At 37.5% G+C, this 54,420-nt stretch overlaps 1 protein-coding gene and 1 non-coding gene across 4 annotated transcripts; one reads left to right on the forward strand and one right to left on the reverse strand.

Moving 5' to 3' along the window:
- Positions 1-1,194: 1,194 nt before the first annotated feature.
- Positions 1,195-45,488, reverse strand: LOC128245488 (neprilysin-4-like). 3 transcript variants are annotated; one of them, XM_052963673.1, is made up of 23 exons: positions 45,380-45,488; positions 31,386-31,436; positions 25,100-25,236; positions 23,952-23,984; positions 23,347-23,508; positions 19,131-19,214; positions 18,395-18,609; positions 16,313-16,492; positions 15,379-15,489; positions 14,476-14,615; positions 12,945-13,038; positions 11,451-11,579; positions 10,278-10,376; positions 9,820-9,897; positions 9,485-9,588; positions 8,342-8,400; positions 7,558-7,609; positions 6,589-6,656; positions 5,629-5,759; positions 4,660-4,725; positions 3,707-3,805; positions 2,743-2,819; positions 1,195-1,587 (listed from the first exon to the last, which is right to left on the reverse strand). In XM_052963673.1, exons 1-23 carry the CDS (start codon positions 45,406-45,408, stop codon positions 1,488-1,490), a joined length of 2,298 nt encoding a protein of 765 aa, XP_052819633.1. In that variant the 5' UTR covers positions 45,409-45,488; the 3' UTR covers positions 1,195-1,487. The 3 variants fall into 3 exon arrangements, with proteins under 3 accessions (XP_052819633.1, XP_052819631.1, XP_052819632.1); XM_052963671.1 differs by lacking the exon at positions 45,380-45,488 and adding an exon at positions 32,692-32,887; XM_052963672.1 differs by lacking the exons at positions 31,386-31,436; positions 45,380-45,488 and adding an exon at positions 26,167-26,828.
- Positions 45,489-51,207: 5,719 nt separating this feature from the next.
- On the forward strand, positions 51,208-51,279 carry Trnav-uac (transfer RNA valine (anticodon UAC)). The gene has a single exon. It is a non-coding gene; the product is annotated as a tRNA-Val (tRNA).
- Positions 51,280-54,420: the final 3,141 nt, after the last annotated feature.

Consider the following 54,420-nt stretch of genomic DNA (forward strand, 5'->3'; position numbering starts at 1 on the left):
AGTAGCTAATCTTGGCTGTTCCAGTAGCTAATGTGCGTTATACCGGAGGTGGTCTATTTAAGCACATGTGCATCTCATAGTGCCGTGAAAAGTATTCGTTGCTATTTAGGTGAAATAATAACTTTGGCATAACTTTTTTTAGTCCTTGGTCATCATGATTATTTCAAGTACTGGCTATCATGTCCATTTGTTTGTAATGTCAACAAGTCAGCCTTAAAGTATGCTGATTTGCCAATAAACTTTGAATCGATACATGTTATTTGTGTTTTGTTATTGTAACGTTTTGTGTATTGAGTTGAATGTTTATAAACTATAAACCTACTGCCTTCGTTCATAGGTTTGCTAGTGGGCGTGTCCCTGTTTTTCCCATTGTATTATCAAAACGTTCGTACGTATAACAGAATTTTGGCTATGAATGTTCTCCGACCGAGAATAATGTGAAAAACAATACCAGAGGGAGTGTCCAAAACCACGATGTTTAACAAAAAAAACAAAACAGTTTTAATATTACAATTAACAGTTATACACACGTTAAAGTATCAAAATACATTAAAGAGGTTGCGAAACACTACTTGTTCTGGTACGTGTACGTGTGGACATCTTTTTTGTGCACTACGTCATCCAGCTATGTGTACATTGTACGGGTTAACGTGGGACTTCTTATTGTGCACTACGTCATCCAGTCATGTGTTAATTGTACACGTTTAGAATGAGATGTACAAAAACACGAAAAAAGGGCTTAAGTGAGTACCAGCGAGTTTACAAATCCATATTTAAAAAGAAATTCAAACTCAATTGTTATATACGCAGTGCGTGTAGCTGTCTTGTTTTGCAACCTCTATATTACTACGGAGGTAATAGTTCCTGAAATCACAGTCACGTTATAAGTGCCTTCCAATGCGAAAACCTCTACGAATTCATTGCATCTATATATAATTATGTTAAGAGTTTTCATTGCCTAAACGTAGCAAAGCGCATTCAGTAACACATTATACGTTCCACATTCTTAAACCAAAGTTTCTTATATATGTGTTTAACTACTACATCACCATTTATAGGGCTTTCGTCAGGCTGCATTTATGAGATTATCCATTGGCAAATGTAAAAGAAAATATCTTAATAATTGAATAAATAATAATTATAAGTGTAGATTTCGAGTTTTGATAAAAAAAAGGGTAAAAATACAATCTAAAATCTAATTAGAGGTTTTATTTCCATATCGTTTGAGTATGTTGTTTAAAAAACACAGATATTAATAAAAAAAGTTGCACTTTAACATTTTCTATAAAAACACACTATAAAAGTATATATTCAAACATGTAATGAGAATCCGCATGAAGTACAAGTCAAACGAACACAAAAATACACACCTCAATAGAATCAACAATTCAAAAACACACATTATATTATCATCACAATGAATACAGTGCTATACAAAACAATTTTAACACTTTTGCAAACATGACTTGGATATCTTCTTAGATGATTTACCAAACATAGCATTTCTTTTCTGGGTTCATAACGTTACTTTTCTTACACCCAAACGCGGTAGCGAAGTCTGGGGAATTCTGCAGCGTTCCAATTACTCTGCAATAGAAACAAAACTTTCACAAGGTATGGCATAACGTTATGTTTAACCATTTATTTCTTCGGAAAGCACTTTCTAAAATGACCATTAAGTGTCCGACGTTTGCCCTTGGTGTTGTTTGTTTCATGTATGCGGTATGGTGTTATTAGATTATATCTCAATGCTTATCAATCAAACAATAAACAGACCAGTATTTAACATTTTGAGTGTCTTATAAGAACTCTAAGGACTTAGAACTTTAAAACATTTCAGGCTCTTTAAAAGGGACTGTACACTAGATTGGCACCAAAAAAGGTTTTTTTCTGTAACGAATCTCAGGACAATTATTTAATAAAATGTTTTACTCTTTGATATCATAATTAAAAAAAAAACCAAAATGTAAAAAAATGAATCGGAAAACGGGTTTGAACCGGTGTCGCCGAAAATGGGGTCCAGTGTTGTATCCACTGTGCTACGAAGGCTTACCCTAAAATACTGGAATATTTAAGCTATATACCTAACTTGGTCATATCACGTGATAACATCGACTAGAAATCACGCATAAGGAATGAATTCTACTAGGTAGACAAATCTAGTAATCTTTTTAATGGAAAAATACGAAAAAACTGCGAAAACTAAATTAATTGTAAACTATGTGGTACTTCAGTTAGTAAGTTTCTATGCCTTGTACACATCGATAACAAGTTAATGTCAGCTTTGGACAATTTTCCTTTTTTTCGCTATTATTTTCATCATACGGAGTACAGCCCCTTTAATGCCACAATTGCCACTATTTTCCTACTACCGTGCACAAATATCAAGATGAAAACAATACAATTTTGTTAAATACAGTTACTTTGATTATTTGCCTAGCAATAATTAAGTCGATACGAAAAATGTTCAAACACTTTATGGAAACAAAAAACCACGTGTTATACTTGGTACTCAATAAGCTAAGTAGATCATTTATCTTAAAAGAAAGTAGATCAACGTAATTCAACAAAATATAATAATTTAAATAGAGATAGGCACAAACTTTCACTTATTTTCACATAGAAAGTTGTCAAACAAACATGAATACAGATTGAGCAAGTTTGTACTTAATGTCCAACTTGCTAACACATTTAGCATAACGGAAATAAAATGTTTATGTCAAACATTATTGATAGTCTAACCTGAATTCTCCCGGACTGTGAACTCCAGTATTAATGGCGTTGATGACGGATTCTCGGCGCATGTTATTACACCAGATCTAGAAAAAAGGCAAAAAGTATGAAAAATAGCATGATCTACTCTAAACAGCCTTTTCTAATTTGACCCTTATACGTTTTCTAAAAACGCAAATGCCAACACCATTACTATAAGCACAGTCGAAGTGTTCATAAAACGAAAGTCCAAATCGGTACAGTTGAGTAATAACTCATTATATATGGTGAAGATCCGCAAATCTACCATTAAGTGTGTTGAAGAATATGCATTCCAAATACGTTAATTAATTTAAGACAGCATTTCCTTTATATTATAAATTTCAATATTGAGGGTAAGGAGCTGGTTGTGCGTTTACAGAGTAATGTTAAGGGTAAAGAGCTGGCTGTGCATTTACAGAGCAATGTTGAGAGTAAAGAGCTGGTTGTCCGTTAACAGAGCAATGTTGAGGGTAAGGAGCTGGTTGTGCATTTACAGAGCAATGTTGAGGGTAAGGAGCTGGTTGTGCGTTTACAGAGCAGTGTTGAGGGTAAGGAGCTGGTTGTGTATTTACAGAGCAATGTTGATGGTAAAGAGCTGGTTGTACATAACCTTACCAAATTTGATGAGGAAGAGCTAACTGTGCAGTACCTTAACAAAGTTGAGAACGAAGATCAGGTTGTGCAGTACCTGAGCAAAGTTGAGGATAAAGATCTGGTTGTGTATTACCGAAGTTGATGGAGGAGAGCCATTTCGGCATTATTGTAGAAACATTAAGGAAGAAGAGCTGATGGTGCATTACAAGGGCAAAGCAAAGTGGGTGGTTGTTCAGCACAAGGGCAAACTGTTTATGTAAAAAAGTTTGTTGTTTATTTCCTAATGCAAAGTTTATCCAGAATAGCTGGTTTTCATTACTTGAGCAAATTTGAGGACAGAGAGCAGGCTGTGTATTACCTGAGCAAAGTTGATGAAGAAAAGCTGGTTGTGCGTGTAGTTGAGACCAGGCAACATTGGTTCCTCCTTTCCCATAGACTCCACCCACCGACGGTACGCCTGGAACAGTATTTAGTACTCATAATTAGTTTAAACTCCAAGGAACCCATTTTCTGCTGACCTTCTAAAGGCAGCAACCCAACATGTATGAATAATGATACTTTGATGTATGTGCTGTCTCTCTTTGTTGTCATTGGCATTGTGCATCTCTCGTTTAATGTCTGCTAGTCCTAAACTCTGCGCATTTAAATAAAACTTTTGGCAACAAAGCATGTCACTGTCATTTTCATTGTTTTTTTAAAGCATTCCTTAATGTAATTTGTGGTATTTAGTTATAACATGCGTTTAATTGTAAACCTTCTGAATATTTATTATGAAGTGCGACTGTATCCAATTTTTCGATCATATACTTAGCTGTTGTTGTGAAATGCAAAAATATAATCTTTACACTTCATAGTACTTGTAGTATTGTCACTGTTTTTTAGTGGCAATGGGCAAACGCCAAAGACATAGAACACAAAATCACAAACAACAAACATAGAACAGCATAAAACTCTACAAACAGCACAGTGCATAAATAGTATATATATTTATATAAACAATTAGTATGTTTATCAAGAATTGTTAGGTACCGCCTTGAAACGGTCAGTAAAATGTAAATTTACTGGGGGTTTAAACCAAACCAATTTGAGGTATAATACTTACTTGTTCAATAAATCAATTAGTATCTTTTGTTTTGTGTGAAAACTGCTCTCATTTTTTCGATTCTGGTCAAATCGAGGGTTTTATTTCATTCTTAACAAACGTTTTGATATTTGAAATATAGCCGAACAAAGGCAATAAAACGGCACAAAAAGCCAGGCACTGACAACACTTCAGGCATTGCGAAATTTCCACGTTAGTTTTTCCCTTACCCTAAAGCTCTGTTTAAGACCACCATTGTCCGCGATGTTTTCGCCTTGTGTGTTTATACCGTTGATCTGAAAACAAATATTGGATTTTTTTAAATATTTACATTGCATATTAAATTTATTTGTAGATAAAAACCTGATGTGCATTTTAACATAAATGCAAACCATTATCTCTGGTTTACTTTAATTTACCATTTGTTCCGACCAAATTGCCAGCTGTTTAATTTCTTTCAATACTTCATTACTTTAAAGTGACACTCTTATTCAAAATCAATACAAACACATGTATAACAAACATAATTTTGAGTGATAAACCTTTAACTACTTACTTAATAATGCATTTATGGAAATTATTAATCACTTATAACAAGATTGTAACCATGTATTAAATAGCTGAAAACACAAAAAATATTAAATGATGGTCCTTTGTTTTTGCTGAAGGGACAGCACGCTGAAGAGACAGTGGTGGGATACAAAGAAGTCCTGGTTCAAGCGAGCTACTTGTACCAATTTTTAACGTCTTTAACGTATGACGCGGCCAGGGATCGAACCCACGATCTCCCGCTCCGTAGGCGGACGCTTATCCACAAAGCCACGGAGGCGGTTTTCGTTCGACTAACAACCGGGCTAGTCACTCTGACAAGGAAATTATCATACTGATATCGACAATACATTTTTTGTCTTGCGGCAACAAAAGGTAAAACAAATATGACTTCAAATATATTAGCAAGCAAATAAGACTTCCAGTAAGCTCTCACTTAGTTTTCTCTGATCGTGCCAATGTAAATTGTTGTGTCTTATGGTTCTATGTTTGTTTGTGATCTCTGTGTCCTTAAACTTGGTTAAGTTTGAGACTAGTGTTTATCCCTGTAGTTTTCATTATTTATTTACATGTAGGAGTCCCAAAACAACAACCCATTCATGAGTATCTATAGATGTCTGTGAACCGAACATATATATTTTTGAACTTACAGTAAGGTTAGCTTCTCTGACCAGAAAATCCCCATACTGGTCCACAATACATTTAGCCTTCTCTTTGAAGTTGTTGATGATGGTGTCGGACCACCATTGCACAAGGTTTCCATCCTTGTCGTATTGGCGACCTGGAAAATGTTCAACAAATATCTCCATTTGAAAGATATATCATACATTAATCGACGTTGGTGATTTTTTTTAGTGAATATAATAAATTGTATTCTTCTATTGAGCGTTCATATTAAAAATACAATTTATATCATATTAAATGGGTCATATTTTGAAAATATATTAAAATAACTCACCGAAAACAAGTGCATGTTTATCAAATAAGTTTATTTCTCAATTTTACTCTTTTTAACAACGTTCATATTAAAGCTGCACTCTCACAGATATACCATTTTTACAACTTTTTTTAATTTTTGTCTTGGAAAGAGCAAATTGTTGCATAAAAATCTGCAAACCAATGATAAAATGTTGCTGACAAAAAATCAGATCGTAGATTTTCAAATTTCCGTCCCAAATTAATGTTTTATGGCTGAAACCGTTACTAACGGTTAAAGAAAAATGCATAAAACATCATTTTTTGAACTTAAAAATAAATATCTGCGATCTATTTTTGTCAGCAGTCTTGTATAACTGGTTTCCATGGATTTTCGCAAATATTGGCTCGCTCAAAGACAAAAAATAAAAAAAAAGTTGTCAAAACGTTCAATCTGTGAGAGTGCAGCTTTAAAGGCATAGGCAGATCTCATGTTTATGATGACGTTACATCCAAATGACGGACTGTATTTGAAAAAAAATAATTTGCAAACCGTCAAGTAGCCGAGCTTCAAACATTTACCGGAACACTTTAACATTTTTCAGCATGCGTCTGTTCGAATAACTGTTTATCTTTTCATATCATAACTATTTTCATTGTTTTCGTGCCTTAAAAAGAAACTTATATACGGTTACCTCTGTCATCGAATCCGTGTGATATTTCATGTCCAATGACAACACCAATACCACCGTAGTTCATAGATCTGTGACAAACATCAACAACAAATCAGTATCATAGTGCCATATGGTGTGTTCGAAGACAACTAAATCAATCATAGCCCAAGTACCATGCTGCATGTTCACATTTCACTTCATCTACTCAAAGAGGACAGAACAGAACAGAACAGAACACAGTTTATTCGACTTAAACAAGTGTATACTTGTCATATGCCGATATATTAACAACATATGAATAAATACTGTTTAAACCAAATACTACATATCTTAACAAAAAAAAAGATTCATGTAATACACGATAACTGTTATCTTAACATTGGCAGGGGAGAATATAAGTATCTTCCATAGCCCGAGAGTGTAAGATAGGTTCATTCCGATACCTCAGTTAAACAAAATTAAGTAAACATGGATTGTTTGCTGGAACTTTTTGTGCGTAGTGAAAATCAATGCGTATGGATATGCGACGATTCGTGGTTGTCATGGATGGGCGCGCAGTGATTCAAATTTAAATAGTCAAATCGGTAGTTAAATAGTTCAGAGGAGAGGGAAGCATCATTTCTTGAAAGGTGCATTAAAACTGTTTATGGTGACATTTGAAGCGAGAAATAATTATTTAGCATTCTAAATATTGCCAAAAGACAAGGTTTCCATGATGCTACAGGCGAAAGTCTTCAGCAAGGGAGGTAATTATAATGTGATGACCATTAAAAACGAGTTCCATACGGGTACTTGTTTTATCTTCGCCCGTGGGCAAGATAAGAATTTCTAGCATGGTGAAATTATTGGATCTACTTATCAGAGGTGGGAGAAATTATCATGATTTTTGTAATAAGTTGTATTATTAATAAGTGAGTTGCAAATGCCCCTTTAATATACTTTACAAACATTCACGACGACAACGTACTGAATGCTTTAGCTATTGCTTACTTTGGCTGTGTTTTGCTGTAGAAGGGAGGCTGCAGTATTCCAGCCGGAAACACTGAAAGGAACATGTTTATGCATAAACACATGTCATATCCACCACTTAATCCTAAGTAACCCTCGCGCCAGCCCTAACTCGAATAACGTACGATTACATAATTAGTCCCACCGACGTCCGCTACTGGATGTTATTCAGACTTTACATCCATAAGAATACCAAACCGTGTATATATCTCGTGGTAAAACGTCATATGTGAACAGAATATTGTTGCGTTATTCGGACATTTTACATTCGGACAACATCTCTTTGCACTGATTATTTTCCCCAAAAGATGCACAATGCGACAAGCTCAGAATAACTGGATAGAAAATAGATGTCCATAGGCACTTTCTTATTATCAAGTATTTTAAAGCGTGAGTGTGTGGCAAATATGCCACTGAGTGGGGCTAATACTGATCCCAGGAACATGCTTTGAAAAAATAAAAAATAAGTTTTGAATTATTACATTAACTAGTCATACATCTGAAATAAGGCAAGCTACTTTAAATTTGAAAATATAGATATAAGTGTGACGTCGTCAGCGAAATTGAGGCATGATGGGGGAAAACTGACAATATGCTATAGCCCATATGAAGACCCTCATAGTTTCTGAAAATTATTTCCAATTCAATTCAAAACATTGTTATGAATCTCGTTTTTTTTCTTCGAAAACATGACTATTTACACATGCCTCTTTTCTTTAACTAAGCATGGAATATAAAAAAAAACTTAGGAAAAAGACAATCTTACTTATGGCATTGAGGATGGAGTTATAGTAGGCGTTCACAGTAGAAGGCGGAGTCGTCCATCTGTTCAAAAGAGTGCACGTATGTATTAAATAGTTAGCTTTTATGAATTCAGCAATTATGTTCAGGCAAAATAAGACTGGTTAATTCTTCAAATAATTACAGGAGGGACTTAAAGTCAAACTACAAAGTTCTTTGTTTTAGATAGTCGGTTTTTCTAGATTTTAAGTATCTTATTTATTAATACCGATTTTTTTCCTTTAATCAGGGTTGATCTTTAAATAGGCATCATAACTTACATAAGCCAATATTAGTGTAATAAATCATTAACTTCATTCTTTGGATTGGTCCATTATTTTATACCGCGCAACAGGATTGGTTGCATTGGAAGATTTTTATGGGTTATTGAACACAGATCAATCTGGACATTTACGAAAACTACTAGCTTAATATGTATACCATCTACTTTTGAACATCAATAGTTAAGATTAAGGGGAAGTAATCATGGTTTGTTATAAACCCTTTGCTTGTATCGATTAATTACCCTGACACAACTCGGGCCTTTCTTGTATGTTATGTGTTTTGAGCCGGCGGCCTTTAATTTCTCCATAAAATTGTTGACTTGACTTGACTTGTTCTAAATATTAGTTTAGTTTAAATATATTTATTTAACAACGATTGTGAAACAAGTCATTACACCATTATATTAATCACTCTCGTTGGCACGATTTTGCGCGAGAGTGTGGTCTTCTGTTGTGGGGGAAACCGGAGAACCCGGAGAAAACCCACATGTCCGGCTTGGTGACCACAAACAAAATATTAAATAGCAGCCTTACACTGACATTTAAATCATTATCATTTTCTCACAAATTTTTACAATAAAAGTGTTAATGAATAGTGTATTTTGTAATGAGTGTACATGCTTCTTGCCAAAGGCGCCCATGGTTCGATTATTCGCCTGATACACATATGAGTTTGGTAAGTTGTCTCAAAGCTAGACCTCACATCTCCGGATGGCCCGACAACACAAGACCATTATGTCTTGACAACGGCAGGGAGAAAAATAAAAGATTGGATTGAAACAACTTGTTAAAATTAGAAAATCTTTGTAAAATAGGTTTGTTTAACAAATTACACGTCTACGCACACATTTTTGTTGTATTTCTCTCTCAGGCGCTTTAGACCACCAGTGGATGCCCGGTTGAGACCGCCGAGCACATTCTGAAAATGTTCTGTTCGGCTGACTGTCACCTGTTAAATGAGAAAACACTTCGTCTGGATATACTATGGAGGATCTATGGGCCAGTTCTAAGCTATTACATATTTCCTTTCACCCATACCAATTCCAAAGAGCCACTAAATAGTTATTATTTTAATTAACTAAAACATTTACATAGCAGACGATAACTTATAAGTAATGGAGTAAATACTGTTTCAAAACAATAAAAGTTTAATACAAATTTAGGAGAGAGTGCTACTCACATTTTCATATAATTCCGTGATTTTCTCCGGATCTGCCACGTCAGCAGGGTAGCCGATCCATTCACGTACCGCCTTGGCCTAAATAAACGTATGTCAAAATAATGATAAGGTAACTCACTAGAATCGAACCCCGTTGGCTCGAACTCGCTTGGTTCGAATTCATTGTTTATTTGAACTAGATGTAAAGGACTGATTTCTTAATACTGAAAGTCGCTTGGCTTGATTTTCCGAGGCTCGATGTATTTTCTCCGGTCCCTGTGAGTTCGAGCTAACGGGGTTCGACTGTATTTGTATTTGATATTCATTGAAAGAAAAATATCTCTTTCTCGAAAAAGAAATATTCCCGTTATTGATTACAAAACAAAAGACATATTTTTTTAGTACATATCATCATAAAATAAAATTAAATACCATCAATTTTATCTTGCTATGTAACTATGCAATGCATTTAGGAGTACCTTCTCTCTAGCTAACTCTTTTGTCGATGGATCCATCCAGTCTAGTTCATCCAGAAGTTCATTGAAAGCGTTCCGAATGTTTCCAATCATGTCAAGCGCCTGCAAGAATTATGCTATTTCACGCCAGCTGTTTTCAGTATACTTTTTAACAAAATTGAAACCAATACAAACATCGCGATTAAACAAATGGCCTTCGTTTGTGTCACCAAGCTGGAAAAGTTGGTTTCCATCGGGTGCATTGGTGTTTACCGAGAGTCAATGAGAGTGTTTTATATAATGTTTCACTAACCTATTTCACAATCGCGTAAAATAAATATGCTTGGTCCAGATTGGAAGACACATTAGCCAACTTTTTATGCAATTCCACCAAACGGAAATCCCGCGCTTTTGCTGTGCCTTCGGTGCTTTGATTTTCACCCATAAGGTAGTGTGATGTATCTATTATGATTAAGGAGGTTGCAGGTTTCGAGTGTTTAGATAGGCTTCATTATGACCTGCCCAAACCATATCCCCCATGCAGAGTTAAAGAAATATTTGAAAGCTTTGGGCTCACTAATGGGTAAAGTATGGAGACAGAGATGACAATTTGAAACATATATAAATGCTGTGTCACAAACTAGTTGTGAGGTCCTTATAGCTGTTTCACAAACGAGGAAAGATAATAAAGAAAGAAGGCGGAGGCCGGACAGGCTCTGTGTACGTATCTTTACACTTTCACAAACGAGAAGAGAGAAGAAAGAAGGCGGAGGCCGGACAGGCTCTGTGTACGTATCTTTACACTTTCACAAACGAGAAGAGAGAAGAAAGAAAGGCGTAAGCTGGACAAACTATGTGAACGTATCTTTACACTTTCACAAACGAGAAGAGAGAAGAAAGAAAGGCGTAAGCTGGACAAACTATGTGAACGTATCTTTACACTTTCACAAACGAGAAGAGAGAAGAAAGAAAGGCGTAAGCTGGACAAACTATGTGAACGTATCTTTACACTTTCACAAACGAGAAGAGAGAAGAAAGAAAGGCGTAAGCTGGACAAACTATGTGAACGAATCCTATCGCTAACGAGAAAAGAGAAGAAATGTGTTCGTTTCTTCAAACAAACACAAACGAGAAGAGCTTGCATATTGCAATATTCATCTAGCGTGTAATACTCTCGAACAAACGTATTATACTTACAATCGATTTAGCTGACTCATCAAATGTTTCGCGGACAAACATGTGACCAATCGCCATGCCCATCTGACCTGTGACGTAATCTTCACAAGTACGCCAACGTGCGCGTTTGGTTGCTTGGCCATAAACTACCTATAGAGTATATAGAAACAATGTAAGCCAAAGTATAACTTTTAAGTACCAAATCTTTTTAAACATACTTGCTGTGTTCAGTTAAGTATATAAAGTGTTAGAGTTTTATAGTATGCCGCGTAGTTTTTAATAAAATAAACTCTATTTACATTTGACGTAAAAAGGCAAATCGAAGGTTAAGGGTAAGATAGTCTTCGCTCCGTATTAAACAGACGGAGTAACGTTCATCTAAGCCCTCGGATTGTGTGGTCCCAATATGTATTAAAGAAGGACAATATACAGTGTGTGTATACCACGTGATAAAATGCGTCATACATGCTACGTCGGAAGGCAACATTTTGCTTCGAATACAGGCTTTAAACAAAGATAACTTCACTATTTCTTCACTAGTTAAAAATAAACATAGCGCAGTCTACGCCGCTTATGGAGCCCCGCCTTCGGTCTTTTACTAGAGTTTGATTGAGAGTTTAGTTTCTCAAAACACTTCGACAAACCTTTTCACAATACGGCCGTCTGACGGAGCACTGTCAAAATATTATTTTGGAGGCAGGTTTGTTGAAGTGTTTGTGGAAACTAATCACCTAATCAAACTCCGGTATTGAAACGAAGGCGGTGCTCTGCAAGCGGCATAGACTGCCCTTTGTTTCATTTAAAATGGTGTAGTAAAAGAAAAGTTATCTTTGATTTAAGTATTCATTTTAAGCAAAATATTGCCTTCGACGTAGCATATATGACGTAATTTATCACGTGGTATACACACACTGATGACGTAATTTATCACGTGGTATACACACACTGATGACGTAATTTATCACGTGGTATACACACAGTGAATATAGGTTGATGCAAATATATCTTCTTGTCTGTTTATAATTGTAATGCATTATTAAGTTTAACTCATTTGACTTTAATGATAAAAAACAACAACAAAAAGCATATGAATTGTGTAAGGATAAACATAATTAGCCTTTAACGAAAGTGAAACGCCGCCGATCGAACACCGGCGATCGTCTATTTGTGTTTCTGGCAGTCGAACAAGGGGAATAACTGGACATTTATTATACCCATAATTATAAGCCTTTAGTGCTATACAGCGTTTTGTCTCCGTCATTTAAATTTAGCAGTTAAACTTAATGACTTAACTCTTCAGAATCTTAATCATGTTTGCAATAATACCATTCACTGGCAATCAATTTAAACTTAGATCAACAAATACAAGCTAAAACACAACATTTAATCAATAATGTAATTCAATATTTTACGAACTTCTTCTACTTATATATCGGCATACATCTGAGGTTGTGTTCGAAAAAATAAATGGCCGAGGAGTTCCGAATGATATAATCTAATGAAACATATCCTTACCGCATTGTACTCCGCAACAAGATCTGTGAAACTTTCTGGAAGATTGCTGGCCCGATTTTTCATTATCGACCATACAAGGTAGTTGGCTATTTCGCTGAAGAATGTACCAAAACAATAATTAATGGAAAGACAAAAGCTTTTTATGTCTTATATAAAAAGTATACCATCGACCACATAAGGTAGTTGCTCTGTCTCTGAAAGTGTTCCGTCCCAATTAGTAAGGGTACGACAAATGTTTTATGTATCTGATATGTATGTATACCACCGACCACACCAGGTAGTTGCCTATTTCTCTGAAAGTGTTTCAACCTAATTAGAAATGGCATGCTAATGTTTTATATATCTGATATGTATGTATCCCACCGACTACACCAGGTAGTTGCCTATTTCTCTGAAAGTGTTTCAACCTAATTAAAAATGGCATGCTAATGTTTTATATATCTGATATGTATGTATCCCACCGACCACACCAGGTAGTTGCCTATTTCTCTGAAAGTGTTTCAACCTAATTAGAAATGGCATGCTAATGTTTTATATATCTGATATGTATGTATCCCACCGACTACACCAGGTAGTTGCCTATTTCTCTGAAAGTGTTCCAACCCAATTAGAAATGGCACGACAACATGATCAACCACACCTTGTAGCTGGCAATGTCTCTGAAAAATGAACTAAACCAATTAGTAATGGAACAACTAATGCTTTATATATCTAATATGTATGTATACCATCGACCACACCAGGTAGCTGGCTATGACTCTGACATTGTACACAACCAATTAGAAATGGAACAACAAATGTTTTGTTTTAGATTTAATGTGTATGTTTACTATTATCAGTGTAAATAGTCAGATCCAGGGTCAGGCTTAGGCATAGAATAAAGGTTTAGGGTTTAGTGGTTAGGGTTTACCCAAAAGACCTAAAAGTGATTTTGGAGAACCCCTTGGGAAAGCAGAGCAACTTTACTGTTAGAACTGTTTTCGGACTATTTTGAATATTCAGATAGTGCCAAAAAATAATCAGGTTCCTTGAAAAACATGAAATTTGCTGAAATAAAGGTTTATCATTTTCAGAGAGCATTCATACAGAAACTCGCTATGTCGAACTCTTTTATCTCGAACATCTGGTTATGCCGAACTTTTTTTCGAATGTATTGGACATGTTTTGTTTTTCGGTTATACCGCGGTCCCAAAAACTTCGACATATCGAATTAGGACTGTATTTCAAATAACGAGTTATGCCTTGATGTCCGGCCCCAATTTCTCGAAACATCTTAAGCTTAACAGGCTTAAGTCGCTTATTCCAATTAGCCAAAATACATACTGAAAATGGATTTTGATAAATAAAAAATGGTTTATTCTGATAATCATACAAATTATTCCTACATAATTTCAAAAATTTCTTGAAGAAGTTAATAAAACACATTTTATAGAACAACAAAAATAGTGAGATTAGCTTAATCCTGTTATAAGGGACTTAAGAAGTTTCGAGAAATTGGGGCCAGATGAGCATTAAATAAACATGGACTCACTTTTTCGTGTAGTTCTGGAGAACATGGAACAGTTTCTGGAAATAAGGCACGGCTCTGACCACCACGGGTTCGCTGGAATTCAGTTCGATATCGACCCCTTCCAAGCTCATGATCCCTTGCATGTATTCCAGCCAGCCAAACTGTTGGAACCCAAAATAGTTTGTTTTCAAATTGAATAAAATTGTCTTCCAAATCTGCTGAAATGTGAGGTCAGGTTATACCGGTGTGCCATGAGCCTTAGTATCGAAGTAATCAAATATATTGTACAGGTAAACCCCGTTAACTCGAAGTCCTATTGACCGGCGAAATAACCTCGAGCCTCGAAAAAATTCGGGCGGGAATGTTTACATTTAGTATATTGAAATCGGTCCGTTAAATCCAGTTCGAGCAAACGGGGAATTCGAGCTAAGCGAGTTCGAGCCAACGGTGCTCGACTGAATAATTAATATATAACTGTTAAAATGTGTACTAATATAACTTGATATTTAAATGACCGTTGACTATAGAGTATACCCTATATGTTTCACTGACTGTATAAGTATGGGATATTGCCTAATGTATTTGAAATAAAATCTAAAAAACATATTTTTAAAAAAAAAACTACGATGTTTATGAGTGTTTTCTTTGTTTTGGGTTACACAGTTTTCTCCTATATCCGAGCAGTATCGGGTAGGCGGAACTTAAGCGTTCAATAACTAGAGTGCGGAAAAATTAAAACGAGTTTCCCTTATACCGCCAGCAAGTTATTGTACGTTGAACTGAAAGACGGTACAAATCAGTTTCTTCGCTCACTGCCATCATGGTTGGATGTAGACACCTGAGTTTAAAAGCATGTGTACAATTTCAATTACTTGGGTTCTGGTACAGTAACTAACTATTACTTTTGAGAGTGTGTACATGTACCTGTATGTTATCTTTGGGACTGGGTTCTGTGAAATTCTGGGTCAGCTGTTGTATGGTCATCTTGTTATAGAGAGCCTCGTTGTCACGCCGATCTTCAGAGGGCATCGTGATCTGAAACAGTCATGTCGGAGGCTAGTTAGAGTACCTTTGTGTATATTTTTGGCTCGGGTTCTGAAAAGCCATTTGGTCTTCAGAGAGTACCGATATCTAAAACAGTCATGCCGGAACGAATAAGTGTGCCAGCAGAAAAATAAAAAAAATAAACGAGTTGCATTATTTGGGGTTTTTCAAAGCCCTAAATATGTAAGATTTCGTTAGTTAAGACTACTTCCCTAAACATTGTGTTTGTGTCATAAAATTAATATGAGTTGGCATCTATGTATACAGTAGTTTCGGTTAAAATAGTATGATATTTAAATGCATATATACTAATTCTTTAATGCAATATCACAAAGAAAACTATGGGGACAAGCCCAGTTTTAAAATAAAACCATTAATCAATAATGTTAAAGCTGCACTCTCACAGATTGAACGTTTTGACAACTTTTTTTATTTATTTTTTTGTCATGGAACGAGCCACTTTTTTTTTGCAAAAATGCATAAAAACCAGATAATAGTATATAAGACTGGTAACAAAAAATTAGATCGCAGATTTTTTAATTTAAGTTCAAAAATTGATATTTTATGGATTTTTCTTAAACCGTTAGTAACGGTTTAAGCCATTAAACAATGATTTTCGAACTGAAATATTAAAATCTACAATCTGATTTTTCGTCTACAATCTTATATCATTGGTTTGCAGATATTTACGCAAAATTTTTTTGCTCTTTCCAAGACAAAAAAATAAAAAAAAATGTAAAAATGGTAAATTTGTGAGAGTGCAGCTTTAAAAAGATAATCCCGTAGTCCTTGGAAATTTAAAAAAAGTACAAACGTTTGCAATATCTGTTTCCAGCTTTAGCATTGTGTCCATATATGTTTGTGCGGTTGACGAGTCCGCCCCAAACAACTCGGCCACGCCCCGTGCCAGTTTGATATAAGCGTCCCGCATGTGCGCCAGGTTGGAATCTAAATAGTACAATCGCCCGGGCAAGCCGAATGACGGCTGGTCCAGCTGGAAAGAAAAAAACGAAGAAAATGAAAATAATTACATATGCCCATTGAAATAATATGCTGCGCTCAAATTCAGTTTAAATTTTAAACGATATTTTAAAAACGACTACGGAGGAAGTTATATTTCCGAAGTCACTCTCGTTGGCACGATTTTGCGCGAAGGTGAGATCTTGTGTGTTTGGGTAAACGGAGAACCCATCACCAACAAAACTCACAGAAAATCGAACCCGTGTATTCTTGATAAGAAGGAGTACGGTATATAATTTATAACCGCACAAACTTGTACATGTATATCCCATACAATCTATTGTGTATTTCATGTCGATAAAAGCGTACCATACTTGAGAGGTTGCGAAAATCGACGTGAACGTATAACTGTAGGTGTAGCAACATATATACTGGGTATTTTTGTAGTTGAGTTTAAAAGTCGTTTGCGTGTTTTCCCTAAGTTGTACTAAGACTGAATGTTTTCGCATATATCACAATCCTTTGACCATGTTATTATAAACTTGTATGATGCACATATATCTGGATGACGAAGTGCACAAAAAGAAGTATGTACACACGTACACATACCTGGATGACGTAGTGCACAAAAAGAAGTACACACGTACGCGTACCTGGATGACGTAGTACACAAAAAGAAGTATAAATACGCCTACCTGGATGACGTCGTACACAAAAAGAAGTACCCACGAAAACGAACCTGGATGACGTAGTGCACAAAAAGAAGTACACAAGTACACGTACCTGGGTGACATAGTACACAAAAAGAAGTTCACACGTACACGTACCTGGTTGACGTAGTGCAAAAAAAGAAGTTCACACGTACACGTACCTGGATGACGTAGTGCACAAAACGAAGTTCACACGTTTACGTACCTGGATGACGTAGTACACAAAAAGAAGTTCACACGTACACGTAACTGTTCAAGTAGTGTGTCGACAATTCTCTATAAGCTTGAAACAAAGCGAAGTAACAACGACTGTGCATTCATTCCTTTGGGTTTATTAAACAAACAAATTAAAAAGATGTATATCTGTGTATTAAACAGCTGTATACCACTGGGAGTATATAGGTGATTTAAATGTGTGTTTCTTCTAGTTTAATACGTGGATAAGTTGTCCACAGGTTTGGACCTGTTTACACATATAAAGGATTTGATTGGATAATAATTCATTTGCACACATATTTTCCAATAAATTGCCATTTTGCTAATTTATTAAACCCAAAAGATTAACCATCTGTGTTTAATTGACTGCAGATTGCCAAGCGAGATAAACGGCAAATTTTAAATCCAGTTTCATCATTCTTTCCCTCATTAAGTAGTTTTCATGTATTCTGTCTCTGTATAAGACCTTCCAAATCTTACCTAGCGGAACGGAATACATATATTCTATGTTTCATAATGTTTCTATGTTTTCGTCTATACATTCGTCTACACATCAAATCAAATATCAGAATGATAACAAGTAGGCGGGACTTAACCGTTCAATAACTGGCACAGGGATTTACAACGTTATTCACTTATACCACACGTTAGTTAGCGAACGCTGCCTTTGATAACATGGTACAAAACAGACACGTTTTCTTTTTTCCTCTCATGCAAACTATTTTATCATTGTTCATTGTACAGATATCTTGTTGTAGTGTTGTGGAGAGTAATTTCCATGTCATTCTTTGTATGTTATGTGTATCAATTGTTCGTCATTCCATTTTTTTTATTGCATTTTGTTTGTTAACTCTGTATGCCTGTTATAGGCCATGAGTATTTTAATAAAAGTTCAAAGTTCAAGTTCAACCACTGCCCTCGAGATGAAATTATACTATTGCGCGGGCGTACAATTGCAATAAGTCGCGCTGTAGGTAAAGACTCTATTATTTATACATGCTTATACGTACATAAATGATATTGTTCTCGGAGTCCTTTACATCAGACGAGACGTAAATATCAATCAGCGGATTGTTGTTGTACTTCCGGAGCGCCCGCAGGAGAGTGGTAAGGTTGAAACTATCGTCGCTGTAGCCCCCACCTTCCAAATCGCCCAGGACCGGCCACCCACCAAGTTCTTGGAGCAGCGGGTAGGACACGTTTATGCTCTTACGTTCTATTTCCTCTGAATTTAAAAAAACCAAAACGTTTTAAGCTAATACAGTGGCTGATGATCGTCAAGTTACCAAGTTGGTGCGGTAGTGCGTAGGCGATGATGAGGTGCTTTAAGGCCTGGTTTAATGAATTTTTGGCATGATAATCCCCTGTTGTGCATCTCCTGCTTATTGCACTGATGTCACAGTAGGGGCCAATTTCCTGTTGACATGTATGTGTTTACAGAGGTTGTGTTAAATTCACGTTTTTTTTCGTTTTTTGTGGGGGGGAGGGGTCACTTATAGAAGGATTGAACTAGTTATATTTTTTATGTATGTTGAATAAACAAAGATTGTAAAGTTTAACTAACTGCTTCCGGCCAAGTATCGGCCCTCCCATTCGGAGCTCCTCGACCATTTTTATCAAAAACAGCCTCGGATGTATGCTGGTACATCAGTAGATGTAGTTCGTTATTTTCTGAATTATATTATTAATAAAATGTAGTGTTTTAGTTTGTATTTGTAGATCTCATTATTATTATTATTTACGTACCTGTATTAACACAGCCGGCGTACATATCCTGGGCTTTTCCAACCCCTTCTACCGTTTTGTACTTTTCACCATCCTCTAGGAGGTCTGAAACGGGAAAATAGAGGTTGGTGACGGTTGGTTGGTTGGTTGAGGTTGGTTGGTTGGTCGGTCTGTTAGTTTGTTGGTCGATTGGTTGAGGTTGATTGGTTGGTTGAAGTTGATTGATTGCTTAGTGGGGGTAGTTTGAAATGGTGGATTGGTCGGTTATCTTGCTAGGGATGGAGTCTTTTGGTTGATTGGTTAGTTGATTAGCTGGTTAGTGGGTTGGTTGATTGATTGGTTGGTTTGTTGGTCGGTTGTTTTAGGTTGATTGTTTTGTTGGTTGGTTGGTTGGTTAGTGTGTTGGATTTGGTTGAATTGTTAATTGGTTGGAGTTGGTAGGTACGTTAGCTGGTTAGAGACGGTGGATTGTTTGTTTGAGTGCTTTCTTAATTGGTTTATGTTGGAAGGTTAGAAGTTTGGTTAGAGTTGGTAAGAGTTGGATGGTTGTTGGTTGGGTCTTGTGGGTGTGATTGTGTTGGTGCTCGGGTGGACAATTTATCAGCCTGGTGAGTAGGACGATTCTAATACACAGTCTCTCTGGTCGGCAGTGTGGTCAATTATTCCCTCTAGTTAGTCGGTAGATCGGTAATTTGTCGATTAGGTGAACAGTTCTTTGATCGGTCTATCGGCAATATCTAATATGTCTGTCCGAGGATTGGTCCGAAAGTCGCCGATGGTAATAAGTCGGTCTGGTTGGTCGGATAACCGACCAGTCAAAACGTCAGGTCATTAGTCAGTCGGTCTGATTGGGCGGTTGATCGGCAATTTGTCGATTTGGCGATTAATTCTTTGATCGGTCGATCTTCAATATCTAGTATATCTGCCCGATGATGAGTCCGTTAGTATGCTGTCGCCGATGCTTCTTGGGCAGGGCGGTAGGTCGCCGATGCTGTTTGGTCAGATTGCAGGTCTGTTCGATAATCGGTCGTTCTGATTTGTCGGCTGACCAGACAGTCAGTAGGTCTAGTCATTAGTCGGTTGTTGACCGGCCAGTCAGTAGGTATGTTCATGAGTCGATTGGTAACCGCCCAGTTAGTAGGTCTAGTCATCAGTCGGTTGTTGACCGGGCAGTCAGTAGGTCTATTCATTAGTCGGTTGGTGACCGCACAGACAGTAGGTATGTTCATAAGTCGATTGGTGACCACCCAGATAGTAGGACTAGTCCTAAGTCGGTTGATGACCGCCCAAGTCAGTAGGTCTAGTCAGTAGTAGGTTGCTGATCGGCCAGTCAGTAGGTCAAGTCATTAGCCGCTTGGTGACCGCCAAGAAAGTTGGTATGTTCATGAGTTGATTTGTGACCGCCCAGTTAGTAGGTCTAGTCATAAGCCGGTCGATGACCGCAAAGTCAGTAGGTCTAGTCATTGGTCGATTGCTGACCGGCCAGTCAGTAGGTCTAGTCATTAGCCGGTTGGTGACCACCCAGTCAGTAGGTCTCGTTTAGTCGTATGTTGACCGCCCAGTGAGTAGGTCAAGTCATTAGCCGGTTGGTGACCGCCCAGTCAGTAGGTCTGGTCATTAGTCGGTCGGTGACCGGCCAGTCAGTAGGTCTTGTCATGATTCGGTCGTTGACCGGCCAGTCAGTAGTTCTAGTCATTCGTCGGTTGGTGACCGGCCAGTCAGCAGGTCTAGTCACGAGTAGGTTGTTGACCAGCCAGTCAGTAGTTCTAGTCATTAGTCGGTTGTTGACCGGCCTGTCAGTAGGTCTAGTCATAAGTCGGTTGTTGACTGGCCAGTCAGTAGGTCTAGTCATGAGTCGGTCGGTGACTACCCAGGTAGTAGGTCTAGTCATAAGTCGGTTGTTGACCGGCCAGTCAGTAGGTCTAGTCATAAGTCGGTTGTTGACTTGCCAGTCAGTAGGTCTAGTCATTAGTCGGTTGGTGACTACTCAGTCAGTAGGTCTAGTCATGAGTCGGTCGGTGACTACCCAGTCGGTAGGTCTAGTAATGAGTCGGTCGGTGACTACCCAGTCAGTAGGTCTAGTCATTAGTCGGTTGTTGACCGGCCTGTCAGTAGGTCTAGTCATTAGTCGGTTGTTGACCGGCCTGTCAGTAGGTCTAGTCATAAGTCGGTTGTTGACCGGCCTGTCAGTAGATCTAGTCATAAGTCGGTTGTTGACCGGCCTGTCAGTAGGTCTAGTCATAAGTCGGTTGTTGAATGGCCAGTCAGTAGGTCTATCATTAGTCGGTTGTTGACCGGCCTGTCAGTAGGTCTAGTCATAAGTCGGTTGTTGACCGGCCTGTCAGTAGGTCTAGTCATAAGTCGGTTGTTGACTGGCCAGTCAGTAGGTCTAGTCATTAGTCGGTCGGTGACCGGTCAGTCAGTAGGTCTAGTCATTAGTTTGTCGGTGACCGGCCAGTCAGTAGATCTAGTCATGAATCGGTCGGTGACTACCCAGTCAGCAGGTCTAGTCATAAATCGGTTGTTGACCGGCCTGTCAGTAGGTCTAGTCATTAGTCGGTCGGTGACCGGCTAGTCAGTAGGTCTAGTCATGAGTCGGTCGATGACCGGCCAGTCAGCAGGTCTAGTCATGAGTCGGTCGGTGACTACCCAATCAGTAGGGATAGTCATGAGTCGGTCGGTGACTACCCAGTCAGCAGGTCTAGTCATGAGTCGGTCGGTGACTTCCTAGTCAGGATGTCTAGTTATGAGTCGGTCGGTGACTACCCAGTCAGTAGGTCTAGTCATGAATCGGTCGGTGACTACCCAGTCGGTAGGTCCAGTCATGAGTTGGTCGGTGACTACCCAGTCAGTAGGTCCAGTCATAAGTCGGTTGTTGACCGGCCAGTCAGTAGGTCTAGTCATAAGTCGGTTGTTGACCGGCCAGTCAGTAGGTCTAGTCATTAGTCGGTCGGTGACCGGCTAGTCAGTAGGTCTAGTCATTATTCGGTCGGTGACCGGCTAGTCAGTAGGTCTAGTCATGAGTCGGTCGATGACCGGCCAGTCAGCAGGTCCAGTCATGAGTCGGTCGGTGACTACCCAGTCAGCAGGTCCAGTCATGAGTCGGTCGGTGACTACCCAGTCAGCAGGTCCAGTCATGAGTCGGTTGGTGACTTCCTATTCAGTAGGTCTAGTCATGTGTCGGTCGGTGACTACCCAGTCAGTAGGTCTAGTCATGAGTCGGTCGGTGACTACCCAGTCCGTAGGTCTAGTCATGAGTCGGTCGGTGACTACCCAGTCAGTAAGTCCAGTCATGAGTAGGTCGGTGACTACCCAGTCAGCAGGTCTAGTCATGAGTCGGTCGGTGACTACCCAGTCAGTAAGTCCAGTCATGAGTCGGTCGGTGACTACCCAGTCAGCATGTCTAGTCATGAGTCGGTCGGTGACTACCCAGTCAGTAGGTCCAGTCATGAGTTGGTCGGTGACTACCCAGTCAGTAGGTCTTGTCATGAGTCGGTCGTTGATTACCCAGTCGGTAGGTCCAGTCATGAGTCGGTCGGTGACTACCCAGTCGGTAGGTCCAGTCATGAGTCGGTCGGTGACTACCCAGTCGGTAGGTCTAGTCATGAGTCGGTCGGTGACTACCCAGTCGGTAGGTCTAGTCATGAGTCGGTCGGTGACTACCCAGTCAGTAGGTCCAGTCATGAGTCGGTCGGTGACTACCCAGTCAGTAGGTCCAGTCATGAGTCGGTCGGTGACTACCCAGTCGGTAGGTCTAGTCATGAGTCGGTCGGTGACTACCCAGTCAGTTAGTCTAGTCATGAGTCGGTCGGTGACTACCCAGTCGGTAGGTCTAGTTATGAGTCGGTCGGTGACTACCCAGTCGGTAGGTCTAATCATGAGTTGGTCGGTGACTACCCAGTCGGTAGGTCCAGTCATGAGTCGGTCGGTGACTTCTTAGTCGGTAGGTCCAGTCATGAGTCGGTCGGTGACTACCGCGTCAGCAGGTCTAGTTATCAGTCGGTTGGAGACCGGCCAGTCAGTAGGTAAAGTCATTAGTTGGTCGGTTTGGTTGGATGGCGCTTCGGTCTAATTTGTCGGTTGATGAATTAATAAATTTCTTACTGTGGTGTTAGTTATTCACATATTTTGCCTATAAACCTTATCGGACTTTACTCTTTTGTGCGAAAACCAAACTACATTAAGTTACGTTATTGAATATCGATCGTCAATATTCCCATCACAACCATAATCTCACATTTGTTGATGACCTGTACGTTGTCACGCAGCACCCCGAAAACATTTTGGCTGGATTTATCCTCGGGTATCACGTGCTTCCGTTTCCACGCGCCGCATGAGTACATGTAGAAATTGTCGCACGGGTCCACGCTCGTGTCGATGTTCTCCAGGACACGTGCGGCTGGAGATAGATTAGTTAGTTTTTTTATAGTAAAAAAGAACAGGTGCCGTATCTATAAAGCATCAAAGTAAGTATTTTCGACTTAGTGAAAGTTTCGTAATTTTTAAAAAACGATTATTTTAAAAACATATACCTTCTATTTGTCATAAAATTTATTCATATGCATATATTATTTAGTCCATTTTTTGCTTATTTTCAAATTTTTGGTAAACAAACATTGCTAGGTTTCTTTAAATTAAAAAAGAGGCATTTTTAATTAAAGATGCTTCATGAATTTACCCCAGTTATTTCTAGTTGCATCATACGCAGATTTTATACAAAATGAACATTACATTTTACATATAAAAGTAACACTAATATCATATTACTCGTATTACATATTAATGATTAAGACTAAACTTAAGAAATGAAATAAATTTGTTCAGGTATCACACAATACGAACCTGCTTGGGCGCAGTCGGCGGTCTGGCATATTTCTGAAATATGATAGTACAGTTGATTTATAAATGTATGCATGTTCTAAATCTACTTTTGTATAAAATTTATTAGTTAATATATTACCACACAAGTACATACTATTTGTATTTGCCACCATTGTGCACTTTATGCCTCATGGGTCTACGACCTCCTGGTTTATTATAAATAAAACTTGAAACTTGAAACTCGTCTTGTTTTACAAACGTAATAGCGAGGTTGCGAAATACTATTTGTACGGGTATGTGTACTTGTTGTTAAGTTGTTGAGTGCTACGTCATCCAGGTATGTGTACTTGTTGTTAAGTTGTTGAGTGCTACGTCATCCAGGTATGTGTACTTGTTGTTAAGTTGTTGAGTGCTACGTCATCCAGGTATGTGTACATTGTACAAGATAAAAATGTTGATATGAACAAAGGCCATTCACGTACACCAGAGTAATAATGCTTTGAGATTTAGATTTGTCGAACCTCTGATAAATGAGAATGGCAAAAGCGAGTGGAACGACATGTTTGCCAAAAGTCCGTAAACAAGTAAAGATACATTTGGAAAACAACCTTGAAAATCAAATACAACTTTTACACGTACAGTCGAAGCCCGTTGGCTCTAACTCGATTGACTCGAAAAATTCGTTGGCTCGAACTAGATGTACAGGACCGACTTCTTAAAACTAAAGGTAAACATTCCCGCTTGGCTCGAATTTTCAGAAACTCGAGGTATTTTCGCTGGTCCATGGGAGTTCAAGCGAACGGGGTTGGACTGTACGTGTAACTATATGTACAAGTACACGTACACATCGTGTTTTGTTGTCTTTCTCATATTTACAGATGGCACAAACTACAACTCTCTTTATTTTTAATATTTTTTTTAAGTTTCCATGGAATCAGAATATTATCCTCGTACACCAGAGTGATGCTTTGCGTTAGGTTTATTATTATCAAACCTCTGATGAATGCGAATGAATATTATAAGCGTCCCTGCATTTGCAATTACTGTTGTTTTCATTGTTGTTAAATGGCTTTACGGCTGCGAGATTTGGGTTCCGACGCAAAACAATGCATGTTGTAAATCTTATCTACATCCTATATGTACGCAGAAAGATGAAAATGTCAAGATACCTGGTCCCGTGTCGTCCTCTGCATTCGCCACAATACCCAGTGCAATAGCTAGCCCTATTACTGCCGCGAACAGTAAGATCACGAGCAAAATTAGTCCCTTTTGTTTTCTTGCTCTTCCGCCGTTCTTTGAGCCAAACCTGAAATATGCAATACATATTTTTAATAATAGAAACATTAGTACTAAAGCGCCGCTGAGCCAACATCACAGCTCGTTGTTGTTGTTGTTTTTTGTTGTTGTTGTTGTTGATGTTGCTGTTTTTTATGTTTTTGTTGTTGTTGTTGTTGTTGTTGTTGTTGTTTATTTTGTTCCAGTCGAACAAGGGGCACAAATTTACAATCCATCTAAAGTTATGAGGATGCAGTGAGCAACAGGGAAAATAATGTTAAACGCCTGCAGAGAGATAATTTTAGCAAGGGAGAAAGTTAAAAGTATGGGAGAGAGAATTAGGGGAATTTTAAAGCGAGAAAGGTGAAATGCTGTTTAGTTAGCGATGGAATGGAAGGGTGGTCAGCATCATGCACAACGCGTGCATGAAACCTCGGTCCCAAAATTATGTTTAAATGGTGAACGTAAGAACGCATTCATAATTATTTATATATTGTTTTTCAATATTTTCAAACCTACAGTAGCAAATAAAAACGTTATAATATCTTTTGTTCGGCTCTTTTATAATTATCAATATAATAATCTTTCAAATATTTTGCTCAAAATTGCTGCCAGACTAATCTTGGATTAAAATAATCCGGCATAGTTCGGGCAAAAGCTCCTGCCATGAGTTCAGCACACATGATTGCGGCGAACGTTTGCTGTTGGTATCCCCACGTGCAGTTCCAACGTGCAGTGTATGCGCTGCGTTGAAATGGGGACACAAAACAAAACTGTTTGCTTACATTAGGGTTAACGCTTGTCCTACTGAACGCATTACGTGACTTTACGTTAGTGAACGCAATACACGAGAAATGTTTTTATATTTAGGATGAGCGTGTTTTGTTTAAAAATCAACTAACTGACGTTAAAATAAAGCTTTTAATTTTAAAAAGTCCAATGTCCATACTAGTGCACTTACCCATTTAAGTTTCCGTTCTGTATTCCATTGACGACCACCTCGCCATTAGCTTTTGAACGTTTCTCATTTATTTGATCACTCATATTACGAATTGTTTCTCACCCACACATATTATAAAACATATTATCCCTGATTTTTCCACTGATTGTTATAGTTTCTCCAAAGCTACTATTAGTTGCTCCGCATTTTTACGAAAATTTGCGGCATTTTGATTATAATGTATTTTTCATATTAATATCACAAAATAGATTTTTTAACTTTTGTAGTTCTTTAATTAATATTCACTATTTTTTATACAAATTCACATTTATATCACTCTGTATACGAAAACACAATCGTGGCTGCTACTGAGAACTTGTAAAGAACACAAACAAATGCTATAAAACTATACAATTCTATAAGCTTACTGTTATGACTTGAACGTTATTAAAGTCAAATGTATGTCCTAAAACTGTGCTTATCAGTAAATTAAAAAAAACAAATTCGTCACAACGAACTACGAACTCTTCGATAATCCACCGCGTTTAATTATTCCTAATTGAACCAAACCAAATCTTCTTCCAAAAAGAAAAGAATGGCTTAGCGAAACGGAACACCCGAAACTCCCTCGAACCCGAGGGGGTGAAGGCGAAAAGGATCTACCTAATTCTATATTTCAAGGCAACTAACTTGTTTTCGATTTCACCCGTCTAACTTTTGAATTGTTTTGAAACCCAACCCCTTTGTCTGAAGTGACCCCTATCCTGATGACTTTAACATGAATCTCGGGTAATTAGGAAGCGCATTTATGTTATCTTCCAATGTCTCAGGTGTGGGCTGAATCAACAGTCTGCAATAGTCATTGCCGCTAGTAAAACAATAAAACCACAGGATTCTGGCTGTTTGATGGCTTGATGATCTATTACATTAAGAGACTCGAACTCACGTGACTATTTATCTGTATTGTAAACAGTCGTAACTCGATATGTCGAACTCTGTTATCTCGATGTTTTGGACATGTCGAACTTTTTTCGATTGTTTTCGTTTAAGTATATACATTTTGTATTTTAGTTATATATCGAATGTTCGTTATCTCGAAGTATTTACCGACGGTCCCAAAATCTTCGACATAGCGAGTTTGGATATTAATCATAATTATTCCGTATTGCAAATGCACTGGCACATGATTTCCAACTGATTTTTTTTTGTTTTGTAATAAAACAATCGTATAATCTCAAAGTAAAAAAATTACGATGCCATAAATGTAAAAAATATTGATTTTTTTTTGTTTATTCACTTCATACTGTTCATATTATTAATGATTTCGCACATTTGTGGCATCGTAATTTTTACTTTGAAATTAAACGATTTTCTTTTTATTTAAAAACAACAACAACATAATTTCAGTTTGAGATCCGGTTGCCGATGGAAACAAGTATGATAATGCAATAATTGAAATTGTCAGTATAGTCTATAGTTCAGGTTTAACTAATAAAATGAATTTATTCCAAAGGAGCGACAGCGACAGCTTGAATGCGTCTGTTTATTTTTAAATACATGAACTTAAACAAACTTATTGTTTATCGTTGAAATTTGGGTAAATTGATCATTAAAGACATTTATGACGTCACGGTAACAGTTTATAAATCGACTCAGTTAAGTACACGCATTCGGAACTCCTCGGCCATTTTATCGACGGTTTACATACTCAAAAAGTGGTACGTTTAAGTCCGCTGCAAATAGATCGCGTAGTTATCTTATTTAGAAGTTAAACTTCATGACTTAACTCTTGGGAATCTTAATTAATTTAAACTGAGATCAATAAATACAACTCTTCAATACTACATTTAATTAATGATATTATTCAAAAATTTACGAACTACTTAAACTGTGATGTACCGGCATACATCCGAGGTTGTTTTTGAAAAAAATGGCCGAGGAGCTCCGAATGAAGTACACGAATAACCAAAAATGATTGCAAGAAATATTCAGCTCTGATTGCTCGTTCAAAAGCGATAAACTACAAATGTACTTTAATTCACCATCTTAAAAGTATATTTTCTTGTTTGATATAATCATTTGCCTTTTAACACTGAAATTGTTTGTCAATTTTGTATTTTAAATACATCACCAGAAGTAAGGTCGGGCGTATTTGTTTATTTTCATGAGTGGTATATTATTTTACAGCTCTTGCGCACTGGAGACGTCTGTTTATACGTATGTAGTGCTTTATAACGCCATAAATGGATAGTCAAGTACATCTTGAATATATTGTAAGCCCAGATAAACTGTCTTATATGGCATATTCAGAGCATAACATCGCTTTAAGTTTATTTTGAATTCAATTTTTAGGTACCGACCCAGAAAAGGATAAAGAATTTTGACTGGTGACCCTATGTTGTTTTGGTAGTTTTATTTTAAATGGTTATACAGTCGAACCCCGTTGGCTCGAACTCCTAGAAACCGGCGAAAATACCTCGAGCCTCGGAATATTCGAGCCAATCGTGAATTCTTACCATCAGTATAAAGAAATGAGTCCTTAACATCTAGTTCGAGCCAACAATGAGCTCGAGTCAAACGATTTCGAAGCATTGCGTCATCAGGCATCATATTAAACATAATTGCTAAGAAGCTATAAGAGAACAAATCTTATTTGTTGGTCGGACTCCTTCAAGTCAGAGTATCTCCGAACTGTAACCCCTCGGCCATAAACCTTCTTAACACCCTCGGATGAGTATGGACGGTTTAGAATGCCAGAGGTCTTTACATTTAACTACGCTGGTTGTAGATCGCGTAATAATTTTAACTTAGCCGTTAAGCCTAAGAATTTTACTCTTTGGAATTTAATTATTCATGCAATAAGACACTTCAATGACAATCAATTTCAACCTAGTAAAAAAAAAAACACTTTAAAACATTGGAATTAATTAAAATTACTATTATTAATTTTACGCACTACTTTCACTAATGCAACAGCTACTTCTGAGGCTCGTCGTATGGCGGAAATTGCCGAGGTGTTCCGATTGAATAATTTCAACCTTCATAAAATATCCATCTTGAAGCAACTTCAATGCTAGTTGTAAAAGAACACAATGCCACACACCTGGTTATATTATCGTTGTATTTGTTTTGTTTCGTTTTTTTTTCCTTTTATTTGAAGTTTTGAATCCTTACGAATTCCACGCGCATTTTTAAAACGACTTTATTTTACAAAAAAAAAATATTCCAATGTTCATGAGCACTACTATATAGTTCTAACCGAAGGTTCACTGCGGTCATTTTGGTTCAGACCTTGGGAAACGAAAACATTTTTTAAAAGGTTAATAATGACGGATTGACCATTTCGGGGGATTACCCATTTAATTCACATTCTTTTTTCGGCGTAATTGCTGCATCGCGCATGGTTTACGGAGAGTAATCCTGGATGAAAAAACATCTGTTGTTTTTTGCCTAAAAAGAACAAAACATTTTTCGATTTTGTGCATGTTTTATACCACCGTCTCTTGTGCATTGAACACACTCTATCATTTATCCTGACTTCATAAATGCGCAAATTTCTTTATGATGATTATACCTCTTGTCTAAAGAACATATAGTTAAAACGCCAGGACAATATTTTCGACTATCACCCCACACTCTGCCACACTGCACTAGACGAAAAATTATAAAATACGTCAAAAATGCACCATTTCGGACTAGAAATTGTTAAAAATTTCTTCGGGGAGGACCACTGAACGCCCCTGCGAACACTTCAAACCCAAACAATTTCGTTTCTGAAGGAGGGGAGCAAATAAAAGGGTACGCCCCTTATGTACGCCCCCTCTAACGGCGAATCCTGGATCCACCCCTGCACTGTTACCCTCTGACGTTATGAAATTCACTCAAGGCTACAAATACGTTGCCGTATTGGATTTTATGTGAAAAAATGATTGATTACACGGGCATTGTAACCTTAAAAGACACTTAGTAATATACATTTACTTCTATATATTGTATGAAATTGACTGTACGCGTCGATTACGGGATTTACTGATAGTATTTTATTTAAAGTCTGTATCACCTGAGCGCTTTGTTTACCAGCCTATAATTGTTGCAAAAATGACAGCAAGATTTGCAGCTGGCAATGAAAATAAATTATTGACATAAGAAACATCAAACGATTCAGTTAATACAAGGGGGATTCTATGTAGGGGTGTTTCTCTGTTTCTCGGGGAAGAAAATAAATGATACAGTTTTTGTTCGGTATAATAAAACAGGATTTGATTGCATTGAGCGCCTCTGTCGACAGTATTTACCTCAGGCTGATATTATGCACTGTCACCCTCAAGGCAGTAGCCAATAGTAAGATAATGTTAGGTCGTTTTTGTTGGTAAGAAACTGGTTTTGGTTCAATATTGCTTTCTCGAGCTAAGTACATGTATTTGTTTCATATGGCAGTGTCAAATAAAATGAAAACCAGTTTTATCCATTGTTTTTACGAAAACCGATGGTTGTTGAAACTATCGAAATCCCCTCAGGAGGCGGTTTCGTCGGTTCGTTCCATCCGTAAACTAGCCCACTTTGACAAAACAACATGGCGGACAGTGACCCACCACTATATAGTAACAGCAGGCAAACGACCATCTGCGGTATCATTGTTTTGATTATTAGCTAGATGCAGAAGCTCCGTCACGTTATTACGTTACAAAAGCTATACACAAAATCATGCATTTGTTACGTCAAGCAAAGCTTTCGAAGTCGGATTCAAAAGCGCCGAAACCCTTGAAACTTAAACTAAAACTAGTTTGGAATCAACAAAAATGCCCTTAATGAAAGAGTGACTCTATTCGGTTCATTGTTATGTTTTAGATGTGGTATGTATGTTTGTAATTCGTGTCGGAAAAAAGCTCATTGAGTTAATGCTTCTTGTTAACAAATACACGACTTTATATAAAGATTATGATCTTGTAACCTAAGCTATCAGCTTTTGTCACAATCGAAACACAAGGAAAAAGTATGAACTAAAACGAAGTGCTTTCTTATATGCAGTTAAAACTCGCTATGTCGAAGTCGTTATGACCTCATGATTTTTTTTCGAGATAACGAATATTCGATATAACCGGAATATAACAAGTGTATATGTAAAACAAAAATGAATCCAAAAAATCGACACAATTAGAATATCGAGATAACACAGTTCGACATAGCGGGTTTCGACTGTAATTTAAAAAAAAACTTCTATATAAAAATGTTCTACGAACGTTATCTGGTTTGTAAAAGCGGTGTAGTTGTCCCCCGCACCACCTCCATGTCTGAAAAAAAACACAGACATAATAATATACAGGTACGGTTTCAATTAGGTAATAAATAGGCGGATCAAGGTTTTCACGTTAGTGAAAGGGACGAAACTTGAGGCGTGCTTCCACTCCTCTGAAACGAACACAATAGCCTGTAAAAAGACTCGCTCAGGGTTTTCTAAAATGCAGTTTATTTGTATGACGAAATAAAGTGAGGCAAATAATTACAAGTGTTAAAACTAAGATACCCAAAGCTGGAAATCTTCAGCAAATGTTGATATTTGCTTAAATATCGTCTTTGAAGACTACAATTTTCATTAGCGTTAAGCGTTAGCTTTGATTTATTCGTTGTTGCGTGAAAGGTTGATTGACATTATCACGTGATGTTATCAATGTAATGTTAAAATATCAAAATATTCATCCATATACAAAAGCTGGAATTCTTCAGCAAATGTTGATTTTGTTTTTGCTCAAATATCGTCTTTAAAGACCGCAATTTTCATTAGCCTTTATAACGGCTTTGAGCGATTTGTCGTTGCGAGAAAGGTTGATTGACGGAATCACGTGATGTTATCAATTTAATGTTAAAATGCCAAAATATCCATTACTTTTTTTATAAGTGCTGGGCTTGGTTTTGTCGGCGGGGGGGGGGGGGGTCGGGGAAGTAACCGGAGTACCTTAAGAAAACCAACTTGTCCAGCTAAGTCATACAGACCAAAATCACAACCGACCGGGCCGTGAATCGAATCTAGGACATATGTGAGTAAACAAATAATAAGCGGACTCGCTTTACGCCAAGTCAACCAAAACGTCTTGATTTTATGAATGGTTTGAATGCAGTTCTTTAATGTTAGGTAAGAAACCTGATGCGAACTAAATATTGAGAAGTGTGCACACACAATATGAATACAGTATTCATCATCTGTTTTAATAAATTTATAAATGTATTATCGTCGATTAACGACGGGTATGTAATTTTATACCACCGCCATATAGGAAGTACATTATTCATTACACACAAAAGTGACAAAACTCAATAAGCAAAAGGAAACAATAAGTAGCTACATTTACATTCAATGAATTCTAAATTAAAATCAAAACGATAAAAAAATCCGCTATTTAAACCTTATGCATTCAATAAGCAAATTTGACTTTTCAGTAATGTATAACAATATTTTAAAAGCTTTATAATTACATTTTTTAGATTTGAAAAAGGAGTTTAAATAATAAAAAAGAGTCACAGTTACATATAACTTCTTTGGTGTCTTACATTGCGTCCGAAGTTTCCTTCGCATTTCCATTTTTCTCATTTTTCTCGTAAGCTATATTTTCCATTGTTTAAGTGTTCGAGGTTTCACAAACAGAATGCTATCCTCGTTCAAATTATACAATTAATTAAAAGTAACCATCTAAACTACGAAACGTGTATATGCATAAAGCGCCGTTTAATGCGCACAGGCCATGTAATCGGTAACTATACCCGAGTCTATATCTTTCGTCCGGGCGTATACTTACATTTCAAATGCCATTATCTATGGAGGCTGATTTCTGCCATTTCGTGATTTCCATTTTCGCGTTGAAAGGGTGAAAATGAGAAAACGGTGGCGGGGTGGAAATGAGAAAAAATGTGTGTGTGTGGAGAAGGGAGGGGAAGGAGGGGGTTGTAAGCACCCAGGCTAGGCCCATTCGGCGTGTGCTTCAGTAAGATTGTTGGTCATTTAAGTTGTTTGGAGTATAGTGCATATGGAGAATGTAACCCTGGTTAGAGCTACCCTGGTTCTTTAACGTGCACCAGTGCATAGCACCGTCACAAGGGATCCCCATTTAGCGTCCCTCCCGGAAGACGGTTAGTAATTTTAATGATGCTGCGGGTAATCGAATCAGCGAGCCCTGAATCGACAGTCTAGTGTGTTATCATCAGGTTACCACACGGACACGCCCCGCTAAAAGTGGCGGTGTTAAACTGAGAAAAGTAATTTTCTCTGAACCGCTTTGCATATTGTCGAATTTTCGCCCCGCCCCCTGGTGCAACTTTCGCTTTCTTAATTTCGCCTTACGGTAGTATGCGCAACGCCGTAACAAGACAAATCGTCCCGCTGCATTTTCAAACCGGGGTTTTGGTACGTACTTTTTAACGACGAATCGTCACGCAAAAGCCAAATAGACTTAAACGCTTGTATACGCACTTTGAAATAAATAATGTTCGTGGAAAGTTTTAAATAATTCAAATATGCCTCTGCCTACCTAAAGACAGTAATACGAAAATGACCCTCGTGTTTTCTCTGTTTCGCAGCGAAAATGCTACAGAGGAAATTAAAATCGCAAAAAATGCGCTTCTGAAGAGGCGAGGCAAGAATGCAACAATGCGAAAAGTCACCAAATGGCGGGACTAACATGCGATGCACCAGTATTTCGCATTTTCGCAGTGTATCTTTGCGAATTTCATCATTATCTCATTTTCGCTCCGCGAAGACGAAAACACGAGATGGCAGAAATCAGCCACCATAATTATCTGTCATCATTGTCTTCTTTTGTTCGTGATACTTGATAGAAATGAAATATAAGAAACATGTTATTTCAGAACTTAATAGCCTCTCTCTAAACTAGGTATCAGAAAAATTCGCCTAATGTAACCTGGCGCAGAGTTGGTGGTTTAAACTCCATGTTGCTTTAAGTAATTCAAATGATAATTTGATATTTTTCAAATGTTTACATATTTGGTTGACAAAAAGTGCAAGTCACCAGGCCAAAGGTTTACGGTTACAAGTTCACCCTCGGCCATTCTTCAAGGATTGATAATAACCTTTTCACCGATGTTTTGAAAAAAAACAACAATTACAAATGTACTCGAAATTTTTGATTTAAATACTGTAACCAATTAGTATAAAGTATATTTATTCATTTTTCTGGTTTGAGAGGGAGGGGGTTCTGAACACTTAAGCTGTCTTAAATGTAAACGAAAATGAAGACAATTTATTGTGAAAAGAGAGTTGAAAAAATCCATCAAACAAAACAGGCAACATTAAGAACTTGAGTAATGATCACGTGCCTCCATTTGCAAATAAAATACCTCTTGAAACAATCATGCGTTTTCATTTGCAAATAATGCACCTCTAGAAACGACCATGATCTTCCATTGCAAATAATGCTCCTCTAGAAACGATCATGTTTACCATTTGCAAGTAATGCACCTCTGGAAACGATAATTACATTCCATTTGCAAATATTGCACCTCTAGAATCGACCATGATCTTCCATTGCAAATAATGCTCCTCTAGAAACGATCATGTTTACTATTTGCAAGTAATGCACCTCTGGAAACGATAATTACATTCCATTTGCAAATAATGCACCTCTTGAAACGATCATGAGTTTTCATTTGCAAATAATGCACCTCTAGAAACGATCATGTCTTTCCAATTGCAAATAATGCACCTCTAAAAACGATCATGTCTTTCCAATTGCAAATTATGCTCCTCTAGAAACGATCATGTCTTTCCATTTGCAAATTATGCTCCTCTAGAAACGATCATGTTTACCATTTGCAAATTATGCTCCTCTAGAAACGATCATGTTTACCATTTGCAAATAATGCACCCCTAGAAACGATCATGTCTTTCCAATTGCAAATAATGCACCCGTAGAAACGATCATGTCTTTCCAATTGCAAATAATGCACCCCTAGAAACGATCATGTCTTTCCAATTGCAAATAATGCACCTCTAGAAACGATCATGTCTTTCCAATTGCAAATAATGCACCTCTAGAAACGATCATGTCTTTCCAATTGCAAATTATGCTCCTCTAGAAACGATCATGTTTACCATTTGCAAGTAATGCACCCCTAGAAACGATCATGTCTTTCCATTTGCAAATAATGCACCCCTAGAAACGATCATGTCTTTCCAATTGCAAATAATGCACCCCTAGAAACGATCATGTCTTTCCAATTGCAAATAATGCACCCCTAGAAACGATCATGTCTTTCCAATTGCAAATAATGCACCCCTAGAAACGATCATGTCTTTCCAATTGCAAATAATGCACCTCTAGAAACGATCATGTCTTTCCAATTGCAAATTATGCTCCTCTAGAAACGATCATGTTTACCATTTGCAAGTAATGCACCCCTAGAAACGATCATGTCTTTCCATTTGCAAATAATGCACCCCTAGAAACGATCATGTCTTTCCAATTGCAAATAATGCACCTCTAGAAACGATCATGTCTTTCCATTTGCAAATGATGCACCTCTAGAAACGATCATGTCTTTCCAATTGCAAATTATGCTCCTCTAGAAACGATCATGTCTTTCCAATTGCAAATAATGCACCTCTAGAAACGATCATGTCTTTCCATTTGCAAATAATGCAACCCTAGAAACGATCATGTCTTTCCAATTGCAAATAATGCACCCCTAGAAACGATCATGTCTTTCCATTTGCAAATAATGCACCTCTAGAAACGATCATGTCTTTCCAATTGCAAATTATGCTCCTCTAGAAACGATCATGTTTACCATTTGCAAGTAATGCACCTCTGGAAACGATAATTACATTCCATTTGCAAAGAATGCACCACAAGAAACGATCATGAGTTTTCATTTGCAAGTTATGCACCTCTAGAAACAATCATGAGCTTCCATTTGCAATCAATGCACCTCTAGGAACGATCATGTGTTTCCATTTTTAAGAAAAACACCTCTAGGAACGATCATGAGCAACCATTTGCAAATAATGCACCTTTAGGAACGATCATGGGTTTCCATTTTTAGGAAATGCACCTCTAGAAACGATCATGTGATTCCATTTTCAAAAAATGTACCTCTAGAAATGATCATGTGTTTCCATTTTTAAGAAATGCACTTCTAGAAACGATCATGATGTTTGATTTGCAAATAATGCACTTTTAGAAACGATTTTGTGTTTCAATATCCGGCAGAGGGCTTCAGTATCGCGCAATGATTCACAACAAATTCACAGTTAGAATGATGCACCTTTGGAAACGAACATGAGCTTCCACTGTTTATGATGCACCTTCGAAAAAGATGTTGAGTTTTGGTTTTGAAAATAATCCTTTTTGGAATATATGGATTGTTACCCTTTGCAAATAATGAACCTGTTAAAAATGTAAGTTTGAATTCGCAACGAGTTTACTTTGGAAGAAAATGATGTGTTCGCATTTGTAACAAAGTCCGTTTTATAAAACTGAGTACGCATTTGCAACGAATGTTCGAATGGAAAAGATATTCGCGCACTATCGGCGAATTCCTAAGATGTTCCGGACTGCACAGATATGAGTGTTTTCTTTACATTTCGAAAAGAAAGTGTTAACCCTTTCAAAATACAAGGTAATCAGCGGACTTTTAACGAATACTCGGGAGGGTGGTACGCGGTACGCAATAACTGAACATTAGCATTGATGTGTAAGCAAACTATTAGAATAGTTATATAGTATATGTTCCGCAAAATTTGGGTAATAAATGAAGGGAGTATTCGGCACGCAAGCCGGGATTGGGTAACAGTATCATTCAATGATATATGAAATAAGCAAAGCATCACAGCTGGGTATGTAGGCTTTTTTAGTCTGAAATATGCCGAAAAACACTCATAAGTTCATTATTAAAGAAGACAAAAATCCATATAGGAGTATACCCCTGTACCCCTCGAAAGACAGACATATACACATATATCTTGAACATACCACCTTTAAAGCTGCACTCTCACAGATTGAACGTTTTGACAACTTTTTCATTTTTTGTCTTGGAACGAGTCAATTTTTGCGAAAATCCATGGAAACCAGTTAAAAAGCACTGCTGACAAAAAAAATTAGATCGCAGATTTTTATATTTAAGCTCAAACATTGATGTTTTATGCATTTCTCCTAAACCGTTAGTAACGGTTTAAGCCACAAAACAATAATTTTCGAACGGAAATCCGAAAATCTGCGATCTGATCTTATGTCAGCAGTCTTTTAGCATTGGTTTGCAGACATTTACGCAAAAGTTTGCTCTTTCCAAGACAATTTTTTTTTAAAAAGTTGTAAAAATGGTAAGCTGGCTGTGAGAGTGCAGCTTTAAAGTGCTGACGGCGGGCTTGGTACAAATGCACTTATCACTTATAGCTGGGTCAGCCAATGTTAGACAAAATATAAACAAAAACAAGATTTAATATACTTCAGGAAATATATATGCCATATATTTCTATCTTGAAGTATTTATTTAACTTTCACAAATAATCTTAACAGCGCGCAGGTAATAAACTTCCTATTGTTTCGCTGATAAAATATAGCTTTTACACCTCGCTTGAAACGTCGTTGAGTGGTACGGTACATTCATCGAATGAATTATTTATTATGTTATTGACACATATGGTTTATACGTCTGTCTTAGTTAAAGACCACTGATACTGGGCTCGTGATCAATAAGCTAGCATCCATAGAACCAGAGTTCATTATTATGGTGGCATATTTCTGCCACTAGATAACCATATAATTAACTAGTTAATTAAGAGGTTAACTAGTTACGTAACTAGTTATTTTTTTCAATAAATAAAAGATCATAACGGGGAATAAATGCATGTTAGTGCCTACAACTGCCATCCTTTTATCATTTTGCCAGCTTGATGTTAAGTGGTTAACTAGTTACGTAGCTAGTTAACCTCTTAATTAACTAATTAGTTATATGGTTGTCTGGTGGCAGAAGTATGCCACCATACATTATAGATAACAAACAATGAATAGTTAAAGATGCACTCTTACTCTGAGATGTTAAAGATTTACCACAATTAATAATATTGTTTAAATATTTCCAAAAGGATAAATAAATGTCGAAAACAATTGTTCTAATGAAGAAAACTGAGTTAAATTTGAAAGAAATGCGCATACAACATATTATTTCTACCTAAAAAGACTATAGTAGACCAGGGTAAATCTTTTAGCATTCACCAATCATTTAATAATTTTGCGCTTTCTGCTAAATTAAATACACGATTACAATCTTGTTATCAGTAATTAATATTTTCCATAAATGCATTATTTAGTAAGTAGTTAAAGGTTTATCAGTCAAAATTGATGTTTGTTATACATGTGTATGTATTGATTTTGAATAAGAAGTGTCACTTAATAAACAAATAAATAAAAACAATGAACTAAGCTTCTTCAACGGCCTCTTATTATTATCCAACTTACTTATACAGAAAAATGTCGACACCAAAACGATGGAATTTTTTTTATAATCCGGTGGTTTAAAGGGTTTCTGACGTAGATTGGCAAATGCAGTTTTTGGAGGCAACTTGTTTTCTGGCCGAATTCACGTATTGCAAATCGTCGGTAAACTGATATACAGAAAGCTTGCACCATGCAGGGAATTTCTTTGAAGTAACTTTCTTTATACAGCGTTAATATTGCGACGGAAATAAGTACGGAAGGTTGAAATACTCGCGTACACTATTAATAATAGTTATAATAATTATTATTGATAGTATGCGCAAGTATTTCATCGTATGAATACTTCATATGACACAGCGGTTACTTCTCTTTGCCGTACGGTAATCAACCGCATATCCACAAGCGGATTCAGGGGTGGGGTGGGGCGCACCCGGCGCGCGTCCCCCCCCCCCCATATCCTCCAAGTATTCTTTTAAAGTCAATATTGGAGAAAAAAGTAATAAAATACGCTCAAAATGAACCATTTCGGACTATATTTTTCTTTTTTTAGTTTTATTTTCTTTTCCCATGCCAACCTTTTAAGGGGCCTTTTTGTAGCTGATAATGGTGTCGTTTGGTTCCGAAAGTCGAAAAGACGTTTCTTCAGAATGACAAAATTCACGAAGCGACTTTCAAGACATTTTTCGACTTTAAAGACATAATGAAACAATTCACAGCAACAAAAAGATATGGACTTTCAATTGGTTTTATTAATTAGTATTTATTGTTATTGTTAATGTGAATTCCGTGAAAAGCATTTCAATAAGATATATAAAGAATGTCTTTTAAAATACTCGCATTTCTTCTCGAATTTGAACCGTACCTGCTACATCATAAACTTGAACCTTTCGGAACACCTCGGAAAATTTCCAAAGAAAACAACCTCTGGTGTATGGTGGTACATCGGTAAAAGTATAACGTATATTTTATTATGAAATTGTTATTAATTGCAGTGATTTGACGTGTATTCTATTTCACTAAGTTTAAATTGATTGTCCGGGAAGTATATTATTGCATAGATAATTATGATTCCAAAGAGTAAAGTCATTAAGTTTAATTGCTTAATTGAAATAACTACGCGATTTACTTGCAGCTCAGTTAAATATAATAAGTATCTTCCATGGCCGAGAGTATAAGATAGGTTCGGGAACGAGGTCGGGATGAACCTATCTTACACGAGCGGCTATGGTAGATGCCTTTTCTCCCACATCAATATAACAAAATTAAGTAAAAATGTATTTTTTGCTGGAACTCTTTTGTGCTTAGTGAAAATAATTGCGTATAGATATGCGATAATTCGTGGTTGTCATGGATATGCGCGCAGTAATATTCAGGTTACGTTTATAGTCAAATCGGTCTTTAAATAGTTCTAAGGAAAAACATTAGATTTCGAAAGGTGTGGGAAAAGTCTTTTATGGTGTCATTTGAAGCGAGAAATAATTAATTAGCGTTCTAAATATTGTCACAAGTCAAGTTTTCCATGATGCTACAGACGACAGTCTTCAACAAGGGAGGTAATTACAATGTGGTGATCATTAAAAAGGAATTTCATACGGGCATTTCATCTTCGCCCGCTCGTTTCTATCATGGTTTAATTATTGGATCTACTTATCTGAGGTGGGAGAAACACATTTCTGACATTGTAAACTATCCACGTACATCCGAGGTTGTTTTCGATGTAAATGGCCGAATGTTTGGAATGAATTGTGAACGCTTCGGTTCGATTCTTTATCTTGAAAACTGCATACAACTCGTAAGACAGAACGTTTACTTTCGTTCTTTCGCATTTTCCTGCCTTCGTGCTTTAATGTCTCCGGCTTCCGCCCTTCGCTCCTTCGTTTTCGTCCCTAAGCTTCTCTTCGCCTTCATACATTCACGTTTTCGCCTTTGTACTTTTGCGTCTTAACCTTCGTCCTTCGTCCTTTGTCTTCGTACTTCGTACTTTAGCATCTAAGCTTTTGTCCTTTGCTACATTGCCTTCCGACGCGTCTGTGGGTTCGCCGTCGACCCTCCCCGTCTTCGCTCCTTCGCGTAAGGACAAATACACAATGGCCCTTTCGGAACACCGTAGTTTTCCATGTGTTTATTTTGATTTGGGGACGAGGTTTCAACACACGTTTTCCTGTTATTTGCTTTGAAACTTTAGCAACCGTTTTATCAAATACTTAAACATGGAAAAAAAAGTTAGATTTGTGATATTTAATAGTCCAAAAAATTGCCGCTATCTTTATAAAAATCTGAACTCCCTTCCGCTGAGATTAAATAAACAATATTCGGTTTTAATAACAGTATTGAGTTTTGTAGATTAGGTTGAATGTAAATTGTACAAATGATTGTCGTGTTTGTGTTTAGTCTCTTCCTCATTACAGAAACATGTATTTGGAATGCAAAATCAAAATAAAGAGTGTTTTTAGTGTTCACCTTTTTCGCGTGTAAAATCTTTTTCACGGATAAACAAAAAAGAAATAACAAATGTACATGTATACATGATTGAGATCGTTTTCTTTGTTTTCGTTTAAACATTAACTCCCATGTCGGAATGGTAATACCACGGACCTATAACTGCTTTATAGGTCCGTGGTAATACGTAGGCGAAGTTTACCCGTGGTATAACTAATTTGCGGATAACGCTCGCATCACCCACAATCCCTCGTTTTGAAAATTATACTCTCGCGCTTTAGAATGCAACATACATTTTCAGCAAATGAAATTGCAGATATAATTTCAACCTTCGGGTCCGCCTACTGTCACTCATCTTATACAAACTCCCTGCGTCAGGTTTTGTGATGACAATTTGTCAGCCAATAAGGTAGTATTTTAAGACCTGAATAAGTATTTTAATGATAAAGAAGGGCTCGTTCACTACGCTCACTCCGCTCATTTTATATCATTAAAAGTTTGCATCATGTCATCTAACTATAACAAAGCGCTCGTGAACAAGCTCAGTAGCCCGCGTTGTTTGTGCTATAACTACACCATATCCCTTGGTCATGTTCTGGTGTCGTCTGCTTGACTAAAAAGATTCTTAGAAACTAGTGTCCAAGTTGAATTAACTTCCTGGTTACAAAATTATTACAACTTTTTATATTTTTTGTCTTAGAAAGAGCAAATTTTTTGCGTAAATATCTGCAAACCAATGATATAAGATTGTAGACAAAAAATCAGATTGTAGATTTTCATATTTCCGTTCGAAAATTAATGTTTTCTGGTTAACGGTTTTAAGAAAAATGCATAAAACATCTATTTTCTTAAATATAAAAACCTGCAATCTAATTTTTTGTCAGCAGTCTTGTATAACTGGTTTCCATGGATTTTCGCAAAAATTGGCTCGTTCAAAGACAAAAAAAATAAAAAGTTTTCAAAACGTTCAATCTGTGAGAGTGCGGCTTTAAGATGTAAGTAATTATCGCACGGCTACATGGATTTGAAATTATTAAGGGTAAACATGTATGAAACAGGGGCGGATCCAGGATGTGGGGTTAGAGGGGTCACTTTAGGACATGCGCCCCTCCCTCATGAACCCCCAAAATAGACTGTAAACATGTCAAGGGGTTCTGGTGTCCTCCCCGTAAAAATGAATGGATATTTGTTTACCTAAATTGTGCACTTTGGTTAAATGTATGCATATTTTCTGAGACATATTGACACAAGAGTTTACTTGGACAATTGATGTGGAAGGACTACTTATTATGTTTTAACATGTTCCAAATTATACATCTACTATGCTTGCTTACACTTGACATTTTGAAAGTTTTTGGTTTGGTCTATCAAACCAACTTTCGTATATCCTACAGGATTTAGGTCTCATTAAAAAAAATGTTTGTTAAACGTGCCGAGAAGTAAGCAAGCAGGACGGGCATTGAGGCTTGTATTATGCCGTTTAAAGTGGTTGGAAACCTGCATATCGATTTCAGACGGAAGATATCGCTATGAGCCCGCATTATGCCTATGTTTGCACAGAATATGTCGCCATGAGCCCGCAATATGCCGATGTTTGAAGGAATATGTCGCTATGAGCCCGCATTATGTTGATGTTTGCCCTGAAGATGTCGCCATGAGCCCGCATTATGTTGATGTTTGCCCTGAAGATGTCGCTATGAGCCCGCATTATGTCGATGTTTGCACTGCATACGTCGCTATGAGCCCGCAGATGTTTGCACGTAAGATGTCGCTATGAGCACGCATGATGTCGATGTTTGCACGTAAGATGTCGCTATGAGCACGCATGATGTCGATGTTTGCACGTAAGATGTCGCTATGAGCACGCATTATGTCGATATTTGCACGAAAGATGTCGCTATGAGCACCATTATGTCGATATTTGTACGTAAGATGTCGCTATTAGCACGCATTTTGTCGATATTTGCACGTAAGATGTCGATATGAGCACGCATGGTGTCGATATTTGCACGTAAGATGTCGCTATGAGCACGCATTATGTCGATGTTTGCACGGAATACGTCGCTCTGAGCACGCATTATGTCGGTGTTTGCACGGAATACGTCGCTCTGAGTACGCATTATGTCGATGTTTGCACGGAATACGTCGCTCTGAGTACGCATTATGTCGATGTTTGCACGGAATACGTCGCTCTGAGCACGCATTATGTCGTTGTTTGCACGGAATACGTCGCTCTGAGTACGCATTATGTCGATGTTTGCACGGAATACGTCGCTCTGAGCACGCATTATGTCGATGTTTGCACGGAATACGTCGCTCTGAGTACGCATTATGTCGATGTTTGCACGGAATACGTCGCTATGAGCACGCATTATGTCGATATTTGCACGTAAGATGTCGCTATTAGCACGCATTTTGTCGATATTTGCACGTAAGATGTCGCTATGAGCACGCATTATGTCGATGTTTGCACGGAATACGTCGCTCTGAGTACGCATTATGTCGATGTTTGCACGGAATACGTCGCTCTGAGTACGCATTATGTCGATGTTTGCACGGAATACGTCGCTCTGAGTACGCATTATGTCGATGTTTGCACGGAATACGTCGCTCTGAGCACGCATTATGTCGTTGTTTGCACGGAATACGTCGCTCTGAGCACGCATTATGTCGATGTTTGCACGGAATACGTCGCTCTGAGCACGCATTATGTCGATGTTTGCACGGAATACGTCGCTCTGAGCACGCATTATGTCGATGTTTGCACGGAATACGTCGCTATGAGCACGCATGGTGTCGATGTTTGCACGGAATACGTCGCTCTGAGTACGCATTATGTCAATGTTTGCACGGAATACGTCGCTCTGAGTACGCATTATGTCGATGTTTGCACGGAATACGTCGCTCTGAGCACGCATTATGTCGATGTTTGCACGGAATACGTCGCTATGAGCACGCATGGTGTCGATGTTTGCACGGAATACGTCGCTCTGAGTACGCATTATGTCGATGTTTGCACGGAATACGTCGCTCTGAGCACGCATTATGTCGATATTTGCACGGAAGATGTCGGTGTAAGAACATTATACATCGAAATAGACACGTAAGATGTCGCTATAAGCACGCATTATGACGATGTTTGCACGAAAGATGTCTGTATGCGATAAATATTCATCCAATCAGACACGTTAGATGTCGATGTGAGAATTCAATATGTTAATGTGACCACACTCTAAGGCAATGTATGAGTACAACTTGTCAATGTTAGCACACAAGATGTCGATGTTAGAACCTTAATACAACGATATAAGTAACAATAGTGTTAATATAAGCATGCACGATATTTGTGCTCACACACACTGCCAATATAAGCACACATGTTGTCGCTGTTGGCATGAAAGATGTCGATGTAATGCACCAGTCAATTGTAACCATGACCCCTCCAGGTCCGGGGGTATACCGGGAATAGCCGGGGAAATGGACCGTGTTTTTACCTTCCAGGTGGCACCGCAGTACCGGGTGAATGAGGTGGTTTTGTCTTCGCACCCAAAATAGCAGGGAATGGACCTTACCTAGGGTCCCCTGGGTGCGGGGGCATTTGGCGGGGATTTTACCAGCAGTTCGTCCCCGCAGGGCGGGGATTTTACCCGGGGTTGCCTGGACCGAAAGTCAAAGTCCCCGCTCTTCCCCGGACCTTGTGGGCCGTGGTTACAATTGACTCCAGCATAAGCATGCAATATATCAATATACCAGGCACTGTTTGGTGAAACATACACAAATACGTCTTATCACGTCAAAGATATGAATAAAGGTTTGCAAGAAAAAATATCAATCATGTATTTCCTGTCCGGGTGGAACAATCCAACTGTTGTGCACGTTCCGACTTACGTTCCGACTTACGTTAAGTCTTACGTCCAGACTTACGTTCAGTCTTACGTTCCGACTTACGTTCAGTCTTACGTTCAGACTTACGTTCCGACTTACGTTCTGACTTACGTTCAGACCTACGTTCCGACTTACGTTCAGTCTTACGTTCCGACTTACATTCAGTCTTACGTTCAGACTTACGTTCCGACTTACGTTCAGTCTTACGTTCAGATCTACGCACGTGCCCTCTAGTCGAATTGTCCAATGAGCACAAGAAACACATGATATATATATTATTGTATCTTGAAAAATAATATAGCATAATAAACAAAAACTAATATCAACTATATTTAAAAAAAAAAATGTCGACCCTTCCTATGACAATTTAAAAAAAACCTTCGCAGTGTTATACACTTTAATGCGAACCATTTTATTCCTGTCCAACGTTGCTTAAAAGTAAAAAAGTGATAAATATAGTGACTTACTGTCTTATGAAAGTTTGTAATGACTGCATTCCGACAGTTGGTATGAATTATAATATTTTAAAGCACAAACACACATTGTTCTTTTCATTCATAAAAATGTATTCGATATCTAACCGGATAATAATCACAAAGATATGAGACTAACAACTTCCTATTGCAATCAAGTCTCGTACGCGCTTGATCTGGGTGCATCATGTTGGCAGATATTGTGTCATTTAGGAGGAAAAAATATGCTTGTTTCCTGTTTCATGCGCAAAGAATTGCTTAATCATGTAGGTCGGAATATAGTAATTTTAATTTCGCATTTTTTTTCTTGAGAGTTTTCGGTTAATAAAAACTAAATGAAATGCTTAAAAAAACATTTCTGTACTCAGTATTTAATAGTATCACTGGTATTGTTAAAAGCCACCCAACCAAAAAGATCCAACAAATATTTCTCCAAGGCAATTACCAGGTTCTGGGTCGGGGCAAAAACTAGGGTAGGTCGGGAAACAGGAAACAAATATTATCTTTTTCACGCATAAGGACGTAAAGGTAATGGTAATGGTCATGACTCATTAGAAAAAATCAAGTTTCAAAGCCATGGGCAATTACACAGTGGAGACCAATAGTCTTGTTTTTGAAATGTAGACACCTTGTATTCGAAAAAACTGAAAAAAGTTTTGTAATTTTATAATTTATCCTGCATTTGGTTGAGATAATTTTTACAGTGCTTTGCGCACGCGCATTGATGTGCTTCGATCCATGGTATCCTGTGGTCTAGAAGGAAACGTGTTTATATTTTGCGCCAAAATGTATGCACATTTTATGCACCAGTCAATTGTTACTACGCCCCCCCCCCACGATCCGGGGATTAGCGGGGACTTTGACTTTCGGTCCAGTTAATCCCTGGTAAAAAAACCCGTCCTGCGGGGACAGACTACTGGTAAAATTCCCGCAAAATGCCCCCGCACCACGTGGACATCCTAGGAAAGGTCCATTCCCCGCTACGCTTCGACACGAGTACAAAACCGCCGCATTCTCTCGGTACTGCGGGGCCACCTTGAAGATAAAAACCCGGCCCATTTACCCCGCTATTCCTGGTATACTACCGGACCCGGGGGGGGGGGGCGTGGTTACAATTGACTGGTGCATTACGTGATTTCTGAAATGACATCGTTGAAATTGTGTTCCAGTTCTGTTGGCGCAGACGTTAGATTTCGAAGTAAGAACGGGTAGAAATTTATAAACAGTGAAATGTATCAAAATGGTATTAAACTGTTTAAAATATCATTTTTATTTAGTTTTTTATTAAATTAATTAAGTCAATCTGACTAAAACAAGAGATTTTAGGCTATGACATGTTTTGCCAAATAGCAATGTTAAGTTATGTTTCAAAATCAGCAGCGCCACCTAGCTGCAACCACGAATTATTCAGTATGCATGTGAGAAACTTCAAGCATTTAGATTTTAAAGCTGCACTCTCACAGATATACCATTTTTACACCTTTTTATTTTTTGTCTTGGAAGAAGCAAATGCTTGCGTAAATATCTGCTAACCAGTGATAAAAGAATGTCGGCAAATGCTCAGATCGCAGATTTTCATATTTCCGTTCGAAAATTAATGTTTCATGGCTTAAACCGTTACTAACGGTTTAAGAAAAATGCATGACACATTATTTTTTTCAATTTGAATATAAAAAACTGCGATTTATTTTTTTGTCAGCAGTCTTATATAACTGGTTTTCATGGATTTTCGCAAAAAATTCGCTCGTTCCAAGACAAAAACTAAAAACGTTCAATCTTTGAGAGTGCAGCTTTAACAAACGGACGTTTGGTATCGCAGGTGCCTAAAAATACAATATCATTAATAATCTGAAATAACTCGTGCATACATTAATATTACAAAACTTGATAAAGCGAAACCGTGTGTAAAACATGCAAATACGTTTTAATATTTAATTCAAGCATTCTTCTCCCACACGATATTGCAAAATTGCATAAAGATTAACGATGTCAATATTCAAGTACACGCAAATAAAATGATTAATAATAACGTTATGATTAATTAATTCCTTGTTATCAAATCGCGGACATGCACATTTAACAAAACCAAGGCGTTATAATACTGGTAATGGTCTCGCAGTTTCATCATTTACAGTCCAATCTCCATGGCTCGAATTCCCAGGGACCGGCGAAAATACCTCGAGGCTCGGAATCTTCGAGCAAAGCGGGTATGTTTACCTTCAGTTTAAAGAAATCAGTCTTTTACATCTAGCTTGGGCCACCGATTAACTCGAGCCAAGCGATTTCGAGCCAACGGGGTTAGACTGTATTAATATTTTCTGTATTGACCATGGCGGAAACCGTGATTAAAACAAAACCATATTCACGACCGCGAAACGGTGGCTCCAGCTCTTTTAGGAGCTGTGTATAAAAAGAGCTAATTACACTTCCGAGCTAGAGCAAAAGAACGGATATCATCATAAAACGTAAGTATGACTCGTTATTTTATATAATATCACAATTATGAGGGCTTATTTGAGAAATCGGGGAAACTTTCGTTTTGCGATGATATCCGTTCTTTTGCTCTAGCTCGGAAGTGTCATTGGCTCTTTTTTATACACAGCTCCTAAAAGAGCTGGAGCCACTGTTTCGCAGTCGTGATATTGTAACTCGGTAATCTGACACGATCAAAGTCAAAACATGATGCTCCAAATGGCAAAGTTACGAATAGACGTGAGAGCGTGTTTAACCGGTTTTTATACTTAAAAAATCTTGCGGAATTGATATACAGTCGGACCCTGTAGTCGAACCTATCTTACACTCTCGGTCATGGTAGATACTTATAATCTTGCCCACATGCAAAGATTAAAGAATTCCCTTTGTTTTCTTGACCATGTTTTGTTTAACTGAAGTGGGATAAAACATATACCATTGCCGCTCCTGCAAGAAAAGGTCATCCAAACCCTCGCTCCAAATGGCAAAGTCACGAATAGAAGTGAAAGCGTGTTTAACCGGCATCTATACTTACGGAATTAATACATCTTATGTAGCTATAATTTTTAAAGCATTGATCATCTCAACATACATATACAATACATTCCATGACAAAGTTAAAACTGTGCATACAACATGCAAATATATTTGTCGCGAACAAGTATACCCATCCCATGTAAAAGAACCGTACAGGATGTTCAGCATAATATTTATATACACGTACATCAAAAGACAAAGTATTCTCTCATCCAAGATATATGGTCATGCTGGAAATTCTTATTTTGCACAAGGGCAAAGATAAAAAAGTACCCGTTTGGAAATATTTTTTTAAACTACACACAAAAAGGTTCCAGAGAAAAAAAAATACATTTTTACTATATTTTTTTTTAACTGAGGTGGCAGAAGAACATCTACCATGGACGTTCAAGAAAGACGGGTTAATCCCTACCCTCGGTCAGGGTGTTCAGTGGAAACTCGGTAAACCTCGTTTCCGAAAAAAAATACGCTCGGGTTGAGGTGAACCTATCTATACTCATAAGATAATCTCTTGAATGCATGTCATAAAACAGAAGGAGTTACACGATTTGCCCCAAATCTGGAGGTTGGGATGCATTGCTTCCTTGGTATTTCTTGTCATATAAACACAAAAACCGATTTGACCCAGGAGGTATTTCGATTTTGGCAGTGTTTCGGTTTACATAATAGACAGATAAAAATGAAATGAAGAACAGAATTTATTATAAATAATCTCATTTATTATACCAAACTATTGTGGGGTCATTTATCGGCAGACATTTCTACATAGGACAGAAATTATTATAAAACAATGGTTATGCCTGATTTACCTATTTTAGTTCTAATTCGCTATTATGTCTTTGAACATTTATGTATGCTGTGGCGCTAAACCCCAGAAAAAACATTTAATTCAAAGGTATCGATTGTTTTCAGCTGATAGAATCTTTATTAGTATTCTAACAGCTTACAATAATTCAATGACAGTTACTTTTATATGTTTCTCTAAATCTTAAGAGATATATTATATATAATTATCACGCCTACAACAGGAATGACGCAACACCATTGGCCTAAGACTGGCTAACTTATTTCATCAGGAACTTGACCATTACATGGTACTAAACAGAAAACCCCCCCTGAGTTTTGTGATTTGGATAAAGCACGCGAAAGTCTTGCATTTGTTTTCGATTACTTATTTTCTCTCTAGATATACGAAAAACACACCATTTACTATCTACAATTTCAATGATCCCGGACCCCCTACTTTTGTGACTGCACATCAAATAAACACTAGCTATACGCCCCTGATGTCGATGCATGAACGTACGATGTCAATACAACAACACGATGTCAATGCAAGAATGCAAGATGTCAATGCAAAAAACGCACGATGGCAATGCAAGAACGCTGAATGTCAAGGCATGAACATACGATGTCAATGCAAAAATGCACGATGTTAATGCAACAACGCATAATGTCAATGAAAAACGCACGATGTCGATGCAAGAAAGCACAATGTCGATGCAAAAACGCACGATGGCAATGCAAGAACGCACAATGTCGATGCAAGAAAGCACAATGTCGATGCAAAAACGCACGATGGCAATGCAAGAACGCACAATGTTGATGCAAGAAACCACAATGTCGATGCAAAAACGCACGATGGCAATGCAAGAACGCACAATGTCGATGCAAGAAAGCACAATGTCGATGCAAAAACGCACGATGGCAATGCAAGACCGCACAATGTTGATGCAAGAAAGCACATTGTCGATGCAAGACCACACGATGTCGATGCAAGAACGCACGATGTCAATGCAAGAAGGCACAATGTCAATGCAAGAACGCGCGATGTCAATGCAAGAACGCACGATGTCGATGCTACAACGCACGATGTCAATGAAAAACGCACGATGTCGATGCAAGAACGTACAATGTCAATGCAAGAACGCACCATGTCGATGCAAGAATGAAAATGTCGATTCAAGAACGCACGATGGCAATGCAAGAACTCACGATGGCAATGCAAGCACGCACGATGGCAATGCAAGAAAGCACAATGTCGATGCAAAAACGCACGATGGCAATGCAAGAACGTACAATGTCGATGCAAGAAAGCACAATGTCGATGCAAAAACGCACGTTGGCAAAGCAAGAACGCACAATGTTGATGCAAAAAAGCACAATGTCGATGCAAGACCGCACGATGGCAATGCAAGAACGCACGATGTCAATGCAATAACGCACGATGTCGATGCAAGAACGCACGATGTCAATGCAAGAAGGCACAATATCAATGCAAGAACGCGCGATGTCAATGCAAGAACGCACGATGTCGATGCAAGAACGCACGACGTCAATGCAAGACTGCACAATGTCAATGCAACAACGCACGATGTCAATGCAAGAAGGCACGATGTCAATGCAAGAACGCACGATGTCAATGCAAGAACGCAGGATGGCAATGCAAGAACGCACAAACGCACGATGTCAATGCAAGAACGCACGATCTCAATGCAAGAACGCACGATGTCAATGCAAGAACGAACGATGTCGATGCAAGAACGAAAGCCGTCAATGCAGCAACGAAAGATGTCAATGCAAGAACGCGCGATGTCGATGCAAGAACGAAAGCTGTCAATGCAGCAACGAAAGATGTCAATGCAAGAACGCACGATGATATGTGCAAGAACGAATGCTGTCAATGCAGCAACGAAAGATGTCAATGCAAGAACGCACGATGATATGTGCAAGAACGAATGCTGTCAATGCAACAACGAAAGATGTCAATGCATCAACATATAATGGGAATTACATACATATCACAAGTATCGGGTTCCGTAGTGTGTGGTTATCACGTCTGCTTTACACGCAGAAGGCCCTGGGTTCGAGCCCCAGCGGAACCAGTGTTTTTACAATCGCTTATTTTGTTTTCGAAAAAGTAGAGTTCTGAAGTTAACTGATCTGTCTCCCTGAGATGTTTATGATGGGCGTGGTTTGGGTGGAGATGTTGATAATGTGATGATGATGTTAGTGAATAGTGATAAACATCTCGATTCTCTGTAAGCAGTAGCTTTCATGAAATTGAACTCATATATAACACCGGTAACCAGAAGTACCGTGCTATATAAACAGCGAACAGATAAAGTTCAACGCTATAAACTTACACGCGCGCTTTTATTTGTTCGCTTATTTCATGGTGAACTTGACCATGATATGGTACTAAATTGTAAAAATTGATTATTTGTGATCTGGATAAACTACGTGAAAGTCTTTCATTTGTTTTCAACTACTTATTTTTCCTCTGGATATTCGAAAAATGCACCATTTACTATGTACAATTTCAATGATCCCGGACCTCCTACTTCTATGCCTTAAATGGTCGAATAGGTAACAGTCGTAAACACACATTTTATGCTCATAACGGATCATCCGTAATCGACTACTTACTGACTCGTGAATGTAACTTTTCATTGTTATCCAACTTTACGGTTGGCGATTTCAATCAGTGGAGCGATCACGCACCGCTGCATTTTGTATTGTATTGTAACAATTTCACGCCTCAGTATGAAACATACACCGATGTTAAATATAAATGGAACAGTTCGCTACGCGAACAATTTCGCTCAGGTATAATAACAAAACTACCTGTTTTCAATGACATTGTTGAGAATATAGACTGTTTAAATAGAGTATCAATAAATGACACATTAGATAGATTTACCGCTACAATCCGTTGTGTCGCGGATCCGTTGTTTTCAAAGCAATGCAATTACAGTAATAAACCGTGTTTTGAAACGGAAAGTTGCATTAAAAGTGCTGATTGGTTTGATAATGATTGTGTTAATGCAAGGAATTTGTACCAAGAATCTTTATGTAATTTTAATACAAATAAGACTGAGGTAAATAGGTCTGCACTGTGTTCACGAAAGAAATATTACAAAGATTTAATTCGTAAAAAGAAAAGTTGTGCCTTTCGAATCAAAATGAAAGAAATTGAAAACTTAAGAAGAAGTAAGCCTAAAGAATTTTGGAAATTCTTTAAATCAAAAAATAAATTAAATAATTGTAATATTTCTCTGGAAGATTTCAAGATTTTTTTTGAAAATCTTAGTAACAATACGTCTGATTGTAATAATGCTGAGGCTGAACATTTTTGTTCGAATCACGACTTTGACGAAAGTAACTTAACATTTCCAGAGTTAGATGAACCTATTTCAGTCAACGAAGTAAATTGCGCAATTAAACATTTGAAACGTAATAAATCGACTGGTAGCGATTGTATTTTAAATGAGTATTTTATTGAATGTGTTGATATATTATCTAGCCACTGTTGTGACATATTTAATAGCATTTTATCATCGGGTTTCTATCCGGAAAAGTGGACAGAAGGTGTAATTATTCCTTTACATAAAAAAGGATCTATTGATGACGTTAACAATTATAGAGGAATTACACTTGTAAGCTGTTTTTCAAAAGTATTTACAACAATTTTAAACAAACGCATCGAATCATTTTGCGAAGCTAATGCCACTATTTCGGATGCGCAATTCGGATTTCGAAAAGGTTGCTCAACTGTTGATGCTATTTATATTCTTATTTCTATTGTGCAAAAGTATATTAATGAAAATAAACGACTATATGTAATTTATGTTGATTTGCTTAAATGCTTTGATAGTATTTATCGCAATGCATTATGGCTAAAATTATATAATACTGGTATAAAAGGTAAACTACTTAGAGTAGTTAAAGATATGTACGAAAATGTTAAGTCAGGTGTTAAATCATGTGCATCTTACTCTGACTATTTTAGTTACGCTGTAGGCCTGCGTCAAGGGGAGGTTATGTCCCCGATACTTTTTTCTTTGTTCGTGGAGGACCTAGAACTATTCATGCAAGATAACAATAATTCTGGTTTAAATATTGATGATATTGTATTGATTATGTTGCTATTTGCAGATGATATGGCCATTTTAGGCAAGTCTCCACAGGAAGTCCAATCCCATTTAGATAACCTCTATTTGTATTGCAATGCATGGGGTCTAAAAGTAAATACATCTAAGACTAAGATAATGGTTTTTCGTAAACGCGGTGGACTACGTCAAGATGAGAATTGGTTATATAATGGTCATACTATCGAAGTAGTTGATAACTTTAACTATTTAGGAACTGTAATAAATTATACTGGAAGTTATACATTTAACCAAGAGCATTTGGTTGGGAAAGCCCTTAAAGCTATGAATATATTATTATATAAATGCAAAGAATATGATCTAAGTCCTAAACTGTTTTGTCAATTATTTGATGCTTTTGTTGGTTCGATATTGAATTATGCATGTGAAATATGGGGTTATACTAAGTCAAAAGAAATAGAACGTATACATTTAAAATTCTGTAAGCGATTGATGCAAGTTAAAATAAACACATGTAATGCTACAGTATATGGAGAACTCGGGAGATATCCCTTATATATCAATAGGTATGTCAGAATTATAAAATACTTTTTCAAACTTAATCGTAGTACTAATATTATTATCCAATATGTTTACACCCAGGCTATTAATGATTGTAATAAAGGGTGTGTAAACTGGGTCTCTAATGTTAAAAAATTGTTAAACGATTATGGATTTGCATATGTATTTGATAACCCAAGTGCTATATGTGTTAACACATTCATATGCGAATTTAAGTGTAGAGTGATAGATACTTTTAAACAAGAGTGGTACGGAAATATTAGTAAGAGTACTGTTTTAGACATGTATAGACTATTTAAAACCTCTTTCGAGTATGAAAAATATCTAGATTTAGCGCCTAAAAATTTACGTTTATACTTTGTCAAGCTTAGAGTTTCTGTACATCCGTTGAGAATACAAACCGGAAGATATGCACGCAACAATATATCTCGCAATGAACGTTATTGCCTATGTTGTAATGACTTAGATATTGAAGATGAATTTCATTTCATTTGTGTTTGTAGGTGCTATTCGCAAATACGTAAACTTTTTATAAAACCACTGTATTATGTAAATCCATCTGTTTTTAAGTTT

This window comes from Mya arenaria, chromosome 9, assembly GCF_026914265.1.
Source record: "Mya arenaria isolate MELC-2E11 chromosome 9, ASM2691426v1".
Taxonomy (NCBI): Eukaryota; Metazoa; Mollusca; class Bivalvia; order Myida; family Myidae; genus Mya; species Mya arenaria.

Excerpts from the sequence above, each read along its gene's own strand:
- LOC128245488 (XM_052963671.1), bottom strand. The coding sequence starts at position 32,756 with ATGGAAAATATAGCTTACGAGAAAAATGAGAAAAATGGAAATGCGAAG. Across the intron at positions 23,509-23,951 it reads CGCCGACTGCGCCCAAGCAG|CCGCACGTGTCCTGGAGAAC; the intron begins GTTCGTATTGTG and ends ATCTATCTCCAG. Across the intron at positions 16,493-18,394 it reads CCGAGAACAATATCATTTAT|CTGGACCAGCCGTCATTCGG; the intron begins GTACGTATAAGC and ends TTTTCTTTCCAG.